Source organism: Chelon labrosus (assembly GCF_963514085.1).
Source record: "Chelon labrosus genome assembly, chromosome: 18".
Taxonomy (NCBI): domain Eukaryota; kingdom Metazoa; phylum Chordata; class Actinopteri; order Mugiliformes; family Mugilidae; genus Chelon; species Chelon labrosus.
The window spans coordinates 11,157,180-11,229,268 of NC_140351.1; the positions used below are offsets into that span (position 1 = coordinate 11,157,180).

General features: G+C 39.6%; 2 protein-coding genes across 2 annotated transcripts; one reads left to right on the forward strand and one right to left on the reverse strand.

Moving 5' to 3' along the window:
• Nucleotides 1-1,448: 1,448 nt before the first annotated feature.
• LOC311503493 (vasoactive intestinal polypeptide receptor 2-like) lies at nucleotides 1,449-37,811 on the forward strand (the record flags this gene model as incomplete). The annotated part of the gene is made up of 13 exons (XM_084566238.1): nucleotides 1,449-1,505; nucleotides 9,429-9,528; nucleotides 12,575-12,682; nucleotides 16,790-16,887; nucleotides 27,461-27,558; nucleotides 28,587-28,725; nucleotides 30,358-30,508; nucleotides 31,858-31,918; nucleotides 32,013-32,082; nucleotides 33,430-33,521; nucleotides 33,868-34,006; nucleotides 34,956-34,997; nucleotides 35,083-37,811. The coding sequence occupies 13 exons, from the start codon at nucleotides 1,449-1,451 to the stop codon at nucleotides 35,254-35,256; spliced, it is 1,329 nt and encodes a 442-aa protein (XP_084422364.1). The 3' UTR covers nucleotides 35,257-37,811.
• A 26,342-nt stretch (nucleotides 37,812-64,153) lies between these two features.
• On the reverse strand, nucleotides 64,154-66,837 carry LOC311503456 (putative nuclease HARBI1). The gene has a single exon (XM_084566181.1). The coding sequence runs from the start codon at nucleotides 66,599-66,601 to the stop codon at nucleotides 65,573-65,575; it is 1,029 nt and encodes a 342-aa protein (XP_084422307.1). The 5' UTR covers nucleotides 66,602-66,837; the 3' UTR covers nucleotides 64,154-65,572.
• Between the last annotated feature and the right edge of the window lie 5,252 nt (nucleotides 66,838-72,089).

Below are 72,089 nucleotides of genomic sequence, written 5' to 3' on the forward strand. Positions count from 1 at the left end.
CAGTACGAGGAGTTACTAGACAAACATTCAGAGAGCTGACCGTAGCTTTGTACAACTTTGTTTACTGAAGGATCTGCTGGACTGGACCACACCGAAACAGCCAACAGAACAAACAGGGTTAACTGGAAAACTAGCCTGCCCTGAGACACAAGGACTGTAAGGCAACATAAATATCTGGCAGACATTAAGTTATCATTCAAAAGGAAAAATAAAAATCTGATCTAAAAGGATTCAAAGTCAAATAAGGAGCAGATCAGAAGCACTTTTTGTTCCATTAAAAATGCTGGAGTTATTTTTCACTCACAGAATGTCAGCACATGCAATTATGTTTTGTTTTTTTCCCAAGTGGACAGGCCACCAGGGGCCTTCAAAAGAAAGCAGGCAGCAATCTGCGGGGTTGAGTTAGACTGGAAGCCAGACCAACTTCCAAGCCAAGGGAAAACAAGAAGATCTACTATTAGCTGTGAGGCTATTCACAGTTTAAATTATTTCAAGGCTTCAAATTTTACTAAATTAAAGGCTTTGAGTGACAGTTGACAGACAGGCGCTGTCAAAGGTCACTAGCCTTTAGCTGTCTGCTTGTTGGCTAATCACTACCTCTCAGCCATGTGAGCAGTTACGTCACTTTTGGATAATTTTACATGCAAGTATTGTCTTTATTATTGCAATTATTGTGCTTAATTAAACAGAACATCTAAGGAATGAGCCAAGATGCTGTACTGAAAGTGTGTAGAATTATGTTAAAATTTCATATCAGAAAAATGTGGTTTATTGATTTTAAATCTAAAGAAAGTGTGCACACTCTCTGTTCCACATTTAATTTTGTCTTGGAGTCCAAAAGACACGATCCCTTTAAAAGCCCGTGGACCAACGTTTGGGAACCAAACTTCTCCACGGCCTATTTTTTTTTCAGGCCACATGAGGTCGCTGTTGGTTTTCTAACGTCAACACACAAACTCAGATGCCTAGAAGCTCCTTCAGGTTTTGGCTCCAGGAGCGCGCATCGGGTCGTGGATGTCCAGAGTGGGACACGTGTGACGAGGACGCGCATTGACTTGATAGTGAAAAGTGGGTGAACACGGACAACTCTCTCACTGCAGCTCCGCTCATTGGAACTACAACATCGCAGCGCGCATCCAGGATTGATTTTTCTCCTTTACATGGATCAGTGTTTCACTGAAAACAGCACTTTTTCATTGACTCATAATTCTTCTGTTGTGAGCCAGCGTGAGGTTTGAGTCTGTGACGCGCTACGGTCAATTAAACCGTGCGTAAAAGTGGCGACCTACGCAACAAACGTTGATTTGTTTTTCATTTTTTTGCGCATTCAAATCACAAACTAAACGGTGCGCTTAATTTATACACACGTGTTTCGTGCAGAGGATGACAGTCAGATGAGCTGCTGTTCAGGTGGGGTTTAACCCTGCGCTGCTGGATGAGATGCAACCATGTCCTTTACGCACCAGCTCGCTCTGCTTCTGCTCGGCTTCACCTTAATTCGCAAGGTCAGTCCTTCACTTATTATTAATATTATGACACTGCATTTTAATAAAATGGCAATATTATACATAAAATATGCTTTTAAATACGCTTTAATACATTACATTTATAAAGCTAGATCTCAAACATGACTTAATGCAATTTTTAAATATGTATTTTAATTTTTCTACAGTTCTCTGAACTCTTTCACATTCTGTGTATTTTTATAGAATTATCTGGCTGATTTATTCTGCGATAGTCTTACAGTGACTTTATTTTTTTTAATTTTTTTCATATCCTCACACGTTTGACTTTTCAAGCATCCTAAACAGAAGGCGATGAAACGATGTTGCTGCGTTTTCGCCTGCAGCTTCTTCTTGTTTAACAGAACGAAAACATTAATTATAGATTCACTTTCTGGCTCCTGCTGGTTAATTTTTAACTTCTAGGCCTGGTTCACACTAGCGCTCTATATATAGACTATACAGTCAGGATAATTTTATTAATAGCACTGGTGGTGGAAAAGCTAAAAACTCATCCTTTATGGATTTGGATTCTCCGGGCAACTCAAGTGGAGGACTTACTCCAAGTTTTCTTTAGTAGATGTAGTCGGGGTGATGTCAGTGCCTCAAACATCCACTTAAGTGAGTCATTTAAGATTTTACTCCTGATCCTGATATGAAACAGACCAACATTTCTGCTTGCCAAATGTTAGTCTGTATTATGTGATCATTTATATACTCAGGTGAAGAGTTTAACTGTTGGAAACCCAGCATTTTGTGAGTTTTTAAATGATCAGTTTAATTTTAGGCTTGACTTACTGCAAATGTAACTGTTGCAAACAAAAAACAACTAAAAAAAGATTTTAAAAAAAGTGTTTACTTGTTTGTTTTGTCTTTTTTTTTTTTTTAGTTTTGCTAGGTTTACATGGACATCAGCGTTATAGCAATAACCGAAATAAATGCCTCATGTAACCACCTCAATCGGAACGGACTAGTCTGAGCAGAATGACAACTGGGATAATCTGGGATAATCTGTTCAATAGGAAAATATTAGCCCATAATGACCATGTAAAAGCTTGATCTGATGGTTTATCTCTGGATGGAATAAATCCATTCTTTCTGAGCATAATTGCTAAACATCAGATGATGAGTTTCCAGGAAGGACAGAAATCTGGAGGTTGCAAAAAAAAAAAAGAAAAAAAAAAACAGTTGTTCAAGAAAGTGTTTGAAAAGATGAACGAAGCCGGAATCGGTGTGGACATCAAGGTTGGAAACAAGGGCAAGTGGACTTGTTAGGTTTCTTGAAGACATTTCATCCAAGTAGCTTCTTCAGATCTAAAATACTAAAAGTTGCGCTTTAAGTAGCTACATGTGTGGGTGTTACCCATTTGAAACTCATATGACTAGAGTCTGTTAACTGTTCGTTTTGAAGGAAAAAAGGATTTCAACAATTTCCATTCAATTATCCTTTAGTACGGTCTACTCTGATGACCCAGAGACTGCAGTCTCAAGGTGTGAATGAGGGTGAAACTTTTTGAACGCTACTTGAAACTTGAAACGTCTTCAACAAGCTCTACCAGTTCAATTATCCTTGTTTCAGGTGTTTTGTCGGGATATACCATGACCTGGATGACCATCTTGGTCTTCTTCTTCTATTGAATCAACTCAGAGTTGTCAGTAAAGTTGAGAAAAACTTCTTCTTCATCTGATATATTTGATGCTCTGCCGCAGTAGATCCACTTTGTCAAAAAAGTATTGTTGTGACTGATGTTTTGGGGCATGTAAACACATGAATCAAATAATTTTATTCAGTGTCCATGTAAACACTAGAGTTGGACTCTCGCATCAGAATGACTGATCAGGCTGAGGAAATATTGTAAACATATCCAGTTCACGATGTTTCCTGCCAAAACTCCCTGAAACAGGAGACACAAAGAGCGCTGGTGTCTTAAAACTTTCCTGTGAAGATGGAAGAGAAACCGAACAGCGATTTGTACAGCAGTGGCGCTTTGTCTTCTTTCAACGTGCAACAAATTTTAACGCAACTTTTCATTGTGAATATCCTGCAGTTTGATTCTGCTGGACAGTTTCAGCCTTTCTCAGTTACAGATGAAATATGTCAGCAGTGTGTGTTACAGTAAAGGTCGAACTGGAGACTGTTTATGTACACGGTTTACACTAAAGGTTAATGACTTCTGTTTCCTCTATTGATCTGTGGAGAGCAGAGTGCTGCCACTGTGTGCTCTGATATCATGAGGCTGCAGAAACATGAGCTGAAAGTTTAAATTACTGCACAAACTAATTCAGGATTAAAATTAAGATGAGATAAATGGATGTAATCCCCTCCCGGTTCACTGTGAAAACTGAAGAGTGATGTCAGCTCGAGTTGAAAAAGAAGGTTCATCATCAGTGATGCAAGGGAGGCCGGAAAAACCTACACACTCACGTAAAATTGTGCGAAATCTGTGCCAAAATTGTGCTTTATGCATAAACGGTTTTTCCACCAGAGGTTTGAATGTACTGTCAACATGTGGAGGCTTAATGTTCCCCTCAGTGATGTAGTGAAATGTTCCCGAAACATACTTTTCAGCCAGCTTCCGCTCTGTTTATTCTCTCAGTGCTTCTTAGAAGAGCCTGTGTGCCACCTTCTGCCCAGTGCATGCTGGGATACATTCCACGGAGCTGTCTCTCTTTGTGAGGCCAATTACTTTTTTACAATCTACTTTTTCGATGCCCAGTAAGAATTTATTTCCAAGTCAAATAACTTCCCAGAACTCCAGTCACTCATAATATTAGTGAGCAATAAAAGACAAACATTAAATTATGTTCGGACGATACACAGTCTTATCATTATGGCCACTGACAATTGAAGTTACTATCAGTGACAATCTGCTTATCATGGCACCTGTCTGTGGGTGGAATATATTGGACAGCAAGTGCACATCTTGATGGCTAGACAACTCCAGAATTGCAACACTTGTTGGGTGTTAATGGTCTGCAGTGTCCAAGCAAGGAAAAGAAGCAGTCATGAGTAATGACGGGTCAAGGATGAGTGATGCACATGGGGAGAAAAGGCTGGTGCATGTGATCCAGATAAATGGTTCGGGAATAGTTTGAGGAGCACAACAACAAGTTCAAGTTGTTGACTCGGCCTCCAAATTCCCCAGATCTCAGTGTAATCCAGCACCTGTGGGATATGTTGCCAGATGTTTGAGTCCTGCAACATCTCGCAGGACTCAAAGGATGCCAGATACCAGAGCACGCCTTCAGAGGTCTACAGAGGTCCGTGCCTCAACGGGTCCGGGCTGTTTTGGCAGCAACAGGGGGAACCTGGCTCATAATGTCATGGCTATTTGGCAGGACCCAGGTTTCCCAGAAGAGAATTACATATTCAGTTCGGCAGTTGATGGTTTTAATGGCTCATCAGTGTTAACAGAGTCTCTAGATAAGTGTTTCTATAACTATGTAGTGTTTGGCCGGTTGTAACCTTCATTCTGAACCCGACGGCGACGTTTTCATGATTCTTGTCAGTCGTTAAACCAGTTTATGGCTGCGTTCCCATCGACAGCCAGACTGGTGAGGGGAAGTAAACTGTAATCTTAAAAAGAAAGGTCTACTGTGCGTTAGTGTTTAGTATCTCGGGGCCTAAAAAGTGATTTTTTTTTTTTTTTTTTTTACTGCCGTTTCAACATCATCTACATTTTAAACTACAGTGGGTATAAAATCCTCCCTGTAAAAAATCTGCAGGCTTTTGAGATGTAGAAAAAAATTCTCACAAAGACAAAGCATGTCAGAACTTTTGTGCTCTTTTATTTTAAAACCTGCTAATTTGAAGCTTAAAGTCAAACTTTAATTTAAAATTTTCAGTTTAATAAATAAAAAAATAAATTTAAGTTTATTTTTGGGCAGCACAGTGGCGAGGTGGTTAGCACTGATGCCTCACAGCGAGAAGGTCCCGGGTTCGAATAGATGGGCCGACTGGGACTTTCTGTGTGGCGTTTGCATGTTCTCCCTGTGTCTGCGTGGGTTCTCTCCTGGTACTCCGGCTTCCTCCCACCATCCAAAGACATGCTCGTTAGGTTCATTGGTGATTCTAAATTGGCCGTAGCTGTGCGTGTGAGTGTGAATGGTTGTCTGTCTCTCTGTGTTAGCCCTGCGATGGACTGGTGACCTGTCCAAGGTGTACCCCGCCTCTCGCCCGATGACAGCTGGGATAGTCTCCAGCAGACCCTGCGACCCTTAACAGGAATAAGCGGGTACAGAAGATGAATGAAAGTTTATTTTTGCTTTACAGCCCTTTTTTCAAACTTTACTGAGCAAAACCTCAGAAACGTTCTTCTACTGAGCGCTAACTGCTGTTGCATGCTTTACTCACACCCACTACCTACTGGTTGTCTGCGAGCATTTGAACTAAACAGTAACGTTTCCTTTGCAGTACAGTCACCGTAATGTTTAACCTGGTTTTAACCTAGACATCTAGACGTCATCTGACCTGGAAACCACAAAAATCAATGCTGATTGTGTGCGTTTGCTGCCTCTTCCTGACCGAGAGCTTCTCACTCGAGAGACGCAGCTGCAACTCTCTCTTTACACCTCTTGCGTCACAACTAGCACCTGATGTTAAATACAACATTTCTGAACAGACAAAAAAAAATTCAGAATAAATAGACAGCTAGAAAATAATAGATCGTTTTTTTAATCTGTTATTTTTTAAGAAAATGAATCTTTCCAAGCAGATACTGTAAATTAAAAATAGTTTGGAAGAGATTTGTATTATTTCCTCTGATTACTACTAACATGTAGTGCGGCACATAGTCAAAGTTTGAGGGGAGATAAAGGCCGAATCCTTCCGTGTAACAATTTTAGTCACTTTAGATGAGTTTTATCCATTACGCAGTAATTTGAAAGACGTTTGATTGGTCCTAGATTCAGGCTGCGGAAATGACAACGACAAAATCATAAAGCCTTATATTCATCCACAGAAGGAGCAAAGAGTCCTCCAGCAGATGACCTGAACCCGCAGAGACCTGACCGTGAAAAAATGAAATTACACTCCCGAGGAAACATCTTGAGTTTACTTTTAGTGCTTCTAACTTTTAGTGCCTCTAAGTACTGTGCTCCACAACAAGCTCAGCTGCTCTCGTTGCTGCCAGCGAGTCGACCGGTGGAGTCGAGGTCAGACGAGGTTCAGGATTACGGACTGGGGAAAAAAAAAAATTAATTCTTTTGTTTAGATAAATCCCAAACATTTAATCCTCTACCTCGTAATGGATCGGTGTGTTTGTTTGTGAATTAGGACATGTTACACGTTGTTTGTTAGGCAGCGGGGGGATTAAATAAGGTCACGCAATTTTGTCCTCTGCCCTTTTCCGCTTTATGGTTTGAGAAGCAGGATGTGGAGACAGGAAATGTGTGAAGTCAAATCAGGAGGTAGGATTTTTTGAGCAAACTGCCGATTGGGACACGAGCAACATCTCACTTTTATGTAGTATGCGTTTAAGTGAAACCTGGAGGAATAAGAAGCGGAAAATAATACGTTTTTTAAAGCTTTACATTTCACCTTAATTAAAGTTGAGTAAAAGAAATCAGGGATGAAGGATGAAAAGTTTAATAGGTTTTCTGCAGTTGGCAACTAAAGCCGACAGAAATACTGCAGATGCTTTTTAGGTTTAGGTTTATTTTATGTATTTAAAGGATGAAACTAAATATAGATGCAGCTTTCTCAATCTACAGGTGTGACGGTGTTGTTTTGAATTCCTTCCCCTCGTACGATTGGTCAGTCGAAGACAGAAGTGATGTTTGGCTGGAGAACGTGATGAGGTGACAAGTTGGTTAAAGTCCCATCAAAGAGTAATAACTTATATTTGTGTGTGTGTGTATGTGTGTGTGTATGATATAAACACACTGACAGGTCTGAAACGCTGCTAAGAACGGCAATATATCTCGGTGTAAACAGACCTCCCAGCACACACACACTCACACACTCTGTACATCAGTGAAGTCTAGCTGACACATGCACTCATTTCGTTTTCATGTGTCTCTCTTTGTGTAGACTGTTCATGCTGCCCTTTGTATACACTCTGTTTGAGTGTGTGTATCCTTGGTTACCATTAGCTCCACTGGGACACACACACACACGTTTATCATCCGCCTGAAAGTTTGGCTTCAGTACAGTCGGTACAGCTGCTGCCACTGAACGAGGTGCGGTTCTTTAAACATAACCAGCTGGGGTGTTCTGAATGAAATGGGATTTAAATATTATCTTTCGTAGGTCAGATGTTAATCGACATCTTATCATCTTATTTTCTTTTCACTCTGTGACTTCCAGAAGTAAATCGACCCTTTGTTTGGCCTTCTGATTGGTCTCCTGACCACCAATCAGAGGGGTCCTACCCTTTGGCAAGTCCTGACTTCCTACATTGATGTTGTTAGGTTAGACAAACTATAGCAATAAAACAAGAAATGTTGAAAACCTGTATACTTAACCCCTATTCACATGGCAATAGTTTTACCTGGGGACCTATGGTAAGGTGTGGTAATTGCAGAGGTCGTCTGTGCCAAAAGGTGGAGTTCGTCTTGGTCTGGATACAGGAACAGTGTATAAATATAGAACAGGAACAATACAACCTTGAGGGCTAATGGCTTATGCGAGCCACTGGACATCAGAAAAATGCTCAATATGTCGCAAAAGACACAAAATATGTGTGTAATGTATACATGTTCCAAGTCAGCTTAATGAACTCAGGACATGAGCAGGAAAAATATTCATGGCGGTGTCATATAAAAATGCATAATATCAACATTATCATCATCCTCATAAATAGATGACGACAGCTTGCCTTTATCTCTTGGACGTTTTTCCTTCTATTTTCTTTTTCTTCTAAACTGATGAACTGGGTGACTTTGACCTCTTCTTTTTCATTGGTATTAATTTTCTGTGGAGAATCACTACATTACCCATCAGTCAAGAGTCAGGACCAATTCACCTTAGTTGTGTCCACATACTGTTTGTGTATTAACTTAATTATTTAACACAAACCAGACAAATTTTGTCTGTGAAGTTAATTAATTAGTTAACAGTATAGTGAATTCATTCATTAGGGTTTATTTGACAGCTTTTGTATCGGGTAGTCATAAGTGTCAATATTTAGCTGTAGCCAAGCCCTGTGTAAGACCTAGTTCAATATTATCATTACTGATAACTTGTGGTTTGCCGTCAATGCACCTTGAGCTGTGATTTTTCTTTATCAAGTGTGAAAATGTGAAACTGACCTCTGGAAAACAAAGCGTCAGCTCTGATTGGATAATCCGGATCGGTGTTGATGTTGACGAATCGTTGCCTTTTTCTCCGTGCTCTTACATTCACTCCTCCTCAGTTATATTTATGTTTTTAGATTCAGTGGGAGTTACTCTTTCCAGTTAGATCACCAGCTCTGACAGTCATCATAACACACGGATTTCCGCAAATCCACTCAGAATCAAGACATAAAAACACTCCTTTTGATCACAGAACTTCAGTGGAAATTATCACACTTTTAGTTTTACTTCAGCATCAGAGTAATCCAGTGATTGTTGTTTGTATGTGAGTGAGTTTCCTGCAAACGGGAACTGCTGATAGCTAGTTCGGCATTCTTTAAATTGTTACGAATCCAGTAGTTGCCTAATGTACATACTGTTAATATCTGGATGTGCATACACTGCGGCGTGCACCGGAGAATGCACTTCAAATTTGCGAAAGAAAGAATTTATCTGAGATATACTCCTTTAAAACATCCTGGAACATGAACTTTAGTCCAGAGAGCTGAAGCACGTTTATCAAACATGTACTGTACAGTATTACCCAAAACACGAGGGGGGGGGGGGGGGAGCCTGAACTTTTGCCTGACACAGGAGTTTTGTTCATGTTGGAGATAATATTCATAATATTTATTTCCCTCGTCCGGACAGGTTAATGGAAAGTTTTCTCACTGTCAGCTCCAGTGGGAGATTCAGAGAGCCAGCAGAGAGTGTCAGACACAACTGAAGCAACAGACGCCAGCTACCGCAGGTACGCACACAATGAAACACTCACTGAAGCACACACACTAAAACACACAATGAAACACTCACTGAAGCACACATGCTAAAACACACACTGTAACACACACACTAAAACACAAAGTGAAACACTCACTGTAAGACACACACTAAAACACACACTGAAGCACACAGTGAAACACACAGTGAAACACTGAAACACTCACTGAAACACACACACTAAAACACACAATGAAACACAGACACTAGGACACACAGTGAAACACACTAAAACACACAATGAAACACACACACTAAAACACACAACGACAGACACTAGGACACATACTAAGACACACACACACTGAAGCACACACACAGAAACACAAGCAATGAAACATACACACTAAAACACACACACTAAGACACACTAAAGAGCCTTTATTTGTCATTATATTATATAATACATAATACATATAAGTATTGTGTAAGTATCATATAACGAGATTGCATGGTCAGACATGGAGGGTTGGTCCTGAGCCGCTGCACTCGCGCGCGCCGCCACTGTGGGCCAACCTGACCGGTGCCTAACACCTAGCATGTTTTGATGATGGGAGGAAACCGGAGTGCCCGGAGAAAACCCACGCAGACACGGGGAGAACGTGCAAACTCCACACAGAAAGGCCCCAGTCGCCCCAGGGATTCGAACCAGGCACCAACGCTACCCACTGTACCACCGTGCTGCCCCACTAAAGCACAGACACACACAAACACACACAATGAAACACACACACTAAGACACATACTGAAGCACACACACACACGCACAGAAACACACGCTGAAACACACACACTAAGGGCCCGTCCACACGGAAACGCAAAAACGCCTAAACGCAGAAGTTTTTCATCGTTTTGGCCTTTCGTCCACACGTATCCTGTAAACGCATAGCCCTAAAACGCACTTTTCTGAAAACGGGTCCCAGGGTGGAGAAATTCGCAAACGCAGCTCTTGCGTTTTCATGTGGACGGCGAAAACGGGGAAAACGATGACGTCATCGCCACACTCCCGAGCAGCCTTCCACATCCCGCGAGACGTCTCGTAACAACATCAACAACAATGGCGGACTACATGCTAGTTTTCCTGCTGGAGAAGACATTGAGCCTATTAGGGTTACTAGGGCAAAATATCACGCTCCTGTGCCACCACGCTGAGCAAAAAAGGCGATTTGTAAACAGCGCTCAAGATTTGTGCGCATGCTCCGCCTCTTCCTCTCCGTTTTTGGTGAATTTCTGAAACTGAAACAGCGCCACCTATAGGCCTGGAATATGAAGTAGCGTTTTCGGTCGTGCTGAAACGGATCCGTGTGGACGCGGATATTTCTTGAAACGATGATCGAAAACGGAGAGGGAAAAGATCGTTTTCGTACGTGTGGACGAGGCCTAAGACACATACACGCTGAAGCACAGACACACACACAAACACACGCAATGAAACACACGCAATGAAACATACACACAGAAACACGCACTGAAGCACACACACTACAACATACACACAATGAATAGTTTAGAAACCCTTATAATTAATCTTACGATAGCCCCGTTGGCATAAGCAGTCACAACAATGCTATTTGGGGTCTGCACATCCTTTACTCATGCTGTGGAGCCATACACGGATCAGCCATATCATTATGACCAAGCAGCAAAATGGGAAAAGTGGAAGGGTTTGAGAGACTTTTTGTGAGGACCAAACTGTGATGGCTAGACAACTGGGACAGAGCATCTCCAGAACTGCAGCTTCTGTGGGGCGTTCCTGGTTTGCAGTGGTCTGTAGCTATTAAAAGCATTTTGTTGTTGGGGTATGTAGCTGCAGACCAGTCAGGGTGTCAGTGCTGACCCTTGCCTACTGATGAAAGCTCCTACAACGGACATGTGAACATCAGAACTGGACCATAGAGACATAGAGTTCAGTTCACAGGTTGGTGGTTTCAATGTTATGGCTGATCACATATGAAGCCCCCGTAACGTACAGGGGTGGAGGCATGATCGTGTGTGTGTGTGTGTGTGTGTGTGTGTATTGAGTGAGGTCAGTAACGTGAGGAGGAGGGAGTGTCTGAACGCCGTTTCACCCTGTGTTGCAACACTCATGCTATCAATCATTTATTTACCTCTTAGGCCAGACACTCCACAGTGAGAAGGAAGACAGGAAGCTCACACACACACATTGGTCTTTCCAAATAGTTTTACAATACTATTGCACAAACATAGATTATACAAGTTTAAAACTAAAGTCAACAAAAGCTGTCAATGTTGCCACAGTCTGCTAGATTGCGGTGTAAAAAATAGTTTGGAAACCTGCCACTGTTCATGGGTCGTGTCTATGGAAGTGTTAATAGAGCAGCAGATGTGGCGTCATTGACTGGATATAGAGATGGATGAACCCTGACTCACATCTCCTATAGGATTTCTAAAGAGCAGTCTTCAAGTTCAGTATCTCTGTCCAAAAAAGTATTTTATCTTTCTATCTATCATTATTTCCAGTGTTATAAGTCAAACATTTCAACAACTTTTAAGACAATTTTCTATATTTTGACAATTTGAATTTGTTCCAAAAACATGTATCGTCTCTAAATCCAATAACTCACTTTTCGTTTTCTTCTGTGCCTCAAAATCAGTCGTTTTAGTAATTTCACCAAGCTCAAATATTCAGATTTAATCAGATAATCTAATACAGGAAATGATCATTAGTTGAAACTAGAAATCAAACATGTCTCAGATTTTCCTTCAAAGTTGATGCTGCTTAAAAAGAGACTTCAAATTAAGTATTTTTTAATGAAGAAGCTTAACTATCATTCAGTAAAAAGACCATGTAAGTTGTAAAATGAAAGGATTTTTATTCTTTTCTAGCTGTACAGTCAATCTAAATGTCAAAACCTCACATGGAGCTTTTGTGTTGACTTGATTTATAGCCCTTATAGCCCGTTTCAGAAGTGTGAAACAAGTAGCTCAGCCAAACAGGAAGTTCTGTTCAGGCTTATTTATACTCCTAATGTGTGTGTGTGTCTCTGTGTGTTCAGGATGTAACGGTGAGTGGGACAACATCTCGTGTTGGCATAGCGCGGCGGTCGGCGAGGTGGTGACCCTTCCCTGCCCCTCCTCCTTGCTGCTCTTGTTTGGCAAGAACGGTGAGTTTCATCTCAAACACACACTTCCTCCTGCCCTTCGTTCATCTTCCTTCACACACACACACAGATGAGGACAAATTTGGTGGATTTGAGAATTCAGATAGAGGAAACTTCTGAATTCCCATTGCAGAAATTAGCTATGAAGGCAAAAACATATATATATGTACCAGGCCGTAAACATGTTTATTTCTGCTGTAAAGTTGAACATTTTACCGTGGAGGTCTATGGGGATTGACTCACTCTAGTGGACATTTGAGGAACTGCAGTTTTTCATCCTTAATTTTTCAGCTTAGTTGCTGGAGCATAAATCAGGAATTGACCTTTGGCTAAGCCCCGCCCCCCTTAGTTACTGTTGCTACGTCCGACATTCTCTTCTGGGCTGTGGTTTTCTGGTTATCTATAAGGCTCTGGGATCAATATCAAGGAGCAACACTGTTCATGCAAAGCTGGGTACGTCTCTATTCACTTCTATAATCGTTATTACGAAGCAAACGGACTAACGTTACGCACGTATAACGTTGTATTTCTTCAGCGTGTGCTAGCGTATCAACAACTACGCAACTTAAGCTGTAACGGTGATGTTTTGGTTAGCTCCACAGGGTTTTGCGCGCACATCATTGGGCTTATCCATACCCTGGATGCTGGATATATACCGACAGACAGTATAGCCTGCCGAGACCGAAAATATGAGACGCCTGCGTTAAAGTCAATGGAGCGCTGTGGAAAAAGTGTCGGACCCCTGTGGGAGCTCTCTTGGCTGTGATTGGTCAATCTACATTCTAGGGCGGGGCTTAGCCAAAGGTCAATTGTGCTCTTTACGTAATACAAAAGAGTCCTCTTCAAACACAGGGTGTTAACTTAATTCTAACCACAATCTTTGCTTAAACTTAACCAAGCCAAATTTCTGTTTCCTAAACGCTCCCTTACGTTATCCATAGTTTTTCTGAGGAACAATTTTGAAATTCAGTGTGGTGTTTCTGGCCACCGCCATCTGGGCAGAGCCTGACTTCGCTTAACTCCCAGCTTTTTGTACCAGGCTGTAAGCATGTTTATTTCTAAGGGAGGTTTATGGGGATTGACTCACTTTTGCCGCAGACCTCTAGTGGTGATTAGAGGAACTGCAGTTTTTGGTACTTCAGTGTTGGTTTCATGTTTCAGCCTCAGAGGTTGCCTCTTACCTAACTTTTTTATCTCTACTTGCTAGCAACAAAAAACAAGGTCCAACCCCTGGGACTCTGATGTGACAGTCATGGAGTTTGTATACCTACCATCCATCCTGACAAAGTCCTGCTATCTCTGCATGTGGCACCTATTAGAAATCCAGCCAGTTGACACCTCTCTATAACTGGAAAATGATTTATTTACATCTTAATTTTAATTTTTAGAAGTTTGCTTGCACCTTTTTTTGTCAGGTTTAACTATAAACTGATGTGACTTCAGACTCAGACCTAGCCGTAGAGTTTCATTCAGATTCAATAACTCTGATCAGCTGATTGAATCCCTTCTATCCTGGACCGGAGCGGCTGAGCTGAGCTGGTTGTTGACCTCAGTCTGCCATTTCCTTCCTGTCAGTTGTTTGTTTCGCAGCTAATTTCCCAAACTCTCGTCTTTCAGTCGATTCAGTCTGTTTCATCCATCATGTTGATTACCTCCTGTCCCCTCTGTCTTTGATCCTCTCCGTCCTCGGTCGTCTGTCCAGGTTACAGAGCGGCAGGTCTTTCATCTTTCCACCTCCTCCCTCCACCTCATCCTCCTCATCTCTGCTTCCTTTTCCTCTCCCATCAGCCCCTCCTCTGACCCTGAAGTCTTGACTTTCCTCCGCCATCCATCAGTCTTTCTGCATCTCGCTTTCATTCATATTTTCTTTAATTACTTTAATACGTTGAGGATGCTTCTGGTTTATTTCAGCTTGCTGTAGTTTCTCCATTAATTGTGTCTCTATGGGTCAAGCATCCTCTTCCTCTGTTGTAGAGATTCAGAGAAGGCACAAAATTATTAACGTTTATTTTTGGAAGAGTAAACACAGATATCATCCGTCTATTACAGTGGTTTCACTAAATTTCCTTTTATAGTACTTCATCCTCCGGAGTTTCTCTCGATTTTTCTTCTCTCCTCCTTCACCACCCTCTCCATCTCTTCATGGCTGTGTTTTCCTCTCCTCCTCCATCCTGGCTCTCTCCGTTAATGAGTCCTATTATTTGCGGGCCAGCTGACCTAAGCAGCATCTATCAGCAGCTGGTTCATCCACTTCCCTGCAGAGACAGAAAGCATTTGGTCGGCCTGTTAAAGGATGAGGCGTGTAATCGCCCAAACAACAGCTGCTCGATATGAAAAGTCACTGAGACCATGTCTGTCGACACATCAGAACATCTGGATGAGACAGAAATGAGCCGTCTGAAGCCTTAAGAGAAAAACTTATTATAGACTGAACAATCCAAACTTTAATCAGACTACAACGGTTCCTGACTAACTTTTTATGTGATGTTTTGCTTTCTCTCAGTGTTTACAACTTCTTTTTTCTATATTTTGGGCTTATGTGAAATTTTAAAATATAAGATTGTTCATATATGTTATCACTTGTAGTGTGATTGGTTGAAATTATTGTTTTCTAAATCGCATTCAGTTGCTGATGATCATTCTAGATATATACTTTTTTTTTTTAAAGATATCTTCAGTCACTGTGCTCAAAGTTTAAAGCCCAATTTATTTTCTTTAATCTAAAGTTCAGAGAAACGCAAATACCACAAGATTACTAACACAAAAACTTTATTTAAGTTTGACTCGGGAAGCCAAATAGTCAAACTATGTTAGTGATTGTCTGTAACCTTGTGACTGTAGATAGTGTATGTGTTTAATCTGGAAAATGACCCAATATTACATACATGCGAGGTGCTAAAGTAAGTGCACTTCTAGGATTACAAGTTAATTTCAAGGCCAAATTAGTTCAGAAGTGTTTCCTTTCAGTGTTATGAGACTCGGGTGTTGTTCAGTGCCATATTTTGTTTTAAAAAATCTTCACAAGTTTACGGAAGTGTATGATGGCACAGGCAACGTCAGAAAAAGTGTTGTTGTTGATCATCAGGTTGAAAAAGGTTAGAAAACCATCTCAGCGAGCAAACGGAGGAGATTTACAACGACTGTTATCCTCCACGGGAGTGGAGTATCTGCAAAGATCCCTCCAAAAATGAGACGCGTGATAGTCTGAGAAGTCACAAAGGAACCCAGGATAACTTCTAAGCAACAAAAGGCCTCTCTCACATTGGCTAACATTTGTCTATCTCATGACTGACACAGAAAGACAAACACATTCAAACCCAGTCAATTTAGAAACACCACTGAACCTAACAGTCACACTCACAGGGAGGACATAAAAACCCAGCCAAAAAAAAAAAAAAAAAAGTTGAACGATTAGTACTTTTTCTTTTGATTTGAAAGAGAAAGAATCAACCGTTGCAATAACAACAGTAACAATGATAATGTGTAGACATGGATTATTTCAGCGTTTTGGCCTCTTTTAGCCTCCGTATGTCCTCCGACTGAACAAACACGCTGCTGTAGAGAGCAAATAAAGTTTATTTACAACGCAACGGTTTAGAATCACAGTCTGCTCCGACGGCTGCCAAGAGCTGAGGACCTCCGACATGACTGACCTGCTAGACTTCTACTTTATTTACACTGAGGCTTATATTTCATAAGTTCAACTCTGTAAGCTGTCACACATGAATTCAGCTGAAATGCAAACAGGCTGGCAGCAGAATAACGTGAAAACAAACTATAAAGCTTTGTTAACAATGATGCAATAACTCCACAGTCTACTTCTCATTTAAAATAATTTAAGGAACAGGTGGTGTTGACTTCTTTGTGAGTGCATATGCTGCAACGTCTTTAGCTACGTTAGCTACGAAACATATCACACTTTATAGCGTTTCCATTTCACATGCTGGACCCAGTTCAATTTCATAATTCTTCCCCTAAAAATTAAACTAAAGCTGTAAATAACTGGCATTATTTAGCTTTTTGTTCAGTCCTTTTCATTCTCTTTTAAATTATGTTTTCTGGAGGACAGTTGTTGTGTTAATTGTTTCAAACGATGTCCGTCTGTTTCAGGTAACCTCAACAGGAACTGTACAGAGAACGGCTGGTCCTCTGTTTACCCTGTCATCACCGTCGCCTGCTCATCAAACAACACAGATGGACCCAACGACGTGAGTGGAGCGACTGAAATCATTAATGTCTTTGTGAAGTTGTATTTACACTGTGTGTGTGTGTGCGCTTTGGCAGGGTTACCGGCTGCCGATGAGCTGAAGCGTTGAGGTTTTGCTTTGTCTTCGTGAACTGAAAAGAGTTTTTTGTTGTGCGTTCTAAAAATCAGACCAGAGCTGTGTGTGTTCAGTTTCACATCCTCCTCAGCTCCGACGAGGAACTTCATAGAGTAGGTCATAGAAACTTTTATCGCAGATGAATGTAGCACATCCCTCTGCAAGCGATAAAGCCCCCAGAGTGCACCAGTTCATATCACGGCAAAATCAGTCGTGGTTTATCTCGGCCCTTCCCAATTTATGACCTTATGACCTCGCTAATAAGTCGCAAGGTTTATCTGGGAGGTTACAACATAGTTAATGTTAAAGAAAAGGAAAAATGTCCCTGTGTTTTCCTCTCATAGCTAGTTTTCTTTGTCATATACGCCGATCAAGCATAACATTATGTCCTAATGTTGTGTAGGTCTACCTTGTGCCTCCAAAACAGTTGTGACTCATCAGAGAATGGACATAGGCCTTCTGAGGGTGTCCTGTGGTGTCTGGGAACATAATGTTGTTAGTGGGGGCCTTTGGGCCCTATGGGTTGAGGGGAGGGGCCTCTATAGATCATCCCACAGATACTTGATCAGTTTGGGATCTAGTGAATTTGGAGGCCAGGTCAACACCTTGTGTTGTTCTTCATGTTTTTTGAGTTGTTCCTGTGTCAGGCTGCATCCTGCTGGGGATGGCTGCTGCTATCAAGGAGTGTCATTGCTATGGGGTGGGTGTGCCTGGTCTGGTCCAGGTTCGTGGTACATGTAACATCCACACAAATGCCAGGTCCAAAAGTTTCCCAGCAGAACATTGTATTGTCACGAGATGGTCAATATTACTTATTTCTCCTGTCAGTGGTTTTAATGTTGTGGCTGATTGGTGATTCAAAGGAGAGACAAATGTCTAGCAAAGCCTTATTTCTAAATCATTACCTAAAGTGGGAGGTTTTGTGTGGAAAAAAATGTGAGTCACAACATTATATAACAGTTTTTGGAACTAAAATCCATTTCGATGTAGTTCAATACTGAAAGCTTTATCCTCATTTGACATGAATTGGCCTTGCATTGATTCTTGTTCTTCTTTTCAGCGTATACTCAACATGGAGCAAACATGCTCAGAGAAAATGGGTTCATTCCAACCAGAGTGAAACTATCAGTTTCTTTAATTTAAAACCTTTTATTTTCCCCTGAAAGGAAACCTCCCTAAGAAAATACATTCATCAGTTCTGACAGTCTGTGCTAACATGATCCGCTGATTTTAGTTCTTATTCTTCAATATTATACCAGCTTAGTTCAGGAGTTAAACGCTTTTATTTTGGTTATTATGATCTTAGCCATCTTTCTTCAAGGACTGAGCTGGACTGACAATATAAAAGCGCCAGGCTTTTAATACTACAACCAAGAAGCCTATGTGTGAACCCTCACATCACAGGAGAAAGTGCCTGATGGTACAAAGCACAAACTAAATGTTCAAACTGTGGTGTAGGCGAAGATCAGATCTCTGGTTTGACCCACTTTAAACGATTGTGCTCTGTAACTGGTGGCAAAAAGCCGCAGACCCAGTTTTGAAACAGCCGATTTTTATCTGATCAGATACTAAAAGGCTGAACACGGACAATTTTCAGCGCGGATGTTTGTGAACAGAGGTTGTCAGCGGGGGCTGACAAGCCTAATCCAAGCACCTTAACTTAAAGGGGAATTACCGTTTTTTACAACCTGGCCTTATTTCTGTTCCGTTTACTCACCCATATAATTTTGGTGTCATTCGGACAATTTTTAGATCCAGTGGAGTGCCGCATATATCCATATAGTGGGAGTGACTGGGGCACCGAAACGCAGCCTCTAAATAACTCATTATCTGCCGCGAAACTTGTTCATTTCACTAATATTTTGTTATGATACGCTAGTGCGATTCCCCATTGAGGGGACCAGAAATAAGGTCCAGGTTGTAAAAAAACAGTAAGTCCCCTTTAAGGTGTGTGCTTTCAGTGAGTGAGAGAGGCTTTACAGCTTGTTTCAAAATATGCATCATCTCCCTGAGTCATGATGCACACACACAACAAACAGCTCTTCGAGGTTCTGATCCATTAGAGACAGTAGTTGTTATAATATACTCCTGAGCAAATGATGTTGGTGTTTATTTACATACAGAACTCAGTATTGGACAAAGGGGAGCAAATTCCTCTGCGATAAATATTTCTGATATTGCTATAGGCTATGAATACTGATGTAGACCACAGGTGTCAAACATACGGCCCGCGGGTCAAAAGCGGCCCGTCAGAGGGTCAAATCTGGCCGGCAGCATGAATTTGCAAAGTGTGAAAATTACATAAAAGACTGCGTCCCTAATTTGTCAACTGTTTTAGTAACAGAAGTGGACAGAACACAACATTGAGACACAGGACTAAAGAGCAGACAACAATGTGCTAAAATTGTTCTTAAACAATCTCCTAATTTACTTGTACTTTTTTGCACTAAAAGAAAAGGAACAAATCTGGAGTTGTTGTTACTTATAGGTTATTGTGCTATTATCCTACTGATCCGGCGCGCTTGAGATCAAATTGGGCTGTATGCAGCCCCCGAACTAAAATGACTTTGACAGCCCTTATGTAGACATAGGTGACTAAATGCTGTGCTTTGGGCTTAAGGCTGCACATAGAAAACATTGTATTTTGGATGTGACTTTATCTGCCACAGAGGTGCATGGAGGAGGAAAAGAAGTTGTAGAAAGGTCAAGACTTCAATGAACACTGAATTCATTTAGTAGTAGAAGATGGAGCCTCATTTTCTGCATAAAATTTGATATGAATGGGGTTTAATGTAAAAAAAAAAAAATCTATATCCAAAGTTTATAATCTAATCTGATCTTTTTAAAACGATAAACTCTGACACACCGCTGCGAAGAAACGGGCTGATTTCATATCTGCTTCTGTGTATGAGTGCGTGTTTATCTAGTCATGGAAGACAGCGATAAACAAAGAGGAAGGAAAGAGAGTTTGTTGGCTGACAGATCTGATCACTCGACTCTCCTCTTCTTTCTCTCAGACCACCATGAAATTGGCCTTTTCCTTCATCGTTGCCTGAGTGTGTTTGTGTGCGTTTCTGTTCTTGTAAGGACCAGGATGCGTGAGAAGGTGTTGCAGCTTTTGACAAGGAAATCTGAAACAGCCGCTCTCATTAATCAGTGCATGCATATATATATATATTATCTGCCTCCAGCTCACTGCATGAGTTTAATTAGACAGAGATTAAACAGACAATGCAAGGCATTTCAGATGTTGAGCTGAGCGGACTGTAAATCACTTCTAAAGTGCGCAAATCTGACAGTTGAGGCAATTAATTTCAGTTTGCTACATCAGACACTTGACGCAATGTGCTCATATCTATAAACCTCGTCCTTTTACAATGAGGGCAGCTGAGTCCATGAACCACCCAAAGACACTTGCAGCGTCAATGCAAGACCAGTGGGGAAGTAGAGGGATGTAGCAGTCAATAATGTGTTCAGTTCTGGGGGAAGGCTCTTGGAGTTCTGGGTGTACCTCATAATAAAAACAAAGACTGGTGTCACCAAACAAGGGGATGAATGAATGAATGTTCTTCCAGTGCTGTTGTTTTCTCCTCTTCTACAAGGTCGGAGGTCCTGGATGTGTGTGGAGAGCAAGGTCTTCAACAGGGGGCCGCATTTTTTTTTTTTCCATACGTTTAAATGTCTTTAAATACACATATACATAAGTAGGGGGTCTACGCTCCATCTCTCCATCAGTTTGTGGGTCCTTGGCCTGGAAAACGTTGAAGACCCCTGCTCTAACAGCTTTAATGTATCTCTACCTGATGCTGAATCAGAACCATGAAGAGCAGTTTGTTGTGTGTGCATCATGACTTGGGGAGATGATGCACATGTGGTCAGAGATTGAATCACATTGCACAATGCATCTTGGGTATGTTCACATCTGTACTCAAAGCTGGCCACTTGCGTTCGGATTGTCCAGGACTAAAGTCAATGCAAGGTCTGTTAATTATTTGTACTCTTTTGAATTCAGATTCTCTTTTGCTGCACATTCGTATCTGCCTCTGATCTTGTCAAACGTTGCGTGATGAAAGTCACGTCAACACCGACTAGTCGCTGATGACATCACTAAAAAAAAACGCAGTGGAAAGTAATGATCAGTGAAATCTATACTCTTGGTCTAAATACATATGCTGATAACAGACAGCTCATGCGCTACATGCTGTACTTTGCAGATATGTATAGCCTGTATAAAAACAGGCTGCAACTCAGCACCATCAATATCATTTAATAGTACTCCACAGCGTTTTTTAAGATGGGATAGTGTAGCCGGGTTCAAATAAATACATTATTTCTCTGAAGCCGTCTCCTTGTACTGCGACTAAAGGTCTAATAACTTTAGACAATGAAATTCACCAGCAAATTGTTGACTTGAAGCAAGTTGTTAATTGACTGCTGTTCCGGTTCCTCCTGTGAGGAAAACAGAGGAAATCTTTTCTACCTTGTCGCCTTTTCACCGCATGCCTTTTCTGTTTTCCACATAACTAAAGAAAAGTTTTGAGGAGTCTTTCCGCACTGAGAGGAGATTTTCAGTGTATATGTGAGCATTTGTTGTGTGGCGAGACACTGGCTTAAACTCCTCCAGCAGAGTTGAGGAGTTCAGTTGGCGGTCCTGGCACACTCTGATCTCTAATCCGCCTTCGTCTGTTCCCATATCTGCTTCTTTACAAGATGACGGTAAAACTTCTTCAAAATTTTCCCTTGCCTTCAGCCGACCCTGTAGAGGATTACGAAGCTGAATGACATAGCTGGAAATTTGACCCTGTGAATGTTGCAGGTGGTTGAAGAAAAAACTCACAGCAGACTTTTCTCCGTCTGCCCTCCATACTGTACATACTGCTGTATGTGAGCGTGTGCGTATAGACATGTATGTGTTTGTGTCTGTGTAATTTAACCTTCCCTTTGCCCCAGGGCGTCCTGTGTGATGCCATGGAGCTTATTTTCTGAACTTCCTAGTTATTGCTCTTGATCTCGGGCTGCATTCCACGACCCTTTGTTTTCTACTGAACTTTAAACGAGCGTCTAACAGCCCGGTTTAAGAGAATATCCGGAATCAATAGCCTGAAATTAATGCCACACACACACACACACACGCCTCATCTTTTTATTTCATTTGCTTTAGATAGCCTGTTTTAATAGCCTGGAAGTCAGACAAACGTCCAGTGCCGATTGTTCTTATTGAGAGAAACATCTGGCAGGACTTTGAAGCTCATTTGTTTCTTCTTGATTTCTTCTTCTTCTTCTTCTTCTTCTTCTTGCACTTCAGATTCTGCTTGCTTTCCACATTGTTGCTGCTGCACCGGTTACTTCCTGGTTTAAATAGCGGCATTAACAGGAATGAGCACATTATTAATGCTTTAACCTCGACAGCCCCACTCTTTACCATTTTCTGCACATAAGAAGGAGATGAACGATGAAGTGTTTCAGACTCTCTGTCCTCTGGTCCGTCATCTTAATTGAGAACAAACGATATTTTGAGCAAGCGTCTCGAACATGTCTCTGTGTATATTTTTCCTTTCAAGAGCCGTCTCACTTTCTACCATCTGTTACATCCTTAATCTCTGTTTACAATATGGATAAAAAAAGACGTGTTTAGTCTCTAAGGTTTTGGTTGGTAAGATGTTTGCTTTTTTTGGAGTGGCTCATGACATGAGTTTTGGCTCATATACATTATGTTTACATATAGAAATAATGTTGTTGTGACCTTGTTTGTGCAGACATGATTAATTAATAACAGGTCAAATCAACAAGAAACGACAGTAATGTGTGAACAATTTGGGCAATTTGGGTCTGCAGACAGCCTGCAGACAGAGCATACATAGACAATATCCCAAGAAGTTGAAAACAAGGGCAACCGGAAGACATTTCTTGAATGGTACTCTAACAACAGAGAAAAAAGATAGGATCAGTTAACATCCACGGATGTGCCTAGTTAAAACATTACTCTCCAGTCTGTTAGAACTGAAGAAGCCACTTGAGAAAACATCTTCAAGAAACTCTACAAGTCCAGTTGCTCTTAGACAACATTTACACTAAATTCATTTAGTGAGATGAAGTAGGATCAACATGGAACTGAGTCTCAGATGAGGAGGAGGAGGAGGAGGAGGAGGAGGATGCAGGAATGAGATGATCTAGACATGGGTGGACGGTGGAGCTGCACATCTTTGAAGAAGGTGACCAGGAGGAAGTGGAGATGTGGAGGAGGAGGAAGCTGAGAGGTTTACAGTGAATTCAAAGGACAGGAGACTGAGTAGCTCGGAGAATGCAAGCAAATAGGTCATTGGGCAAGAGTAGAGCAGGGTCAAATCAGTCTTAGATTGTCTAACCTGGATATGATTTGGCTTGTTTTCATTTAGTTGCTCATTCTTAGATGTATTGTGGACTGATACAAGCAGGAATAAGCAGTAGAAGCACACATTTGTCTAAGAGAGATGACTTACTATCCCTGTATCAACAGAAGGTAATAAATACTGAGCTGCACACACACTCGATGAAACATAGCAGACGTTCGAAGATGTTTCCCAAACCGAGGGCTTTACAAAACGTTCCCATTCTCAAGTCCTAAACATCATATTCGTCCTTGCGCAGATAAGAACGCGTTTACACACAGCTGGCCAGTGATCCTGTCCAGAGGCCTCAGGTGTGGGATTCCCGCTCTCTGACTCTCAACGGGGCTCCTGTTCGTTTCCTGTCGAAGGTTTTCCGTCTGGAAAACGTTGAGCCAAGACCAGACGTCACCGCTGGTTCTTTGCCCACCCTCGTCACATGCGGCAGACACAGCTGATCGTCCTCATCGTCTCTCGGAAGGGACGCACCCACGAGACGGAAGAGGTGCCAAAAAAACAGTTTCCAAAATATTTTCACTACAAGTAAGAGGCCTGCTGAAGCAAACGTATATGAGCAGCAACATCTACTAAAAAAATCCAAAGTGAAAGTGCTTAAAACCTACAAATTTAATGTGGTGGAAAGTTGGTCTGGAGTCTCTGTGTTGGGAACTGATTATGCTCTGGCAAGGATCTGCCAGGCCAATCAAATCGTGTGATGATGGAGAAAAGAGTAACAGCAAATTGTCTTTATTTATAATACCTTCGTGCACAATCAACAAATCAGTCCTCACACCGCGTTCAAAGACCCAAATTACCTGACAGAGTATAAACAGGATTACTACATTTAAAGATCAACTCCCAGCTTTCTGTCACTGCTGGAGCGGAGAATAAAGATAGATCCAGGAAGCTGCTAAGCCTGAAGTTCAACATCGCTTCAATTCTCTGGTGTCGGGGAGGAAGACAGAAAGGCAGAGCTGGCCAGAGTTTATGGATGGAGATGCATTTGGACATAGAAGGCAGTGTGGCTGCAGCAGGCCAGAGCCAGCAGGTCATCAGCTCCCAGCCAGAAGGCCTGAGAGTCAAACTCAGGAATGAGACGCTGATGCCAGGCTGTGACGGTCTGTGTATGCTCAGATATGTGTCTATGTGTGCGAATATTTACAGTGGACGGACGGAGACTGGCGGTGGACTGAAATACTTTATGGCAGTGAAAGTAGAAATGCCACAAGGGAAAAAATACTTGTGCATTAGTAGTTTTCCTTAAGGATGCTCCTTTTTGCCACAGCTCATAGTCTGCAGGATGCTCTTGATTCGTTACCTTTACGTAGTACTGTCAGGGAAGCCCAAGTTCATTCTGCAGCAAACATTTAATCATCAGCGCCACAAACATGTTTGCACAGTGTTTTATATTTATAAACCAATTATTCTTTGTCAATATTTGCACTGAAATGTGATAAAAACTGCGTGATTGGTGATGTCTTTGGGACACTTTCCATTAAATCTGATCAAAAAACAAAAAACACATAGTGGCGATGGTTTGACCAAATATTGAATGCAGACGAAATAATCTATTTATATGTGACTTTCAGTGAATTAATGTGCAGCTAATAATTGTTAAGACTGGACTACTTTAGTCATTTATTTGGCATATTTCGTAGTAGGCCAAAGGTTAAAGGACACAATGAAGGAAGAAAAAATATAAAGAAAGCCAAGAATATAAAGAAAGGAAGACAAAGGGGTAAATGCTTGGAGGAAAAAAATCAAAGCAATTATTTATTAAAGCAATCTGAAGGGTGAGAAGAAGTTTGGGCAAATGGACAGAGGGACTTTTTCAAGACTGGAAAAAGAAAGATTTGCAGAAATGCATGTGGAAAATGTGGAAATGTCCAGAAATATTTAATTAAAAAATCAAAGAACATGCACGTGCAAGGGTGCGCCTGTAAATCTGTTTGTGAGAGCATGTTGGGAATTGAAAAGCGTGAGATATTGGGTGGTCGACGCGTCTTTAAAGGTCTCGTTAAAGAGCGGCCGGCTTCACTTTAAGCCCTATTGTAGGTTTAGCGTAAGTGCTGAGTTTATGTAGTGGCGGGTAAATATGGTTATGCTAGAGATGGCTGTGTGTGTTTCTGTGTGTGGCTGGTTAATTGCCAGATGTTGTGTCAGTCTTGGGGAATGTTGTTTATAGATGATGAGAGAGCGATGAACGCCAGGCACCGACACACACACACACAGAGCGGGCAGCACTACCTCAGCTCCACGGTCCATATCTTTCGCTGTGCCTAAAGAGTCGAAGGAGAGGAACCACGGCTTTGAGATGGACCAGATCCTCATTCTGACCCTGACCCTGTTCTCATTGTTGACGAGCCTCTAGGCTCTGCAGAAAGAACCAGGAGAAGCACGAGTATGTTTGATTACATTATGTCCATGTTTCACTGCTGAGTGGTGTGGGAAAAATCTCTCGTATTTTTTATCTGTGATCAGATTTCATTTTTAGAAAATAAATAAGTTTGATCATCTAATGAACTCCTCTTGGCTTAATCAGACTCAATTTTTATCAGAATACGACTCTGGTAACACGTCATTTGGATTTTATTACGAGGCCTGTTTCAACCAATACAGAGAAAAGAAATACCTCTGCACGTGCCTGGATAGTCCTGCAACCAATCAGAGCCATTTTGTTGTAAACAAATTCAACTCCATGGCGCCCAGATGACGCGTGTAACTGCGTTGCTGTTGTTCTTCTGTCCATCACCACACGAACACCGACCAAGCGACCCGGATTTGCACGGCAGATCTTTTCTGGAGCGTGATCAGCTCGCAACAGAAAGATGCACACCAACAAAGATTGTGTTCATCACACCTAAATATTCAAATACACACATATTTTCCAGCAACTTGAGCATCTGGATGAATGAGCTGTAGACCAAGTAATCTGCCTGATTCAGGAGTTCAGGCCAGTTCTGTACGACAGCTTGTTGCTCTTCATAGCCTTCTAGTTGCATTAACATTATGACCACCTTCCTAAATATTGTATAGGTCTCCCTTTTGTCTCCAAAACAGTTGTGACTCATCAAGGAATGGACATGGGCCTTCTGAGGGTGTCCTGTGGTGTCTGGCAACACAATGTTGTTAGTGGGGGACTTTGGGTCCTATGGGTTGAGGGGAGGGGCCTCTGTGGATCAGATACTCGATCAGTTTGGGATCTAGTGAATTTGGAGGCCTTGTGGTTTTCTTCATGTTTTTTTGAGTTGTTCCTAAACCGTTTTTGTGTGTGTGCCTGTGTCAGGCTGCATCCTGCTGGGGATGGCTGCTGCCATCAAGGAGTGTCATTGCTATGGGGTGGGGGTGCCTGGTCTGGTCTAGGTGGGTGCTACATGTCTAAGTAACATCCACACGAATGCCAGGTCCAAAAGTTTCCCAGCAGAACATTGTATTGTTACAAGATAGTCGATGTTATTTACTTCTCCTGTCAGTGGTTTTAATGTTGTGGCTGATCAGTGTATGTGCCTACTGATCATTGCCTATAGTCTTTGCTATGTGTTCAAGTTTTGCCTTTTGGCTGAGACATAAGCTACACAAGGTGACGCCAGTAACAGCCTTCATAAGACTTTTGTCAGTTTTAATTAATCACGGGAGCTGGGAACGCTTTTTTTCTTTAAGACTGTAACTCATTATTAACGTTTTCATAAATGTGTCGATGAAATGATTAATTTGCCGTCTGTGAATGCCTGTTTTTTTTAATTTTCTGCGGTTTGTTTATTATTCTTAGAAAACCACACAGCTCTGAGCAGGAGTCATCACCAGCTTTCTAAATTACCACACAGGGTCTTCAGTGTCTCCAGGCTATGGCTTTGTTTGCTTATTGGAGGATTTAACAATAAATATTCCAAGAGCCAATTATTTATTTGACCAGAAGTAAAGAAGCAAGGAGCAGCACCCTCTAGTGGTGATAATTATCTTTATACATTCAACTTTCACTGAAGATGAATCGAAACGATGTAAATGAAATGCTTTAAAAAGAAGGCAACCCGACAGAGCTCATCATCTTTGACGGATGCCCTTCTTCCTCCTGACTTCTGTGGTTTTGTGTCCAGCTGGTCTTCTACAGGGCTGTGCACATTCTGTCGGCTCTGGGCCACAGTCTGTCGCTCATCACGCTGCTCACCAGCACCATCATCATCTGTTTGTTCAGGTAAACAGACACAGACTTTTCCTTGTGCATCGTCTTGCGTCACCATTTATAACTTTGTGTGCACATGGAGTTTTAACAAATGAGAAAACCCTATAAAATAAAACTAGGGCACTGTGCTCAAGGCATCACCTGCAACAAACTACACAGGATAAAAAGAAAGGTTTCTTATGGTTGTGTTTTTTAATATTTCACATTATAAGCATCTCATACATTCATTCTTTAATGTAATCACCGTGAAATAAACATTGAATTTTACGCACTAAAATCAAATGGCTCCACTCATGTAACTTTGGGATTCTTTGTAAATAAGTAATTTGAAAGTGCACCGCAGTTTCTAAACTTTCTTATTAAAATCTAAATGCTGCCGCCTTTCAGTAATATTTAAGCCACTCCGGATAAAGTAACATAGGCATGAAAAATGGTTTCAGTATCTGCTACTTTGAGGCGTTTCTGTCACAGGAAATACAATAAAATGAGTGCACATATTAATATTCTGTTTACCATAAATCATCATGAAGAAGGCTCAAGTATATTTCACCTTCTTGCGAAGTTAATTCATAAACATGGACTTCTTAAGTATTTATTCTAAGTTAAGAAACATAAACATTAAAGACTGCTGTCGACAGTTTAGAGTCGAGCCCGTGTGCACGGCTCTAACATTCATTGACTTGTCGTGAAGAGGCCTTAACCTTTAGCAGCCCTGAGAAGTCAAGATAACTTGGATAAATTAACTCAGGATGCATTAAGGACCACTCAGGTTATATAACATAAGTCTATTTATACACTCTTAGACGCACACATGCCATGTGACATGCAGAGGGTGATAACAGTTTGTTATAAACCGCGTGAGACTCCTCTGCAGCTCGGCCTGGATCGACTCCAGCTGTTCACTCGGCTGCTATCAGCGTGTTTAGATACCACATCCTTCACTAGATTCACACCCCGACACTCTCTGTAAACACACTTGTCCACATGTCTTTCTATGTGTGTGTGTGTGTGTGTTTGTGTGTGTGTGTGTGCATGTGCAGGAGGCTCCACTGCATGAGGAACTACATCCATCTGAACTTATTTGTGTCGTTCATGCTGCGTGCCGTTGCCGTGCTGACCAAAGACACCCTGCTCTTCCCAGCGGATGAAACCACAGACTGCAGCACGCAACCATCACTGGTGACCTTTCAAACACACCAAACACGCAGTGAACCGCTTTTTGCGCCCCTCGGAATTTTCTACATTTCTGCATAAAAATGACTGAAAAACATCAGCAGACTTTCACACAAATCCTTAAAGCACACAAAGAGAACCCAATCCAGCAAACGAAACGAAATATATTCTACCTGTGTATTTGTTTATTCAGGAAAATGAGCCAATATTACATATCTGTGACATGCAAAAGGAAGTGCATCTCTTAGAATACAAGTTAATTTTCCACTCAATATATTGGGACTCAGGTGTCGTCCAGTGCCAGGTTTTCTTTAAAAAGTCTGGTTTTCACAACGCATTTGTCTGTGTATGACAGCACGGACAAAGGAGCTTTCTGAAGAGCTCAGGAAAAAGAGTTGTTGTTGCTCATCAGGCTGGACAGGTTGTGAACAAATGGAGGCGATTTAAGACGACTGGTATTCTCCACTGAAGTGACCTATCAACAAAGATCACTCCAAAAGCAAGACGCATAAGTGTCGGAGAGGTCACAAAGGAACTTGTAAGCAACTATAGGCCTCTCTCACATTGGCTAATGTTAATGTTCATCAAGCCACCATCAGCATCACCAACAGCCATGGTGTGCATGGAAGAGTGGCAAGAACAAAGCCACTGCTTTCCAAAAAACAACATTTTTGCCAGTCTGCAGTTTGCTAAATGTCATGTGGACAAGCCAGAAGACTACTGGGAAAATGCTTTGTGGACAGATGAGACCAACGTAGAATTATTTAGTTTAAATAAGAGACTCATGTCTGGAGACTAAACACACTTCCCTTCCATGAAACGTGTGGGTGGTAATGTCCTTGTTACAACAGACATGTTGAGGAAGGGCCTAAAGCAAACAGTTTATGTGAGGAAACCCACCAACATCTCAGAACTGAAACTGTTCTATACTGAAGAATGGGCTAAACTTCCTCCAAGCCGCTATAGATCAGAAGTTTCCGGAAACGTTTAGTTACGGTTACTGCTGCACATGAGGGTCACACCATGAACACTGAAAACACTGAAATCAATTACTTTTGCAACTCACAGATATGAACAGATGAATGATTTTCTTGAATAAAGAAAATGAATCATCATCAGAGGAAAAATCTGCAGAAGTTTTGAATGATTTTCATGCAGAAATGCAGAATAACTTTGAAGTGTTTCTATGACAGCATTTACTGCTGCTGTATGATGGTTTGCTTGAGCCCTCTAGATAAAACTGTGAGAGAGAATAGCAGGTAATTTTTAAATTTTCACAGTTTTTGCCTGATGGCTTGTTCCACAGACCAGTTTCTGTTGAGTCCAGAGCATCTGTTGCAGGATTCTTACTACAGAATTGACTTTGAGACCAATTAAAAGCCTCCTAATTATATTTTGTGTGACGGATAAGGACCTAAACATCTAAAGTACCTACAACATTTTCACATTACTGTATGTTCTGATGCAGTCGGCACTAAATTGAGATAGCTGCAGGCATCTTGCATCAAGTATATGAGAACATTGCTTCAACACCAACAATGAAGAGGCATCATATTTTAAAATGTGTATGCTGACTGCAATGCATCTCTACTATTTCATACAAGAGATACAAACATAAGTTTTATGATGTTGTTGTAGATGGGCTGTAAGACCAGCCTGGTGTTCTTCAACTACTTCGTCATGGCCAACTTCTTCTGGCTGCTGGTGGAGGGTCTCTACCTGCACATGCTGCTCCTCGTCATCCACACCTACTCCACCCGCCTCTCCATCTTCATGCTCATCGGCTGGGGTAGGCCGCAAGGACAGCGTCATAATTTGATTTAGGTCATTTATAGCCTAAGTTTTGCTGTGCAGCCACATTGTGGCTGACGTATCAGTGGAATAAAATACATTTTCCTACTTAAAGATAATAAAGTGGAAAGAGAGGGCGAGACGTCAGTTCATTTCTGAAATGAGTTGACACGGCAACAAACTGTTTCCATGAGGGCAAAGACACAAGTTTATTTAAATTAATCTGTGTCTCAGGATGTAGATACGTATAAAAACAAGTCAGAAAACTGTCAATTCTGTGGTTGTCTGACCAAAAGAGGAAGAGGAACAAGAGATTATTCAGTGTGCTCTTAGCCTGAGATGAATTAACAAACAAACAGCACATGTACACCAACTAATTTTGAGATTTGTTCATGATTAAACAAATATATAACTTGCACGGTGGCATTGTTTAAAGCTGCTATGCAAAGAGACATTTTGAGAAAAACATCAATATCTCACTAAATTTTAGATGAACAAACACTTTTCAAATGAAGTTTCAGTCAGCAGCCAGGTTAGCGTAGGTTAGCATAGATTAGCCAACAGCCGGCCTTTCAGTCTAAAGCCATCAGCACATCTTGTGTTTATTCATTAAAATGTAGATTTTGTTTGCGCAGTCACTCCAGCAAAAGATTTAGCCCCACGTATTATCCTTATGCTAAGCTAAGCTAAGCTAAGCTAAGCTAAGCATGTCCTTGTTGTTGCTTGTTTGCATCTGTATTCACTCTCATCTCTTGAGCTTCTCTCTAGATCCATGTCTGTTGCAGCAAAGTTCATCCAGGTGTAGGTGTAATCATTTAAACAAGCCAGAAAACCATAAAATAAACTTTTATCTGCTTTTTCTTTTCACAATTTAAGATAATAATTCATTTTAATTCACTGAATATGTTGAGCTCTGCACTTAATTTTGAAGCCTCCCTCCCGTAGATCTAAGCTCTCTGTTAGTTGCCATGTTTCTGCACAAAAAAAATAAGATGTCTCATAAACACACGGACACAGAGAGTGCGTCATGCTGGTGAAGTGGAGTGCTGTTTTTAGTGAAAGGTCGTCCAGTAAACAGTCTCCTGGTCTCTGTGTTCGCTCTGTTCCGTCCTGTCTCAGCTGCTGCCGTGTGACACCTCCTTCCATCATCTATCACAGCTTTACCAACGCTTCCTCTCTAATGCACCACCGTTTAGCGCCAGCTGCTTAATGTACATGCATGTGTGTGCGTGTGTAGACAAATGTCATGTTTCCTGTGTGGCACCCTGTGAGGATGTTCTGGCATGCAGAGAATCTAAACAGACTCCTGTCTTCTTCCTCTTCTCTCTCTCTCTCTTTGTCTTTCAGGAATCCCTTTTGTTTTCATGGTGGCGTGGACCATATGTAGGATAAACCTGGAGGACACGAGGTGAACTAAAGTATTTGTAAAGTTTTAACGTTGTTGTCATGATCTCTTGTTGGATAAATACTAAAAACTTCCCTGAAATATTTCTTACTTGCAGGTGTTGGGAGATGAATGACAACCCCGTCCCTGACAGACTGATCAACTGGCCCATCATGGCGTCTATCATTGTGAGTCTGGTCTCAGTTTATACCACTGCCGAGACTTCTTAGTGTTTAGTAGTGGCACAGAACTAATCTTACTTCTGTAACCGATTGTCCTCTGGAGGGCCGCGGGGGTGCTGTCATTGGGCGAGAGGCGGGGTACACCCTGGACAGGTCGCCAGTGTGTCGCAGGGCTAGCACAGAGAGACAGACAACCATTCACACTCACACCACGGCCGATTTAGAATCACCAATTAACAGAGCACGTCTTTGGACGGTGGGAAGGACCCGGAGTACCCGGAGAGAACCCACGCAGACACAGGGAGAACATGCAAACTCCACACAGAAGGGCCCCAGAATTCAAACCCAGAACCTTCCTGCTGTGAGGCATCAGTGCTAAAAATCACACCACTGTGTCGCCCTTATTTTTAGTTTAATTTTGAGGAACTTGCACTTCACTATTCTCGTTTTTTGCTGCATGGCGCCTTGTCATAAACTGTGTTAAAGACCTTGCATAACCACATGACTATTTTCATAGGTATACATTAAATGCAAGTTGTTCTGCAGCAAATACGGAAAGAGAAAAGAAGTAAAAGTTACCCGGTGATTAAAAGAAGTCATCTTTCAAGACAAACCCTTATTTTACCTAAACTTAATGAAAACCAGCCAAAGTTAAATAAGCAGAGCTGGAGTGGCAGAGGCTGAATAAACATTATGGACATCCTGAATGTCACAATGAAATGGGTCAATGTCTACTTGGATTTTGTGCTAATAGCTGTTTACTTTAATTCAACTATGATCTCAGTACTCCTTCATGCTAGATATTTCAGTGCTTCCACCATCTGATACTTGCATTTATAAACTGTCTCTTCAGTGACGGAGAAAACAAATAAAAACTGAGATAAGTGTTAGATAAGGTTCAGTCTGTAGTTTACATGAAACATGTTTCCCAGCAGATGATCAGTCAAAAGAAGTTGTCATCCTGAACTTTAACTTTCTAATCTGAGTATCTTTTTATATTTTTTACTTGCTGGCATGGGTACAGATCTGCGTGATTAATTATGGATGACATGATTGCTTCCTGTGGGATTGTATGTGGGAAGGTTATACTAATGGACTGGGTGACATTTAAAAGCACATTAATACAAACTTGCATGCGATTACAAGTCAATCAAATGGTCCTTTTAACTAAATGGGAGGGATTGAGATTATTTATTTAATATCAAACACGTAATTATCACTTGTACACAAGGACCAGTTATGGCGATAAGCTTTTCCTAAATGTAAAAGCGGCGTGGTTTTAAAAACACTTTCTGCAAATTTTCAGGATGCAAAAATCTAAAGTGAATCTGCCTCTGCTGTGTTTCTCCACAGATCAATTTCCTTCTGTTCATCAGCATCATTCGTATCCTGATACAGAAACTGCGTTGCACTGACGTCGGGGGAAATGATCAATCTCAGTACAGGTACACTTAGGAATCTGTTTTTATCCCTGAGCTATTACGGATTAGATTTATGAACATTTTACAGCCGTGGCAGACGTATCTTATGTCCTCCGCACATTAGAAAGTCATTATCGTATTATCAGCTGACTGTGTTTTTCAACTGGGACATCTCTCACCCAGCTTGCTTTCTGTTTTTTGTATTGTATTAAAATGCATGCTATTTCTGATTTATTTATTTTTTAAATAAAAATGTCCTGCACTTTACACTTAACACTTTTCTCAGCACAGTTTTTTGTTCAGCTAAGGTTTAGTCATTCTACTTTTCCTTCATTTATTAACTGTTTTGACATCTATGTGCGTTTTCCAGACGTCTGGCTAAGTCCACCCTCCTGCTGATCCCTCTGTTTGGGATGAACTATGTGCTGTTTTTCTACCTTATGGAGATGGACAATAATGTATCGAAGAAAATCATGATCATCTTTGACCTCGGCCTCGGATCCTATCAGGTACCATGAGACTGCAGCAGCCCTCATGTACATTAATACGTAATACATATATACAAACTCTAGGGACAAAGAGAAAGGAGATCATCAGCAATAGTTGAAATCCAGGACAAAAAAACAAAAATGTCTACAATGACTGGTCAGATGTTAAAGGTTTGATAACCCATAAGAAACCCAATTGTTTACACATGCAGTAACCAAAAATGAGAATGTATATTAGAGCAGTGAGGTTTAGTCCAGAGCTCAAGAACATCTGTAGATCTAACACTGGCTTTAACTTTAATATGTTTTTGCAGCATTTTGTCAAGATATTAACAAATGCACACTCAGATACTGAAAAATAACCCTGAGCCCTTTTAATTTTCTTTAAATACTCATGACGATTTCTACTGAATCACTTCACAGACCTTCCTTGGGGTTCAGCTTGGTAGAGTATCAAGAATAAGAGTCATATTTTTCTTTTCGGGGGGAATAAATTGTGTTTATTCATTTATAATAGGTGCAATTTCACATATAAGATCCTTATAAAACATAAAGTCTCCCAAATACCTACACACATAGAATTTATGCATAAAAGAAATGCCAGACCTTCCTTTTTAATGTAATGATTGTTATACTGATAGTTGTGAGTGTGCTTCAATTGTGAGTGCCTCATTTATCTTGATGTGTTTTTAATTTATTTATGTAGTTCATCATAGGGCCCCAAACTGGGCCCAGAATCACCCCTTAAAGTTATACTTAATATTTTCTAGGTTTAAGAACATCATGAGGTCTTTGTCCCATGAAGGTGTTTTGAGTTTAGAAGGTGACTTCCTCTCCTGCAATGTTCTACAAAAGCAATGCTGAGTTTGTTGTTCTCCTAACTCGTTAATGTTCTGGTATGGGAGACTGTTATTTTTTTAAATTAAGTTGCAGTCTGAAACATAAAAATGTTGCTTGTGTGTTTTTTTAGGGTCTGATCGTCGCCGTGCTCTACTGTTTCCTCAACAGCGAGGTGAGCCACGTACACAGTTTTTCTTACATAGTTTAGATGTTTTGGAAAACAAAATAAAGAGTAACCGAACTTTTATTTTTAAAAGGTTCAGAGCGAGTTGAGGAGGACTTGGAGGAGTTTATCTCTGAAGCGCTACGTGGGACGTGACTACCGGCTTCACGCTACGTCAATGAGCCGAAACGGCACTGAAAACTCAGCTCCGTTTCCAAGGAACTCCCGAGCCCAGTCCATCCTGCAGACTGAGACCACCATGCTCTGACCAGGAACAGAAAGCGGTGTGTGTTTTTATGAAGACTCTGAGAACTGAGGTATTCAGAATGAGTCAGACTGCAGGAATTCAAGGACATTTTTATAGACATATCATTCTGCTGCGGGGACTGAACTTGAGGCCTGCAGATCTTTCTGTGGTGAAATAGTTCTTGTGTGCCTCCTGGAGTTTTTAATTTTTTGTTAAATTTTTTTTCTGTCGTGTCTGCATTCGTGTTGATGCTCAACATTTTTTCAGCTCACAGCCACACACATGAAACAGTGCCTGATGAAACCTTTGTGGAAGAGAAACCTGCATCAACAGCACAGTTGTTACTCTCAGTGTCAGTTTCATATGATTAAACAGGCTGCAAATTAAATCATTCATTTAAAAATACAAAGTCTATTCTCACTTGCCAAAACATTAACATAACAGTCCTGCACTAAATGTTTGCTTCATGACTGGTGCAGTGTTCAGTTGATGTTGAGCTGAGTTGGTGTTAAACTGGACTGAATTGAACACGAAAGTGTTTCTGTTGTTTAGCCTGGCCCACTGATTGAAATGCCAAAATATTAGGAACATGCGTCACTTCAGTAGTACAACAAATCGCAGTCTCCACAATGAAAACAGTTATTTGAAACGAATGCTGAATACCATAAATACCATAAACATTCATGAAAGGAAAATTTAATGCAGGACTGTTATGTTAGCCCTAATGAACCGAATATACTACTTCTTGGCAGACACTGAATGTAGACGTCTGTTGTGCAGCTGTTTTCGGTGTTGAACATATTCTCTTTGCTTGGACAGCCTTCAAAGCGAAGAATTTTTACCAAAGAACAAGAGTATCTGTATCCGAAATGTGTTAGTTAATTATATAAATGTGAAAGATCTACCTTCTTGTTGATGGGAATAGAATGGACGATAACACCAGAAACATGCAGGTTACTGTAGCTCATTTAAGACTTTCCTTTTTAATGTGTGTTTCATGTATGTTTTTATTGATACTAAATTCAGGAGTGGACAAAAAAATAAATAATCTCTGATGGGCATATTATCTGGAAAATGAAACTGTATTCAGACCTTAATGGAGTACTAATGCTATCTTGATTTTCATTTAATTTTGTTTTATTATATTTACTCAACTATAGAGGAACTTAAATGAAATAAATCACTTAGGAAAATTGCATTTGCCTTCATTGTATTAACAGCGCATTAAACTGACAGCCAAAACAGATGCTTTTCCACAAACATTATCCAAAGTTCCTCTGTAAAATCTTTATGTTTTACTACTCTGCAACCCAAAACAACCTTGCCTTGTACAGACTGAATGTTGTGAATTTTATGTCACTTATTTTTCACACAGTGTATTCATGGTTGTGTATAAGATGTGGAGGTGGAATGAGCACAGATACTGATTTATAAGCTTTCAAAGGCAACTATAGACCTATGACTCCGTAAGTTTAATGCTTAAAAACCTTTAACATGGAGTCCAAGTCGTGTTTGGTTTTTCTCCCTCATCAGATGGAGTTTAAACAATTCTCTGTTCTTTTCGAATATGACTATGAGAAGGAATTATTCTTTTACCATTATGTGAGCAATGTTATAAGTGGAAAGCTGAATAAAGTCAGCCGCTCTTCTATATGAGTGGTATTGAAGCCTGTAGATAAACAACAGCACTGATACTTAAATCGGTCCACTCTCACTGGTGAAGACTATCAATGGGTTTTATATTTAGAATAATAACAATAAAATATAAGAAGAAAGTGCTTCTTTATTTACCTGTGTGAAAATCTGTCTGTCTGTCTGCATTGCATGAGAGATGGTGCTATACTATGCACCACAGTCATACTATAGCTTTAGTTTCTGAGTTGCTTCATAATATGCACTGCAGGTGGCACCCCGACACCTGGCTGAACAGGCTAAATCACATTTTATGAATTCTATTTTTTAATTGCCATACAAGTCTTTTTTTCTTGAATCTAGTAAAACATCAGCCAGAATAATAAAATGTTTCCAGTTCAAATGAAATCAATCATATCTTTATATTACTGAGAAGCATACAGTATGATTTACACCCATTTTAAGTTCTTTACTGACCATAAACTGCAAACTTCCATGTTCTTATCTCATGTTTGTGTTTCACATGGCTGGGAGTAAACCCATCACAAAGCTGCAGTTGACAGTTCACATTGACCTGTGCTATCAGAGGTCAAAGGTCACAGAGGAAGCGGGTAAACCTGTGTGTGGAGCTGGTTTATTGTTGCAGACTTTACGGTTCTCGGGAGAGGGGTCATATTTACTCGAGATTGTGAAGTCCTTCAGCTGGTTGCATTTATCAGACAGCTGACCCAAAAAACCCGACTGATAGATGGAAAACTTAAATGTCAACTGCTATAAAAACTGATTTATCCACCGCAATGCCAGCTTACGGCACGATAAGCAAAGATTTCAGGTGTTGTTTTTCTAACTCCCTGTCCTTTTCACCTCACCTCTAACAGTTTTGTATTAATACTATCAGTACATGGCCTTGTTTTTCTTGTCAATACCACAGCCAACAGATTGATACCAAGAAAAAGATAAATCGCAGGTACTCCTTCGTTGTATGCACATGTGCAGTTATCGTCTCTTTAGTTCACCGAATTCTATATTTGTTATCAGAGTTTTAACATGTACAGTGTGTGATTCATTAAATTAGAAGACACAATAAGATATAAATGATGAAATATCATATTCAAAAGGTGCCATTTAACAACAGGTGCTGCCTACAATGGTACGAGCTATCTGATTGGACAAGCCACAAGCAAGCCATCCTGCTGACCAATCACTTTAAAGCTTTTTTTCGAACTTCCTGGTGAAGTTTCACTTCAGATTGCGGTAAGAAATTAATGATTTTAAATTGAAAAACGTAGCTTAATCCATGTTTGTAACTAGCTAGTGCGAGAATTATCTTGAGTTACTTTAAAACAGTTACCTAAAATACGTAGTAGAAACGTTTGTCTTCAAAACCTTGACGAAACGTTAGCTAATTAGCTACGTACTAGCTTGTTAGTTAACGCTAACTGCTGGCTGGAATTATTTTATGTATATTTACTGGACTTTATTCTAGTTTAACTAAATACGCATTTAATCAAAGGAAAAGTTATAGTTTTTAGATATACTTTATTTTTAAATAATTCACATTGTGAGTACTGAAGTTAAAGGTTTCTCAGACCTGTTAAGATTACTTTTAAATTATTTCTTTATTTCTTGCCATGAATTAAGTTTAATTTTAGACACAGAGATATGTAAGCAGTCCTTAAAAAACACAAAAACTATTGTTGTTTTTTTAACACGTTAGATTAGGTGGTATACTGTCAGCACATTTACAGTGCTGCTGATCAGAGTTTATACCGTATGCTTTTGCAGAGGAATTAAATTTTTTACAGTTTAGGTGGTTATACACAGCAGCAGTAGATCTGCACATGCTGGTGTGCTCTCTGTTTTTTGGGATGGAGGCCTGCCTGTCTGATTAAGCGACATGCTCTCAGTTCGAACTCAGTCCAAAAATATTTTGACATGTCATAAAATAACCTGATTCTCAGTGTTTAACTGTAGGAAGAAAATTAAAGAGGTACATGGCAGCTATACTTGTTCTCCTCATATAGGAAGACAGGCATGAAAAGCAGCTTTTCTCTCCTGGTAATTATAATAACGAGACAAGCTACAGCATGCTTACAAATCAAACTTAAGATGTGCCTTAACACAATGGCAAAGTTTATTTCAATATTCATCCAAGGGCTTTACATATGCCACGACCTGGATGATTGCAAATCTTCCCAGAGAAGTTTTAATGAAGGCATATATTGTCAAAAGTAGAAAGCATAGATTGCTGTGTTTGTTTTCTATTTTCACTGCTGCACTGTTGTTTCATACTGGTTATAGCCACAAGATGGCACCAAAGTCAAGCGGTTAAATTAGGTTTTAACCCTCCTATTGTCTTTGGGTCAATTTGACCCGATTTCAAAATGTAAACTGTCATAACTTTGGTTTTCTTCCATATAATTGCCTAAAAATGACATGGATGGTCCTCTGCTATGCTCTTTACAGCTCAAATTAATTATGACTGTATTTGTTAAATTATGTGTGTTTTATCAAAATTTATAACACCGGTTGTCTTCCCGGGTCAGTTTGACCCGGTCATATTTAGTGGTGCAATGGGTCACACTATTGTGGTTTTCAGCACAATTAACACACACACACAAACATATACAACCACTCACACACACCCACCCATCCACACAGCCACTCCTCCAATTCTGGACAAAATAACTATAAACAAAAAACTGAGATTATAAATACAGCATCCTCTGGGAATGTACAATTTCACTCTGAGACAGCGTGATGAAGAGGAGACATTCTCGTGTCTCCTACTGCCCCAAAGACAGAAAAAAAATTGCTTCTATTGAGCGTTCTGCATTGGGACACTGCTTTTAGTAGCACCATGGAGGACAAAAGATCATCCTTGATTATAACAAGAACAAGAAGGGAGTCCACAACCTCGACAAGGTAACTGCACTTTTTTCATGTAATATTTATTGATATTCATTCAGGTCATTGCATTCTTGTGTGAAATAAGAATTAAGTTTTGAATGATTTGTTGTTTATTACTTTTGTAACAGGTCACCAGTGTATGCAGCTGTAAACGGATGACGGACTGTCCCTCACCCGCACACACACACGCTTGCACTGTATTTCTGTGTTTATTATTTTATAAAGAAGATCAAAGAAAGAGTTTTTAAAATAAATGCTGCACTTCCCAAATTATATTTTTTTTACTCTCTTATTTATGAAAACAAGTGCATCAGTAAAGTTTGACCTTGGGGTACCCTGACTAATGCTTTACATATACTAATCAGTAGTTATGCCAAATAACTAATAATATATTCTATATTAGGTTTATTTTCATAAAACATGTCTAAAAGAAGTTTAAAATGTGTGGTAATGACTTGTCATGAAGTAGGCCAAAAAATATGTAACACAGAATGGTGTAATCATTTTACACATTTACATTGAAACCAATTGAAAAAGGTGTGACTATTTGCTGCCATTAAAAAAATCTAAAAAGTTTCAAAACAATATCCTGCCTGAACATATACATATACCAGCCTGTGATAATAGATAAACATATATGCCTCTGATCATAAGCATAGTGAAAATAAATCAGAATTTCTGCTTTTTTTTTTTTTTTTTTTTACTCAAAAACGACTTGTACTTTTTTTTTTTGGTACGATACATTAGGTGTATCGTACCATAAACTACAAAACTAAATATAAAATTTATGTTAATGTGTTGGAAACAAGTTCAATTAAAAGGTGAAACAACAAAAAATAAATAAAAAAATTTAATTTATACATCATGTTTTATAAGCAGTCAAAACAGCCCGGGTCAAATTCACCCGGGAGGACAAAAGGTGCGTAGTAAACGCGAAGACAGCAGGAGGGTTAAATCCGTTCTATCTGTGAGTTTACTATTACTCCTCAGCTTTGGCAGCTTAAATGCAAACATTTATATTCAGTTGTAATTTAGCTGATAAAGTGTATATACAGGGTTCCCTAAAATGTTTGTGACTTTACTACTTTTTTATTACCACTGCCGATTTTACTGTGTCTTAGCTTGGACCATAGGTTTGTGTGTAAACAAAGTACATTACAGGGACAATATTTGACTGAGAAATTATTATTTATTCATTTAACGACACTTGATGTACATTTTGTTGCTCATTGAAAAAAAAAAATTGAAGCTATGTTATTTGCTTTAAAAAAAAAAAACATCCACACAATGACACCTATTAAAATCAACACATTTTAATCTTATTTTACTGAATGTGATATATAAGAATAAGAATAAGAAAACCTTTAATAGTCCCACAATGGGGAAATTGCAGTTTGCAACAGCATACAGAAATGACAGAGATAGAACAGATAAGTTAAGTTATATCTGTGTGATATGGGAATGGAATAACACACTGACATTCAAAAAGCGAGGGGTCGGGAAAAGTTAGGAAAATGAACGACAAACTTTCTTTGTGTTTGAGTTCAGCGCAATAATGCAAGGACTGTGTTACAGCAGTATTTACGGGTGCATATACAGGGACATGTTGGTCTTGTGTGTGGCTGTCCTCAAACAGTCAGCGTCGCTTCATGGATTCACCACGGGATTTCCGTCATATTGCGAATGACTACAGAGGGGAAAGAGACAGTTTAAAAAAGTTCAGTGGTTTTTGTGTAAATATACTAGTGTGTGTGTGTGTATGTGTGTGTGTTTTAGTAAGACTTACGGTCCTTCACCCATGTGGCCTCGGGATTAGCACAAAGCTTTTTGCTCATTGTTGGGTTGAAACTAGAAAAAAAAGAAAAGAAGATGATGGAGATCATATGTGTATGTATGATTGTGTGCAGGATAACATTATGTCAACTTACATCACTGCCTTCACACATTTGTGCCTGGGATATTCAGGTTGTACACGGTAGGTGTCCCCAGTGACCTCACTGGTTTTATCACCTGTGGCGGTGGTAGTGCAGCACTTTATACGCTTCCCAGCAGTGCGACCTGAGACAAAGAATAGAACAAATTAGTGTACTGTTTGTATTTGACATTAGAGGTCATATTTAAAAAAAAAAAAATGTGGTTAGGGTTATAGGTGTCCCTACCCGTTACTCCTAACCCTTTTTTCCTCTCTTCCGTTTTTAGTTCATTTTAGTGTGACGTCTATTTTTAATTGGTTGTCATTTGCGGTTAAAGTTACCGCTCACATGCATTGTAAATTTTTGACATTAAAAGCTGTAAACCTTTGCAATGGACAGCAATGAACGTCCTTCAGCTGCTTTTATTGTGAAACGTTTGCAGGAACACCACAAATACCACGAGTGTTGAAAACAGCATGATTATACTTTGCTTAAATTAAGGTAGGCTAGTAGAAATGTATGTTATGCGTAACTGTTGTGCATGTTAAATGACCAAGTGATAATCTCCCCTTATTTGTAAAATTGTATGCACCTATACACGTCATGTGAGACCTGGCTTCTAATTGACTATCAACATTCATTTGAGGAAATGTGGTAAACCATGAAGGATGTGCATGAAGTATGTAATATGCATAAAATGTACATATCAGGAATGTTTTTGGCTAGCTGTGCAAAAATCAACCAAATAATAAAATATTATTCTTGACTTGTGAACAAACAGGAAATATATCATAACCAAGAAGATCGCAAAAGATGCACGATCGTAAATAATTATACGTGACAATGCAAATCAGTATGAAGAAGCTGCATTCTAATGATTACAGTGACTAAATCAAAATATTTATTTCTGTTTTACTGATATAATAAATGAAATATCGGCAGGGTACACTTACCTGCACAGGAGTGGAAGCACAGGCACGCTGAGATCAGCAGGAGAGTGACGGACATTATCTTCACGGACATCTTGAACGATGCACTTGATACTACACAAGCTGATCGACGGTGAGATATTTATCGATAAGAGCAGGCACGTCGTTTTGGAGTGGGGTTGCTTGTAGTCAGCACTTATGAGGTGTTTCTGTATTTGTGTATGTGCTTGCTGTGTGTGTGTGTGTGTGCGTGGTTATGGCAAAATCGCACCTCCACCCCTCATGAGTGCCTTTTTTTTTTTAGCCATCAAAACCTCAATAACATTTTTCTGAGAAACCCCCCACTGAGCCATGTTTGCATGCACGGACAGAAATGCAATAAAAGGATAGACTGACATTTGAGCATGATGCACAACACAATGGTTGACGCTGCCTATTACCTACAAATGTAGATAAGAGGGCGTTAGTTCCTCTTTCACATGTGACTCATGCCTAAACAGTCATTATACACCTCAGTCTGCATGTATATGGTGTTTTATTAGTGTTTATTTTGCTTAATTATGTGTAATGTAAGTTGTCAATCCTCAAAACCCATTATAGATAGTAGATTAAATGATTTAATAATAAGTATCGTGTGTACATGAGGCTGTCCTGCATCTGAAAGCTAAAAAATAAGCGTCCAATATATGTCTGGATGTAGACATTCAGATACCAACTTTCATTTTATTTTGTGCATTTAAAACATTTGTTTATTTGTTGATCATACTGATGAGTCTTCCACACACCCAGCTGTGGCGGAAATGAAATGCATGACCCAAATTGCAAATCGTGTGGTGACTGAAGTTAGTACTATCCAATTTTGCAAGTCATTATTATTATTAAGTTATTACCACCAGACTGTTAATCCAGTCCGATCTTTGTTAAGATGTTTGTGTTCAACTTCACTGTGCTCAAGGTACAGTAGATTGCCAGAGTCTACTGAGGACCTCATAACACTATATTTTTGTTTTATTGTGCTATAATATGGTTGTCTCTGATAGTTTTGTTGTCGTTATCAGCTGAGAGAGCTATCCCTTGAGCCTGCAGGGCTTTGTAGTAGTCGGCATGAGGATTTGAAAAGCGAGCATGACCCTGAGTCACCGGTCCAAACCTGAAATGCTAGCACTTCATATTTGAGGCCTGGATGGTGAGTTTACCGCTGAGTCTTCTCTTGAGTGGAAAAAGTCAGTAACCCAACCACTTCCTGGTTTGAGGTGGCTTCAAAAATCATTGTTTTTTTTTTTTAAATTAGAACTGGAAGTCATACATTTCTGGTAAATTAAGAGGTAGTGTCATATTTTAATAATAAAACCAAAGCAGAGAGGAGGAAATTAACCAAATCGAAAGAAACGTTTATGACTCTTAGTCATCCAGTTCAGGATACACCGATATATAGGACAGAAAATTAACATTTTACCCTTAAAGATGATGATAGCAGCAGGAAAGACTGACAAGGACTTCCTGTCAGTTGATTCCTGTACAGCAAGTGGCCAGTTTTCCCGGTACACATGAATGGAAACAAATGAGTTTTAAATATGGGCAAATTATTCATTCATTCATTCATCTTTATACCCGTTTAGTCCTGTTAAGGGTCACGGGGGTCTGCTGGAGCCTGTCCCAGCCGTCTATGGGCAAATTACACATAGGGAAATCCATCTCTATGATGGTATTCCTGTAATCAATCATAGGCACCAGGAAAATAGTGACAAGCGCACACTTATGTGCGCTTGTCACTATTTTAACACAGCTTCTGGAGACATCTGACGCTCAAAGTCTAAAAACACAGTAAAGGTCACTCCAGTTAGTCATCCTTCCTACTTTTTTCTATTCCACTCCACCCGCTCTTAATTAAACGCTGACATCAGGGGAATTCCACAGTGACAAATTACTTGTCACTAGGAAACACTTTTATCATACCTTTTAGGTTGAAAATGATGTCAAAAGACTTTGTGATTGCAGGGGTGTTTGGAATCTCTTGAACGAAATCTTGAGGTCATTCCCAAGACAACTTTTTTTTAATCCGTCGCTTTTTTAAAGAATCAGTAAAGAAAAAGGTTACTAATTAGTTGCTAAATGTAATAAAATGACTAAAAGGTAATTGACCTTTTTTGTCAGTAAAAATACATACATACATAAATACATACATTATGAGTAATATAGCTTTCAAATCACTCTCACTTTTCAGAAGTCACTTCTGTGACATTTATGTCGCAAAGGCTTTACAGTCATTTTGGGCAGGTGTTGGCCGTGTACAGTCGCAATGCGCTACAGCCCAGTGACACTTAGTCATGTTAGAACATCAACCTTTAAGCCATTTTCACACATTCGAACCGAGGACCTCGTTGTAAAAATCAGAACCAGACATTGCCTGAAACTTGACCTTTGACACACGCAGATTTTCGATCCATTGGAAATACTTTTTTGATTTAGGAAAGAGGTGCCACCCGAGTAGAGTGGGTCCTGATGCTAGATTTTATTTTACTTATATCTATTTCATTTAATCTTCTTTTGTCTAAGGTTCTTAAGAGTGTTTTTTATGTACAACTAAGCTACTGTGACCAAGCAATTTACCTTGTGGATGAATAAAGTTTTTCTCAGTCTAAGTCTATGCTTGTGGAAACAAGAAACAAGTCCTTGTCTATGTACAACAACATGATCACACAAGTCTCAGTTAGACTTTGTTGTTTTTTGTTTTTTTTCACAAACTTATTCTTTGTCAGTTCAGTTCATTTTGGAGGATGTGGTTTGTAGTACTACTGAATTGGAATGTGTTGTCTGTTATTTTGACATTTCAGTCAGTGGGCTAGGGTAAAGAGCAAACGCACCTAAGTGTAAAACTACATCCTCCAAAAGTGTCACCTTTCTGATGATGTTTCAGCATAAACTGGACGTTGGAAGGTTGATTTAGTGCCAGACAGTTATAGAGGTTAATTCACTAGTATTTAAGCAGTAGGGCTGTTATTTGAGTAACTTAAGTAGTGCCTCAGCCATGACTAGGAGATTTAATTGGACATTCCTTGATTGTATGAAACAAGTATATCCAACAAAGGTTCAAAAAAGGCAACTGGACTTGTAGAGTTGTTTTTTTTTTTCTCTACAAGTCCAGTTGCCTTTTTTGAACCTTTGTTGGATATACCATGACCTGGATGACTGAGAACCTTCACAGACATGTATGAAACAAGGTTTATACTAGAGCTGGATGTCGCTGCTGATTTCCTGGATCGATTCAATTCTGATCATAAGGTCAAGATTTGTGTCAACATCAATTCATTTACAGATGCAGTATTTAGTTTTGCAACAATTTTGCTTGGTTAAGGGGATTTTTACAGGACTACGCCAAATGAAGACATAATTTTCAATAACGCTGTGCGAATGTATTACCTTAGAGTGATGTGCTGACAGAGCACTGAGGATCTATATATAGACAGCCGGTTCTCGTAACTGTGCAGTGTACATAGAAAGTGGAAGTGAGAAGAAACACATCTTCAAAAGTTCAGCTCAGTGCCGGAGTTAAAATATAGGTTAATGCAGACCTGTCAGAAGTAATTGTCAGTGTTCTTTGCTGGGTTATATTGTTAATATTATGTATGCACTTTGGAAAGCTGTAAAACCGTTATCTGGTCTCACACGTCTTTAAACAAAACCAGCACCCTGAAACATGTGCACCCGAAAACTGGTGACATAGAGGAAGCACTAACGGAAGACTTTATGAGGAAACGCTAGCCATTCAGTCATTTTCAGATTAAATGAAAGAGATAAGAAATGACAAGTGATTACATCACAACAAAAGCAGAACCATCCACAGCGTGCCAGTTCCAGTTTTCTGTGTTCATATAAGATCCACATGCAAAACTAAAAGCATCTTTAAGCACACTCGTTTGTTTTCTGAGTGCCAAAAAACCTTACCAAGAGCAAGAGGCCTTGCTGCCATTTTAGCGCAGTTCGATTAAAATGGTTTGAATCAGATGGCGAGATGTTTTCTGACTGATGTGTTTTATGCATATAAAGAGCATCTGCAACAAAACCCTAAAACGGTTTGATGATTGTGGTTGTGGTTATCTAAAGTTGATATCAACTTGCAGATAAGTAGTTTTGCAGAATTAGAGTTTTCCTCTCAAATATTTATTGTCCACATTTGTTCAGTTGATATGAAGAAATACTGCGTGTAGTTTGAAGGATAGGAAAATATATGTTTGGGGGACGTGTAAATCAAGCCTGTAGCTTGTTTGATGATTCTCATTTTAAAACACAATGTCCGTTGTCTTGTTGTATAAAGTTGTAACTTAGGAAATATCACATTTCTGACAGTCACACTAACTTTATTCTTTATTTCTGAAAATGTGTGCACGTAAAAGCCAACAACTGTTGCATTTCCAGGAAGTTTTATATGCACAGCGGCTTTACAGTGCACTTAATATGCATCTACATATACAGAAACACTCTGTGGGCTGAGGTTGATACTAGGTTCCCCAGTCGCAACCACTCATACTTCTTCCTCATGATCTACTTCTCTCTCTCTGCTGCGACACGTGGGCTGCTTTCAAGGCTTCAAATGCAGACTGTCTTGTCAATTTTAAAAAGCTTTATGGAAGAAAAATGCCTTAACTGAATTTCACAATCCATGTGTGGAATAAAAATCCTTTTGTTATGTAAACACAGAACTGATAACGCCATGCTTCAAATGAGTCATTTGAAATAGTGGGCTCCTACGTCAGCTTTAAGAATGACTCTGACTATTTAATCTTTTGTTTAGTAAATGACATATTTGATATGAACTGCATGAAAGAAATGAAGCATTTGTGTGACGCAAGGAATGCATAGGGCAATGAATGCTGGCTGAAAGAAGCAAGTGAGATTTTTACTGTGCAAAATCCCCACTTCACTCCAGTGTTGAATCAGTGCAGAGTGGATGTTCTAGCAACACTAGGAGATTGGAGATGCCATATGTATTGCAATTACTAGAAGGACCATGGCTCTCATTGTTAAACACTGTAACACATATTTTGAGAACTGACGGTCAGTCAATCCGGAAAACTGTAAATACTTTGAATGTGTCCACAAGTGCAGCTGCAAAAACTATCAAGCGCTATGACGAAACTGGCTGACACGAGGGCCGCCCCGCCCTCTTGGAAGACCAAGAGTCACCTCTGCTGCTGAGGATAAGTTCATCCAAGTCACCAGCCTCAGAAATCGCAAGTTAGCAGCACCTCAGATTAGAGCTCAGATCAATGCCACACAGAGTTCTAGTTGCAGAAATCTCTACATCAACTGTTAAGAGGAGACTGCGCCAATCAGGCCTTTACGATCAAGTAGCTGCTAGAAAACCACTACTAAGGAAAAGCAACAAGCCGAAGAGATTTGTTTGGGTCAAGAAACACAAGGAATGGACATTAGACCAGTGGAAATCTGTGCTTTGGTCTGAGTACAAATTTGAGATTTGAGTGATAGAGTGCTGCGCCAGATGACCTGGCCTCCACAGTCACCTGACCTAAACCCAATCGAGATGGTTTGGGATGAGATGGACCGCAGAGTGAAGGCAAAAGGGCCAACAAGTGCTCAGCATCTCTGGAAACTCCTTCCAGACTGTTGGAAAACCATTTTAGGTGACTACCTCATGAAGCTCATCGAGAGAATGCCAAGAGTTTGCAAAGCAGTAAATGAGAGGGTGTGTCCAAACTTTTGACTGGTACTGTACATGTATGTTTTGGTAAAGATGTGCTATTTACAGTGCAATGAAAGACAAGATTATTTATAACCACTAACGTGGGGTGCACAAACTGTGTGATAGTAGTAGGATATGGAAAATACTGTGAGATTATTTTCACACCTGCAACCCCAGTCATTTTTCACTGTTATGATAAGAGTCATATTGAAACCTCCTCAACACCCACTCAACACCATCCTCATTGACACTGATTTCCAAGCATTATTGTTCGTTCGTGGGCGGCACAGTGACGAGGCAGTAAGCACTGATGCCTCACAGCGAGAAAGTTCTGGTTTCGAATCCATGGGTCGACTGAGCCTTTCTGTGTGGAGTTTGCATGTTCTCCCTGTGTCTGCGTGGGTTCTCTCCGGGTACTCCGGCTTCCTCCCTTAGATTCATTGGTGATTCTAAATTGGCCGTAGCTGTGAATGTGAGTGTGAATGGTTGTCTGTCTCTCTGTGTTAGCCCTGCGATAGACTGGTGATCTGTCCAGGGATCTGTCCCGTCTGATGACAGCTGGGATAGACTCCAGCAGACCCATGACCCTTAACAGGAATAAGCGGTTACAGAAGATGAATGAAAATTAATTGTTCATTCGTTTCCCTTCATAGTTTAGATAGTGAGAAGATGACTTATCTTTGTGAGCTAAATCTTAGGTGAGCTTAGGATACATGTACACAGCTATATGTATACGTGACATAACTGGCAATAGACGCATTGGAAAAGGCCGGACCAGGCTTTTCCAATCAGTAAAGTTCGAGTTGTCTGAATTTTTAGCATAGCACAGTGATTAACACTACATCACCATCGGCAGTTTTTGTAGATTCATGTCTGATTGGAGCACTGACTAAGTGTGAGTTCAGTTCTCACAAAACTGATCTCACTTTGGCAAAGGTGAAAAAAAAAAAGGGAAACGTGGCATCTACTGTAAATTCTGTCAACACATTTCCTTTCTTGTTATGTTTCTAGTTCATAGCCTGTGGTTTACCATGTAAGCTTCAAGCAAGACTGTTTTGAGTGATCTGTGTGGGCTAATACCTACAGTCATTGGCTAATACATTCAGAAATGTTCTGTCAAGAAAAAAGAAGTCAGTGATTGTAATTTATGTCAAAATAAATTAATGTCCAGAATGCCTGTAGAATACAGTAAAATAGAAATGATAAGGTATGGAAGGAGATTTCTGCACAGACATAGTTAGATCAAAACCCAGACGTGTCTGGCAGAGACTCCTGTCTTGACAGTGAGTTAATTAGACATTGTATTGCTTGTGTGCATTTTGTTTTGGTGTCAAGGTCCTTCAGCGTTTGATTTGTTTCTGAAGCACTGTGTGTTTTTATGGTCGGTGCAGGAGGGGTTTAGAGTGTCCAGTTTGTGAGGGTTCTGAGTTTGATTTTTATTTTTTGCTCATTGCATGCTGTTGTTCTCTTAGCTTCCTGGTGACTTGTTTAAAAACTGTCTGCCGCAGGTTCAATGAATAGAAGTAGTTAGTGGATGTGGTCAGTATGTATGTGTCCTTTTTTTTTAGCACATCTACACTGACGCTTGCATGGTTCACAGTATTGCACTGGTGCTGGTTAATCAGATGACATACACTACAAAAGTTTTAGAACATGCTAATTTTTCCAGTATTTTATTGCAATTCAAGTCGTGCAAGTCCAATGAATAGCTTGAAATGGTACAAAGGTAAGTACTGAACAGCCAGAGGTTAAAAAAAAGGTTTGGTTACCCAAAACTGAAAAATAATGTACATTTCAGAATTATACAAAAAGGCCTCTTTCAGGGAACACGAAGTGGGTTAACAATTTAAAGCTGTTCTGCAGCAATGGAAGTTGAATCAGCCTTGAAAGCTGGTGCTAGTAATTCCTACAGGTGTTCCAACTTTTATTGGTTACTTACAACCCCCTCTGTCTGCATAAAAGCAGTGTTGGAACACACTGTGGTATCAGACCCTCATGAGCATCAGGTGAACAGTATTGTACTGCAGAAAGTAGTGTGTTGCTACAAAAATGACGAGAAAAAGGCAATTAACAATGGAAGAGAGACAGACCATCATAACACTTAAAAACATATGTCTTTCCTACAGGGAAATTGCAAAGAAAGTCAAGGTGTCAGTGAGTACAGTTTTCTTCACCATCAAAAGGCACTCAGAAACTGGGGGAAACTCTGGCAGGAAGAGGTCTGGCAGACCCAAAGCCACAACTGAATCAGAGGACAAGTTTCTGAGAGTTAACAGCTTGCGTGATAGGCGGCTCACAGGACAACAGCTTCAAGCACAGCTTAATAGTGGTTGTAGTAAGCAAGTCTCAGTTTCAACTGTGAAGAGAAGACTTCGAGCTGCAGGTTTGACGAGTTGCAGCAAGAAAGTCATTGCTAAGATGTCAGAATAAGACAAAGAGGCTCGCCTGGGCCATGTAACACTGCCATTGGACTACTGAAGACTGGGTGAAGGTATTATGGACTGATGAATCAAAATTTCATATCTTCGGTTCATCTTTGTACGCCGTCAAGTAGACGAGAGGATGGTTCCACAGTGTGTGACATCAACTGTCAAACATGGAGGAGGAAGTGTGATGGTCTGGGGCTGTTTTGCTGGATCCAGGGTTGGTGACTTGTACAGAGTGAGAGGCACCCTGAATCAAAATGGCTACCACAGCAGTACCCTCTGGTATGCCCCTAGTTGGTCAGAGGTTCATCCTACAGCAAGATAATGACCTAAAACACAAGTCCAAGCTATGCCAGAACTACCTCAGGAAAAAAGAACAATGTGGTAAGCTTGAAAACATGGAGTGGCCAGCACAGTCTCCAGACTTAAACCCCATCGAGCTGGTTTGGGATGAACTGGACAGAAGAGTGAAAGCCAAGCCACACATTTATGGGAACTTATGCAACAGACTTGGGAAGAACTTTCTGAAGAATATTTGATTTCTAAGGTGGCTACTTTGATGAGTCAAAAGTTTAGAATACATTTTGGTCTATAAATTGATTCCATGATTTCTTTTTCAACTCATATTGCTTATTTGTTCTATGCTTTCATTTCAGAATGCAATGACTAAACTGAATAATTTTAAGTAAAAAAATGGAAAAAGTGTGGTGTTCTAAAACTTTTGACCGGTAGTGTATATACTGTATATATGTATGTTTCTGTAAAGATGTGCTATTATTTACAGTACAATGAAAGACAAGATTATTTTACCAAATAATCATAACGTGGGGTGCACAAAACTGTGTGATACTAGTAGAGGCTATGGAAAAATTAGTACAGTAACTGGAACTTGAGTTGCGAATATTCTGTTTATTCTGAATATTCTGGTGGAAGCCTAAATGTGGGGAAGCCTGGCCAGAGCGGTAAGAATTAGTAGGAGACAGACTCAAAACGTTGTTCCAGTCCAAAAGAAAGTATTTATTTTATAAAGTCCAAGTGTCACCAAAATATACATGTAACGGGAAAAAAAGGAATATCTACAACTAGGCCTTTAACTTCCCTTAAAAGACCAAATAATCTATAACCTAATTTCTAAACACCCCCATCAATGTTTTTTTCTGATGTCCTCAATGATGACGTCATAGAGACCTTAAAAGCAGGAAGAGATCCAAACTTTCCTCCTTTTGTCTCTGGAACACATGGTGGGTATGCCAAATAAATCAACAATTAACTTAATTAATGCACATTTGAAATAAACTAGTTTTAACACAATACTTATCCGAGTCTGATTTTATATGGAAATGTTGGTGTATGATCTGTAACTAAATATAATGCAAACACAAACAAACCCGGGATAGTAAGAAAAAGGTGGAATTTGGCAAACAAATATTAAACAAGCATGATTACCAAGAAACGATAAATGGAACAAGTGATGTTGTTCTCACCCACTTTGTCACAGGAAGGAACATTGTTTGTTGTTCTCAGGTATTCAATGCTGTGAGATTTTCACACCTGCTACCACAGTCTTTTTTCAATGTAATAATAAGAGTCATGTTGGAAACCTCTTCATCAGCCACCTCCTCATTAACACTGCGTTCCTGCCCTACATGCTCTTAGTAGAATTTAACATTCCAAATTTGAACACAAATTTGAACACTTTAACACCTTTATCATTTTTGGCTATAAAGAAGGAGGTGGTTCTTGTACCTTCTGGATACGATCTGGTGATAGTAATTTTATTCAGTTCAATTCAATTCAGTTTTGATGACATTCATCATCAGTGGTGGGTTTGATTCGAGCCTGGCATGAACTGCTCGGACCGTCTATAACAGGGGTGCCCATTACGTCGATCGTGATCGACCGGTAGATCACGTGCCATTGAAAAAAAATGTTTTAAATGTTAGTCTAAATCATTTATCTGTTGCACCTCCAAAACAAACAGTAAGACAAACGTTCATCTTTATTTATTTTTACTTTATATTTGCAACATGCCCTCAGTTCAGCGGCACACATCCACAGCCACGCATAACTTCTTTCTTAAAGAGACAGCGCTATTTTTCTGTATATACTTGATAAAAATAAAAACAAAGATGGATAGAGCTTTTAACACATCAAAAACAAATTGTAAGCCAGATATTGTTCAGTGGTGTCATGGCGTTTCAGTGTTTTGCAAATGACATGAGAGTGCTATTTTTAAAAATAAAAAGTCAAATGTTTTCTTTTTTGTTTATTTAGTTTATTTTATCTCCTCCATAATTTTCCTTGATTGAGAAATTGGTCTGGGCTCTTATGAGTTAATCAGTAGCCTATATGCTAGTATGTTTACAGTACCATTTACAGTCAAACATTTTGATGCACTGTAGGCTCAATTTTGATCAATCAAAAATCTGTGTAGTAGTTTTTTGAGGACAGCCTGAAGATGCTCTTGCCTGAAGATGCTCTTGCACATTTGGTGTCAATTGAGCAAAACTTGTGGGTGGAGATTGGTTTAATAAGTTTTACAGTTTACAAGTGAGTGATGGACTTCATAATTTCCTGTGTACTTCAGTTCAGTTCAGTTGCTTTTAATGTCCCCTAAGAGAAACTTGGCTTGCAGACAGGTTAAAAAATAGACAACTATAAAAACATAATAAAAAAACATAATCACATTTAAAAACAAGACAGACAAATCACTAGCATCAATCAGATTGATACGGTTCATTTTGTATTCTTTTTAGATAGGTTCAATAGTTTCTTATCTTCAGACATAAAGTATAGGGGATGTTTCTTTACCTGCTTGACAGTTTCGAGTGAGACTCCAATCTTCCACAGAAGCGTCATTAGTCCTTACATTAAATTCATTATGGATGTGGACTTAAAATCATTGTTTTTTTATGGCCTTGGTGCCCTGGCTTTTGGCCTTTGTGCCCTCAAAAAATTGACAAGACAAAAGGCCAAGTGGCCTTGACCCTAAAATGACGAAATTCCAGGCCTGCTCAAGACGCTTTATGACATCCGGTGAAACCCATCCTGAAGAGAACAGCAGGAGAAACAGGATACATCTGTCATAGATACATACATCTGACTAAAGTGTACATGTAGAATCTGAATCAGGGGTCCGAATATACCGAACATTTTCCATCAATTACAGTTTCTTTTTGAACGCTTTAGTTTCATTTCTCTTTGTAATGTGCATAAGTGAGTGAGTGTCTGAGTGCCTTAGTTTGCTAGTGGTCAAGTTGGGTAGTACGTTTTGTTTCTCTGCAGAGTGAGATGTAAGATGTTTGAATGGTGCATTGATTATATATCAATCAAATGTGGTAGGACTCAACTGAGCCGGTTAAATAGATGTTTAGATGCTGCTGAATATTAATTAAAAATGCATGAAAATTAAATGCTATTGAATATGTCATTATTAGCATTTAAAAAAAGTGACGGGTAATAAAGGAAAGTCTTAAGCCTGACCTTAAAATTAGAGAAGGTGTCTGCCTCCCGAACCCAAATTGGGAGCTGGTTCCACATGAGAGGAGCCTGATAGCTGGAGGCTCTACCTCCCATTCTACTTTTTGAAATTCTAGGAACCACAAGTATGCCTGCACTTTGAGATCGAAGTGATCTCTTGGGATGATATGGTACAGTGAGGTCTTTAAGGGCCTTGTATGTTAGGAGGAGGATTTTAAATTCTATTCTAGATTTTAAAGGGTGCCACTGAAGATAAGCTAAAACTGGAGTAATATGATCTCTCTTGCTAATTCTTGTCAGTGCTCTTGCTGCAGCATTTTGAATTAATTGGAGGCTTTTTAACAATCTATTTGGACAGCCAGACAGTAATGAATTACAGTAATCCAGCCTGGAAGACACAAATGCATGAACTAGTTTTTCAGCATCACATCTGAGACAGGATGTTCCTAATTTTGACGACGCAGGTGAAAGAATTCAGTTCTGGTTACTTGCTTTGTGCAAATTAATGGACATACCCTCATAGAATATAACACCAAGGTTTTTCACAGTGGTACTGGAGGCCAAGGTAACGCCATCCAAAGAAACTAAGTGATTAGATAATGAATCTCTGAGATGTTTAGGGCCAAATACAACGACGTCTGTTTGAACACTTTAACACCTTTATCATTTTTGGCTATAAAGAAGGAGGTGGTGCTTGTACCTTCTGGATACAATTTGGTGATAGTATTTCTCTGACTGTCAAGTGGAAATACATAGCGACTGAATCATTCAATATTTGCAACGAAACCTACTAATAGTGCAATATCGGATTCAGCTCGAGTAGATTTTTATTCAGAATTTACCTGGATGTTACTCAAACTCGTGTCACTAAAATAATTATACTGAGATAGTAGAAAATCAGCTATTTATTAACCTCATATTAATCCACAATTGTCTCATGGAAGCAGCTTAAAACGATACAGGAAATACCGAGACACATTCCTATAAACCAACATGTAACAAACTTGAACTTAGTTTTCTTCAGGCAGGAAAACATTGAAACAGTGATTTAGGTATCAGTCTCTCTGAAACTCGCCACTGAAACCAGTTATTCAACAAACTCTGAGGTTGAACAGCACACACACGCAAACACTTGTACACCATACACCAGCACCAGACTGAAGACATCACTCAGCAATCATGGTGATCGCAGGCCAGTGTTAGTCTCAGCTTTATCACCATCAAGTGGAAGAAAGAAAACCTGCAACCCATTGTCTGCTAGAATACCATAGAACCAACTGTGAATTCATTGATTTATTGGTTTAAGAAATCATAATTCAGGGAAATGTGATTATCTGAGCAACTACTACTGATGTGTCATGCTTTTGAGCATGACACTTCTGGTCTCTCTCCTTTCCAGTGTGCCTATGGCTACCAGCCGTCATTGTTCCCTGAGTTGGAGACAGAGGTTAGTCTTCCCTCAGCCCATGCCCTTATCCACTGTTGCCGTCCGGTGTGGAGGGGGTGTTGCACGGTCCAAAAGGATGGCAGACCGCAGGCGGATTTCCGCTCCCTGTTACAGGCCCAGTCAAAGGGTGTGGTTGTCGACCCAGAACCAAGCTGACTCCTCGGTTTGTGGGCCCATTCCCTGTTTCTAAGGTGATTAATCCTGTAGCTGTGCGTCTCTAACTCCCCCACTCCTTGAAGATCTTTTCCACGTTCCATGTAGCCCATCTGCTAAAGAGAGTTCTGCTAAGGAAACATTGAATGCAAAAGGGCCTATCAATACACAAACCATATGTATTTGTTGTGTTGGGCTAAAATATCGTGTCAAATGAGCCGAACTGCCCATCACTAGTTGGTTCCACATATTGATTGCGTAAGAAAGTTCCTCAAAAGATGAGTTGTAGTTTTCCCCTCAAATTCTACACAGATACAGAATGTGTACTCTCACTCACCAGTTCATTAGGTTCACTAGTGGAAACAGTCTAATAGTCCTGCACTAAATTTAAACTTCATGAAGGTTGTGCATTCAGTATTAGTTTGAATTTATGATTGGTTTGTTGTACTATTGAATCTTTGGTGTTGTACCAACACATGTTATTATTATTTTGACATTTTATTTAGTGTGCTAGGCTAAATACCAGAAACACTTAAGTGTTTTTAACAGCAACACAAACTACATCCTCCAAAAGTGATCATACAGTTGAATCAAAACTGCCTAAAAAATCCGAATAGCAGCAGAAAAAGAAAACAAGCAGAAATGGCTAAAGACATGAGTCTTTTAAATGCCAAGTTACGTGTCTTGGTGTTGACTTTTGAATATTTTCTTTTAATCCTGTTTGGGGTTTTTTTTGGTGTTTTTTTTTTGTGATTCTTTCTTGGTGTTTTGTTTCCTGCTTTACTTTTCCTGTTTTCCCTCCTTTGATTATTTAATTAGTTTCACCTGTGTCTTGTTAACCCCTCAACCCATGTGTGTGTATATAGTCCTGCCTTTTGTCCTTTGTCAAGTTGTCCGGTGAGTTGTCTGTCTGTTTACGAATCCTCAAGTTTCCTAGTGTTTCTGTTCAGTGCCTTGTGATTCCTGATTTCCTGAGTTTTGTTTTTTGGATATATCATAGAATATAACACCAAGGTTTTTCACAGTTGTACTGGAGGCCAAGGTAACGCCATCCAAAGAAACTAAGTGATTAGATAATGAATCTCTGAGATGTTTAGGGCCAAATACAACGACGTCTGTTTGAACACTTTAACACCTTTATCATTTTTGGCTATAAAGAAGGAGGTGGTGCTTGTACCTTCTGGATACAATTTGGTGATAGTATTTCTCTGACTGTCAAGTGGAAATACATAGCGACTGAATCATTCAATATTTGCAACGAAACCTACTAATAGTGCAATATCGGATTCAGCTCGAGTAGATTTTTATTCAGAATTTACCTGGATGTTACTCAAACTCGTGTCACTAAAATAATTATACTGAGATAGTAGAAAATCAGCTATTTATTAACCTCATATTAATCCACAATTGTCTCATGGAAGCAGCTTAAAACGATACAGGAAATACCGCGACACATTCCTATAAACCAACATGTAACAAACTTGAACTTAGTTTTCTTCAGGCAGGAAAACATTGAAACAGTGATTTAGGTATCAGTCTCTCTGAAACTCGCCACTGAAACCAGTTATTCAACAAACTCTGAGGTTGAACAGCACACACACGCAAACACTTGTACACCATACACCAGCACCAGACTGAAGACGTCACTCAGCAATCATGGTGATCGCAGGCCAGTGTTAGTCTCAGCTTTATCACCATCAAGTGGAAGAAAGAAAACCTGCAACCCATTGTCTGCTAGAATACCATAGAACCAACTGTGAATTCATTGATTTATTGGTTTAAGAAATCATAATTCAGGGAAATGTGATTATCTGAGCAACTACTACTGATGTGTCATGCTTTTGAGCATGACACTTCTGGTCTCTCTCCTTTCCAGTGTGCCTATGGCTACCAGCCGTCATTGTTCCCTGAGTTGGAGACAGAGGTTAGTCTTCCCTCAGCCCATGCCCTTATCCACCGTTGCCGTCCGGTGTGGAGGGGGTGTTGCACGGTCCAAAAGGATGGCAGACCGCAGGCGGATTTCCGCTCCCTGTTACAGGCCCAGTCAAAGGGTGTGGTTGTCGACCCAGAACCAACCTGACTCCTCGGTTTGTGGGCCCATTCCCTGTTTCTAAGGTGATTAATCCTGTAGCTGTGCGTCTCTAACTCCCCCACTCCTTGAAGATCTTTTCCACGTTCCATGTAGCCCATCTGCTAAAGAGAGTTCTGCTAAGGAAACATTGAATGCAAAAGGGCCTATCAATACACAAACCATATGTATTTGTTGTGTTGGGCTAAAATATCGTGTCAAATGAGCCGAACTGCCAATCACTAGTTGGTTCCACATATTGATTGCGTAAGAAAGTTCCTCAAAAGATGAGTTGTAGTTTTCCCCTCAGCTTCTACACAGATACAGAATGTGTACTCTCACTCACCAGTTCATTAGGTTCACTAGTGGAAACAGTCTAATAGTCCTGCACTAAATTTAAACTTCATGAAGGTTGTGCATTCAGTATTAGTTTGAATTTATGATTGGTTTGTTGTACTATTGAATCTTTGGTGTTGTACCAACACATGTTACTATTATTTTGACATTTTATTTAGTGTGCTAGGCTAAATACCAGAAACACTTAAGTGTTTTTAACAGCAACACAAACTACATCCTCCAAAAGTGATCATACAGTTGAATCAAAACTGCCAAAAAAATCCGAATAGCAGCAGAAAAAGAAAACAAGCAGAAATGGCTAAAGACATGAGTCTTTTAAATGCCAAGTTACGTGTCTTGGTGTTGACTTTTGAATATTTTCTTTTAATCCTGTTTGGGGGTTTTTTTTGGTGTTTTTTTTTTGTGTTTCTTCCTTGGTGTTTTGTTTCCTGCTTTACTTTTCCTGTTTTCCCTCCTTTGATTATTTAATTAGTTTCACCTGTGTCTTGTTAACCCCTCAACCCATGTGTGTGTATATAGTCCTGCCTTTTGTCCTTTGTCAAGTTGTCCGGTGAGTTGTCTGTCTGTTTATGAATCCTCAAGTTTCCTAGTGTTTCTGTTCAGTGCCTTGTGGTTCCTGATTTCCTGAGTTTTGTTTTTTGGATTACTCACACTCACACTGCATTTATTTTTAATTTACGTTAACTAAGGAAATCATGCGAATAAATATTGACAGCTCTAATTAGAATGCACTCATTTTAACTAGTGTACTTGCAAGTGAGTGTTCAAGCATTAAAGGTCAAAGTTCATTGTTATCTTTTTTTCTATTTTGATGAATTGGTCTTAATTTAAATTCAGTTAAAATTGGATTACTGATCGTATCGTCGGGCTGAAACCAGGCTTGTGCAAACAGGCCTTAATGTGAAGCAACTACCTCTTTGAATGTCATCGCCGTCTTCCTCTTTCTTGTTGCTTCATCTGTTCTGTCAAAATGACAAGGTGTATTATGGTCTCTAAACGGATACCAACATGACAATGACAGTGATCTTTAACAGCCCATACTATCTTGCATACAAAACCTCCTGTCATTCTGTAGCAATAATGGCTTCCACTGTGGTTTTTCATCAGATAATGACGCGTGACTTGCAGAATGAGGACACATTCGATCCGTACCACAGCCATAGATTAACAAACAGATTAAATACAATGTGTTGTATAGCTTCAACTTGCTTCGCTTGGTATACCATACATTTTTCTATTATGCTCAAAGGAAAAAATCAGTTAAAGGTGCAGTAGGCAAGATTGCGAAGATCCAGGACTTAGCCAAAAAATTTGAACATCGACAACTTCTCAGTCCCTCCCCCCTTTCCGCTAAAGCCCAAAACGGTCTCCCAAGCCCCTCCCCCCACAAGGGAGAGCTGTGCACGATAGAGCGTGTGCATATTGGCCCTGGAATACTGTGCACGAGCAGAGAACCGAGAGAGAGCGAGTAAACAAACTAGCATGGAACACACCGACGTAACAACAACAAGATAGTTTTTATAATACCCTTCGTTATTGCTAAATAATTTGACCTAAAGTACAACGATACAGTCGTTATACTTTAGGTCAAAATATTTAGCAATAGTCAACTTTAGGACAAAACCAAGGTTAGGATGTTTCTGAAAGTAGCCTACATCGGTGATGTTTGCTATCAGTAACAGTTAGAAGCATTCATTGTGGCGTTTTATTCCACAGTTTAGATTCATCAATTTGCTATGTGGTAGATATACAGTATGACTGCTACCTGTTGATGTGGTTAAACGTTTGAGAGTGAAGCTGAGGCACAGGCGTCGGACGAGGATTACATCCCGGCTCCTTCTACACGCCCGCGGCCAAGTGGTGCGACCCGTCGAGGTCGAGGTGGTGGAGGGAGGGGAGGGCGCTATGAAATGCGTGTGCATGAGCAGTGATTGACACTCTGTTAGATACACCCCTGGGCTTGATTGGTGCATCTGAATATGGAGCGTTGGATGTCTTGCAAATCGCGCTACAGGCTCTAGGTGGGGCCAGAGGAGCCGAATTTTTTTTAAAATGACCTGCTTCATGCAATCATACTTGAACATAAGGTCAGTTTCAGCAAATATGATAGAAAGTTAATTTTATAAGACTTTCCTACTGCACCTTTAATAAGGCTTTTAGTGCTCATTCAGAATTAAATTTTCAACAATCCAATACTTATTCAGTATTGGAGTCGCATATTTTATTGGTATTAAGAAAATATCCCTAAATGTACTTAATTATTGTGGGAAATCTGAAAAACTGTTGACCTTTCTTTTGTTCAAGAACTAGAAGTACGAAGTAATAAGAAAACATGTACGTACAGGCTGCTGTTAATTTACAGCAGAATTCCAACAGTATTAACCTGTTAATTTTGAATACATCACTCTACTGTTAATACAAACAAAAAACTGTGAAATTTTGGTGAGTTACTGTTCTTTTAACAGAACTATACTGTTTTCCTAAAATACAGCATTTCACCGCTAATCAGTCATCCAAACCTTCCAAATCACGGTATCATGTTGTATTTTTTGCATTCTGGGAAATTCAACCCGAACTACACATGGGAAGCTGGATCTGTTCCTCTCTTTATCCATCGCATCTAGCAAATTATTTGGTGAGTAGCAGTTTTATTTCATTTGTAAATTGGTGTATATTGGTGATGTTTTCAGTTTGTTTTCATAAGCCTACTGAATATGTGCATGGCCTGACAGAGCGATTCAGTAGCTAGCTAAATTTTGTAACTCACTATCAACTTGATTTTTACACTGTCTGAAGAGACACTATTATTTTTCAGGCGCTTCATTGGTATAAACCCTGACCGAGGCACCAAGGCTGGACATGGCAAAGTCTTGTCAAAAAAAAATGGCAAAGCCATCAGCAAAAAGAGGACAACAGTCAACCCACATGTATCCACTCTGCTGAGAAGACTCATGGACCTTCAGTGGGACTTCATTTAAACACACGCATACAAGGACACCAGCTTGTCTTATTGCTTTAATTCTTTCTCCCTCTCAATTTCACCCTCTTTCTCTCTCCCGTACAGGGTAGAAAGTCTGAATCCCTGTTATTCTTGCCAACTTATTTGTGTCCTGTTTCTGAACATACACATACACAACTGTTTGAATGTTTCATGTTGACATGTTTTGACTGTCTGGGGTGTTAGGTCAGGACTTTGGATATTTTTTCAGGGCTTGTGATACTTTTCTTTGGATTTTTATGTTCATAGATCACATCACAATATATAGCAGATTACAAGAGGATACAAAGGGCCCACACATCTGAAAGTTTGTACCGTGATAATGAAAAATGTTTACACTTATCTGGCTAACCTGATAATCTGCTTTGTGGAACATATTTTAAGTTTCATTATCTGAACTGTTATCAGTATTTAGTCAATATTTTCAAGTCTGAATACCTTGTTCTTTTATTGCACCTTCAGCACTTTTTGCACTTTTTTTTTTTTTTTTTTTAGAAAGAAGGTGCTGTCTGAATGTGAAGATTCTAAATTCATGTTACAATAAAAGTCAAAGTGCATTAAGAAGCTGTTTTTTTTGGGGGTTTTTTTTAACAGTGCAATTACATGACTGTAAGACTAAAGACTGTATTTTTAAACAAACCAGTTGACTGTCAAGTATTGTGAAAGTAATCTTAAAAAACGGTAAACGCTGTATTTTTCTTTAACAGTAAAAAACTGTAAATTTTAGTGACAGTAAAAATATGTTAATTTTACAGTAAGATAATGGAAAACCTGCTGCAGTCGTTTACTGTTATTTTACAGGAAAATACTTAACAGTGTACTACATGTCTTTGAGGTCTGACTGATCACACATTTATTCTTATTTTCAGTGTTTCCATTTGCTCTGCATAAAGGAAATCCCCATTGATGAAGTGGATAGCCACTGGTCTAAAAGGAGACTCTAAATGTGCAGGAAAGTAGTCACATTCCAAAGCCATTTGATCCCATTTATTTTTCATTTCCCAAACAAAAGTTGATAGCAAAAGGTTATAGAATATCATGCAGAATAATGTTTAGCAGGTGTTTCTGTCAAAGCAAGTAAGCAGTAAGCAGTGGATCAGCAAACTTTTTTCTTAGTAGCTGCTTTGCAACAACATTGTTGTTATTCAGCATCATCTTCATCCAAGACTTCAGACTACAGTTTATCTGAGTAGAGCAAACCGCATTTGAGGTATCCCTGCAGTGAGAGAGGAAAGGGAAAGAAGGGTATATTCAGTGAAACGCTGAATCTTTTTTGTCAGTTTTTGTGATCCGTTGCACGGCTTTCGCTGTTAAGACTCTACAACCTTATTCTTTGGGTTTAATCACACCAAACTTATTATTGAACTTAAGACATTCATTTAGAAAAAGAACAGGTCTACACTGTAGGTAGGTTATGTTGTGGAATGTTTTTTTCATGTTAAAATGTGTTATTACGAGAAAATGCTTAAATATTGATAGTAGCCTAGATCTTATGGTTATCGTTTTAGTGGCAAGTTATCCAAAGGACTAATACCTACTCAGAATATAATAATGAAAAAGTACTCAGATATAGTTAACTAACAGCAGTGCAAGTTAAAGCAGCTTAGATTAGTCACAATAAGTCAGAAAGTTGTCCCCCTCAAGGTTAGGTAGTACTCCTAAATATTCTCCTGGAAAATAGCAAACTGTGATTGTGTGGGTTATTTCAGTGAGATTCTCACGTCTCGAACTTGATTCCGGATCCACCTGGTTTTGGGATCGACGCAGATGATTTGATTTCTGGTTACAACCCTGAAAGATTAAAAAAAAAATAATAATAATTAAGTACAGCAGAGTCCAATTTAACATTTAACGTGTAATCAGTACTTTGATACTCACAAGTAGGCATGGGATTTGCAGATTGCCTTTTTTTGTTCATAGCACCTCTCAATGGGCTGTCTTCTGATTCGAATGGCATTCTTACAGCAGGGCACTGCCACGAAGCCTGGAGCCGACCATCACAAATACAAAAAAAAAAAAGAAAAGATTCTGTCATTGTTCTTCAAATCCTTGCACATGGTAGGAAAATCTAAATTAATCATGCTTTCAGATTAAAACTGGTCAAATTATTAGTGTAATCGGAAAACTAGGTGGGCAGAAATACAATACAACAGTTTAAGATGTTCTCCAAGTTGCCAAGTTGATTGATAATTAACATTAGCAATTTGCACCCCAAAGCCAGATTCAAAACCACATAGGGGCACCTAATTTTGGCAGTTTTTACTTTCTTGCTCTATATTTACAACAATTCGAACACCGGAAATAAAGAGCTGTACCTTCCGATGCATAAATCAGCATAACCGCAGACAGGGCGAGCAGAAAAATCCAGCGGCTGACAGAGAAAGTGGTTCCCATCTTCAAAAGCTGTGAACAGGTTCAGTATAGCTCAGCTTACCAAACTTGGTGGCCTCAAGTAAAAGAGTGACTGCTGTTGTGGTGCAGTATTTTCTATTTAAATGAATTCTTCTGAGGGGGTGACAATGCAAGACACAACAATAGACACACCTACTAAGACACAAACCCACAAGGACATGGAGTGTGTTGTTCAGGCTCTTGTATGCTCAGATACACACTATAAACGCGTTCATATGTGGACGCACCATGCTGATTGGCACCAGAACTGACACAGAATCTCTTAAATGAACACAAAATGGCCAAAGATGTGTCACTCTAACGTGGCTCATTTTTGAACCCCCAAGCTTCACTCAGACTCCTCTGATAGACTCAATATATGGTTAATTTATTCCTCCACCTCTCTGTGCAGTAATTCAGGGTATTTCACATTAATGGTAGCTGCATTTTAGCTGTAGTTAGCCTCTATATGACCATACTGCAGCAGTGCTGTGGTCTGCTAAGTAGTATAAAACATATTGGCCCGGTTTCACAGACAAGGCTTATATCAAGTCAGGAGTAGGCCTAAGTCAGACTAGTAAAGCTAGGTCATTTAAGCGGCTTGCATGAACGTGGCTTACATTTGTCTTAGTTAGTCCCAGACTGTGGAGTCCTGGAGTAAGCTTAAACGAGAACACCTGGGTCAAGCCTCATTAGCCTAAGTGGGAGCACAGCCTGTTAGCCTATTGGTGCTCATAAAAACCTGGAATGGAATTGAGGACAGCGTTGCTGGAGGGAATTCTGACACCAAACATGGCTGGAGGTAAAAGAAAACGCTCTAAGAACTATACTGAATATGAAAAAACTCTACTTAAACAGATTGTGGGAACTCATGCTGTTATTGAAAGTAAAGGCCACAGTGCTGCTATTGAACAAAGGAAGAGGAGTGCTTGGGCTGCCATTTGTAGTGAATTCAATGCAAATGAAAATGTAACCACAAGAGCGGTACAGCAACTGCAGGTGAGACATGTCAATTATGATCTGTATATCACAGATGTCATATAGTTTTGTGACATTGTCTATATTGAATGATATCTGCATTCATAGACTCTGTGGAAGAACATCAAATTAGATTTGAAAAAAAGGAATGCAGAGGCCAGAAGAGAGAGATTTACTACTGGTGGTGGACCCCCACCTAGTAAAGACAAGACTGATGAATTGGCGGACTTGTTGACTGGGATAATAGAGGACCAGCAACCTCTGGATGGTATACCAGATGATGACCATTTGGACAGTGGACATGAAGAACTGAGCACAAATGGTAAATATATGATAGAAAGCAAATTAGTTACCTCATTCTGTACATACAGATTATTCCACTGTCTGTGTTTATTTTATTTCATTTCATGTGAGTTTTTGTATCTAACAGTGATCTTTTCACAGAGGAAACCATTCTAACCCTGGTGGAAGAGCCAGTGCACAGTGACTGTTCACCCTCCACATCTGGTACGGCATCCCAGAGAAAAGATACTGTCACCACCTTCCAGCAGAGACCAAAAAGGATGTCCATGCATGAAAAGTTAGCCTTAGAATTTCATGAGCTGAAAATGAAATATCTGAAAGAAGAGCATGACATGAAAATGAGAATTTTACAGGTCGAATTAGATATGAAATTAGAAGAGAGAGCTGTTCAAAGAAAGATGCATGAGACAGCTATATAGTGTAATGAAATATCTTGTGAAAATAAATTGTGAGTGATTGTGAAATTGTGAGAGTGTGAATAACGTAAACACCACTACCTACATTTTAGAACAGCCTTGGTTAAGTTTCCCATTTAATTTTTCTGCACACTATTTATATATGTTGTACACAACAAACAAAACAAGCAAGGCAAAAGGCAAGGCAAAAACAAGCCGTAATCAATGCATTCCATGGTTAAATGTATTTTTTTTTCTAACTGAAGTGCTGCAATGTGAAAGCAGCTCTGAGCGCAAGTCCTCCTTGGTTATTTTCTGCCACGGGCATGGGCACATTTGGATCAATCTGGTCTTCCATTGGAGGGTCAGGACAATTATGCTGCTTCAGGTAGTTGTGCAGCACAGCTGTAGCAATGATCACCTTGCAGCATCTTCTTGGCTCAAAGCGAAGTGTATTGCGTAAAGCCTGGAATCGATTCTTCCACACTCCAAACATACGCTCGACCATCCCTCTAGTGCGAATATGAGCTCTGTTGTATCTTTGCTGCTCAGTTGTTGTGGGATGTGGCCAAGGTGTGAATAAATAGGAACTCTGAGCATATCCACTGTCACCAAGTAGTAGTCCACTATGTTGCCCTCTCTCAAACTGAGCACACAATGAAGAGTTGTGAAAAATCCTTGAATCATGTGTTGCTCCTTTCCAACGGGCAACAATGTTTGAAAACTCTAAATTGGGAGTGCATACAGCCTGGACATTGATGGAAAACCAGTTCTTACGGTTCCTGTACTCCTCAGCATCAGGAGTTGATGGACACTTGATTTCAACATGACATCCATCTATACAGCCAATCACTCCCGGGAAGTTCCCATATTCATAGAAACGTATTTTATAGTTGGCTTGCTCAGCAGCATCAGGGAACATAATGTACAGATTTCTCAGTTCACAAATGGCACTGCAGACATTGTGAACTATTCTACAGACTGTTGCTTCACTGACACCACACAAATCACCAGTCTCACGATGAAAGGTTCCAGATGCCAAGAATCTCAAAGTGATCAGAACTTGGAAAGAACTTGGTACAGGCCTTCCTCTTTGAGACATGGAGGAAAGTCTAGGCTCAAGCAATGTAATGATCTCCAATGCATCTTCTTTGTACATACGGAAGCGGTCTCGGAAAGTTATTTCATCGTACTGATTCAATGGATTGCTCCTGTCCACAGGTATTTGTCTGGCTGGCCTCTGTAGTGAATATTGGTCTTCATTTAGATATTCCAAATACTCCATGCTCCCAAACCATCTGTGCTCCCTTTCACAAACACTACCAAGCTGAAGTTAAACCTGCCTCTTTGCAGGATTAATATAAACTACAATTTAGTCCTAGAGTAGCTCTAATCTACCCTCTTGCAATTGGCTTTGTTTAATCCAGAACAGACAAAATCTATGACTAATTTAAGATAGGTCTCTGCAAGTGACTTAAAGTTAAGCAAGCTCAAACAGCATTTTAGTCTGGGATTAGGCTTAAGCCTTGTCTGTGAAACCGGGCCATTATTGGTTAGTGTTAAGTAGAGCTGAGTATCATTACTGAATCGATTTGATTCTGATTCATAAAGTCCTGATTTGGTTCAATATAAATTAATTTAGAGATATTTCAGTTTTGAGATATTTCATTGGTTTAAGATATATATATATAAATATTTTCCCTCTAGTTTCACACCTTGCATGTGGCTTTGCGTTGGTGCTGCTCCTCTCTGTTGTCATACTTTTTACATCCAGTCAGCTTCCAGGCCTGACTGTAAGTATGCGTAATACCTCTTTGCCACGTTGTACATGTTCATGAAACACCTGTTTAAGCTACTGTACTAGTTCTCGATTGAAGCTGTGTGTGTGACGAAAAAACTTGACTAAGATCTATTTTATACCCATTCATTATGATTTATTTTCCAGCTCAACATCAACTAGCTTTTTTGATGTTTTACAAAATAATGTCAAGAAATTGGTTTAAAATACAAACAAGTATTTAAAACGTTAATTTCACTGTTGATAGTTTCAGTAACAGAATACAAAGTAAATCAGCAGAAAGCGTTCAGAGTAGCTCTTCTAGACAGCATCAGATGTGCAGTTTTAAACCCCGACAACAGGAGGACAACGTAAGGTTCCCTGTGTAGAAAAAGAGAAAAACAAATGTGTAATTACACCAAGAAGTTCACTGAAGTCATTGCATCATTTTATTTAAGCATTGGGAAGCTACTGTAATGGAGGGAAAGGGGTTAAAGTCGTGATGCTTTAACTGGGTTTCAACAAAAATACAGTAGACATAATCTTACTTCCACATGAGTTACCATTTATTTTAGATGGGATTCTCTAGCATGCTCTGCTGTATGTTCACATCTGTATTTCTCTTCTTCTTAGGTCCCATTCACACGGCCTAATTTTATTTTGTAAGAATAACATTAAGTCAAAAGCATTATTTTGGGGAACCTTGAGAGTTTAAAGATATCCAAGAAACAAAGCTGGAACAAGAGCCACTGGACTTGTTGGGTTTTTCAATGAAATTTTGTCTCTTCTATAAGTACCGTCTTCAGAAGCTGAAAGTGCAAGTCCAGTTGCCCTTGTTTTAGCTCAGTTTTTTGGATATACCATGATATGGATGACTGAGAACCTTCACAGAGTAATCTCCAGATCTTCTTTGTCATTCTTCTTCTTCTTCTTTCCTGGATCATGCTGATCAGCTGGTCTACATTGGTACATTAATTCTAGATCATCATGTTGTTTGGATAATAACTGGATGGATTTAACTGGTTCTCTGAGCTGATCAGTCAATCAGAGTGATCTCTCTGTCCAACTCATTCAGCCGTTCATGAAACATGCTGAATCGACTAAAAAGCCTCCAACAGGAGTCTGAATAGTGGCAACAGTGCTCAACACACCACAAAAACTAGGCCCACAGACAGCCATAGGTGCATCAGCCCGACTCCAGCCAATGGCCAACCATCAGCTTGGTACTAACTAAGATACTCTCTTAAACATTGTATTTGCTAAAACTATGTTGTCAGGCTGATCTTAGCATTTACTTAAAACAAGCCCCTTAGCACTTTTAGCATGTTTTAAACTTTGTTAACGTCTGCTTCTCACCTCCTTTAGCATCCTTTTGAGCTGCATATTGTCTGGATTGATACACTTCCGTTGATTTGTCTGAAGTTGAACACTGGAAACAACAAAGAGAATAATTAAACAACAGTTTTCATAACCCGCTCACAGTCTTTCAAACTCTTTCCTTGTTCAAATTAATCCTCAATATCCATTGATACATTTTGCATTAAAGTACAGTGCAGTAGTCCTCCGTCATATGGAATTTAAACATTTATCATTTCCAAGATGCACCCGTGTCCCCCGATTAGAACCAAATGATTGAAACAAAGGAAGAATTAGTCGTACAGTACAGAAGGATGAAGACATTGGTTTGGGTTTTTCTATTTGTGTAAATTTCTGTGCTTACATGTAGGCATGTTTGTTGCATCCTGCCCTTGGTTTCTGTTCAAAGCATTTTTGGATTTGTTGGATATTCATCTTCATGTTTCCGGCTTCAAGACAGCAGGGTGGCTGTTGGACATTTTGAGCTGTCACAGATCAACACATACACAAACAGGGAGAGATGCTGTCATTATACATATCAGTACAGTACAAGAGAAGAAATAATTAATACTGTGAATAATAGCCACGGTATTATGGAAGTTATAAAAAAAATAAAAAAAATAAAACTAACACGATTACAATTGAATTACAATGAAGTGAAATTTATTTTCTAAGTCTGTTTTAATACTGTCCTCTCAGGCCAAGATATAAAATATAATGAAATAAAAGGTAATATTGTCTGTGGGAAATATCCTCTTTGTCTTTTTTGCTGAGCTGTGACTTGATTAACTTCAGCTGAACACTGAATCCAGTATTGGACTGTAGATTTAGTTGTCACTCTTTTAAAAAAGACCAGTAATTCCTGTAACTCGTCTTAATATTTTATATTTAATTGAATTAGATGGTAAAAGCTATCCAGTTTGACGAACTCAATTCATCCAAATAGCCTAAGGTGTGAGCTACAGTCACAATACAGAGCAGTATATCCTTGTTGACTATTTTTAATTTCAAATGCAAGGCATAAATAACCTTACCTACCTTTACCTTCTGACACAGAGAGTAGCATCACGACAGCCAGGGTGACGGAGAGAGTTGTCCACATCTTCGAACGCTTCACAGCACCAGATCTGACAGATATGTTACGGACCTCCAGCTTATGTACTTGATACTATAACAGGAACTTGTGTGGACGTGCTCAGTGATGATTATTTCGTTAGGCTGGACGTGTATATTGACACAAACTAACAGGATGCACTATGCACAACACGCAAATATAGTGAGATAACAGAGGGCTTCCCTCTTTGTGGCAACAGTTAGTGGTTGATTTCTGTTCCAACAAAACGAATGTAACAGGTCTGCTCAGGGCCTTCAACCCCTCCAAAACCTTTTTGATGAACTGGTAATTGTCTGCACTTATACAGACATTTTCTACTTTAGCGGTTCTCTAGCACAGTGGTTCCCAAACTTTTCACGTGGATGTGGGTGTGTGCCGCTGAGCTGAGGGCATGTTGCAAATATAAAGTAAAAATAAATAAAGATGAACGTTTGTCTCGCTATCTACCCGCAATACCTTCGCGATCTACCAGTTATTAACGTAACTGACTCACATGAAAAACAGTCTTTTGATTTTTCATTTAGGTGGAGAATCAGAAAATGAGAAAACAACCTGTTATCCGTTTTTTCGGTGTCAAAATGTAATCAGGCTGAGTTCAGAATCAACTCTTTCGTGTACCCCCTACGTCACTTTGTGTACCCCCAGGGGTACACGTACCCCAGATTGGGAATCACTGCTCTAACAATGCTTCTCATTCACACATGCATGCTGATTAAAGTATTGCTGCCATGCAAGGCAGCTAATACAATATCTTGTGTTAATAATAATAATATTACGTGCCTGTTTAAATGAATGCATTGACTTTAGTTCTGAGTTTTTAAATTGGACTGGTTTAAATCAAAAACAAGTGTGACACTGAGTCAGCTCAGAAATCCCCTCTGTACTGCCAGACAACACCAGACAAAACCACTCCATGACATTTGAAATCCATTTAATAATACATTATTGGTTACAGGATCAACAAGAGCAACTCTGATATTGCTGCAATTTAAATTATTAATAAAAAAAATGCCACAAAAATATAGTTTAAAGAACAAAATAACTTACATTTTAAATAGTTTTCATATTATAACTTAGATTTTAGACATGTAAAACGAATAAATAGTAAATCATCAGAAATTGTTTTTCAGTAGCTGCTTTGTTGGGATTTATTTTTTAAAAAATTTTGTCCATCGTCGTCAGCTTGCACTATTTCTCAACGACACAACCGGAGGACATTTCAATCCCTGTAATGATGAGAGGGAAAAAGAGAAAATTAGAAGAGAGAACCATAGATGTTTAATTAGACAAGTTCAGTACATGATTGTGAAACTATCTTTCTTTACAGCTTCTTCAAAAACTTCCCACTCGCCCCACCAGAGGGAGTCACCATGATGTGATTGCCTACCAGCTTCACACCTGCAAGCCTGTTGGTGAGTATTCTATTTTGGCAATGATTTCTGTTTCTGTTCTGTTCTGATCTCTGATCTGACATGCAGACATTAATGAGCAACCTACAGGTCTGCAACTGTGGGCCAATCAAAAATAAATTCCACCGTGGTGTGTTTTAAATACTTCCTCCTGTTGGAAAGTGTGGGCATGCTGATTGAGCCACTTAATGAGCGGTTGTGGTGGTGGTTCTGCTGCGGAAGTTGCACTAAATGTAGTGACTGGCATTGATGAAGCAGCATTCAGTGATCTAACTACTTTGTCTCGCTCTGGGCAATCTATTAAACAGGTGTTTTGTCAGTACAATCTAAATCTGTTTATAAATTTTTTGTGAAATGAATGTGTAATAGACTAAAAACTATTGGACTCTATCTACGTAAATGTATTTAGTTTCCTTTCATCTTAGACTTATGTTTAATACTTTATTCCTAGCCCGGTTCTGTACTTTCTTTGGATCATATTTAACTGTTTAAAAATCATAAAGTCTTGAGTATATTTACAATACTTTAGGAACCTGCCAATCTGCAGAGTTATAGACAAAATTTAGATTCTCCTGACCTCACGGCAATTTACCCTCTAAGGGATATTTGACACATTAATCCAGACTTGTAAACTGCACAAGTATTTTGCATGTGGTTGACTGCTTTTGCTTGCTTTTAAATAGTCAATTCTCACCTTCTTTATCCTCGCTTTGAGCCAGATAGCATTTGGATTGATACAGGATACTTTCTGTGGACTGTCCCTGCTTGTAATCCTAAAAGCAGAAAGAAAATTAGGATGACAACTACACATTTTCTGTAGTCCAAGAGAGGTTACATCTTCCAGTTTCCAGTCTCCAGTAATGACGAGGGAAACTTTCAGATTTGTACGAGTATGTTTAAAACATGCCGTACTTACTGGAAGGCATGCAGGTCGCAACCCTCACGAGGCGTCTGTTCGTAGCACGCTTTGATTCTCTTGATCACTTTGGTGTGGACGCCGCTAACGGTGCTGCAGCATTGTACACTCACATATTGACCAGAAACCACTGAAAGAGACAAAGAGAGGAAAATATTGTCAACATTCACTGTTACATGACTTGATTTTTAGTCAGCATCA

Coding starts and splice junctions, on each gene's coding strand:
- LOC311503456 (XM_084566181.1), bottom strand. CDS start 66,601: ATGGAGTATTTGGAATATCTAAATGAAGACCAATATTCACTACAGAGG.